The 72,089-nt window shown below is 36.4% G+C and overlaps 3 protein-coding genes across 3 annotated transcripts; all 3 read left to right on the plus strand.

The window, feature by feature from the left end:
• Positions 1–14,613: 14,613 nt before the first annotated feature.
• Positions 14,614–16,470, plus strand: LOC110695386. Its single transcript, XM_021872624.1, has 2 exons — positions 14,614–14,653; positions 15,179–16,470. The coding sequence occupies exons 1-2, from the start codon at positions 14,614–14,616 to the stop codon at positions 16,468–16,470; spliced, it is 1,332 nt and encodes a 443-aa protein (XP_021728316.1).
• Positions 16,471–16,661: 191 nt separating this feature from the next.
• LOC110695387 (ATP-dependent DNA helicase PIF1-like) lies at positions 16,662–18,197 on the plus strand. Its single transcript, XM_021872625.1, has one exon. The coding sequence runs from the start codon at positions 16,662–16,664 to the stop codon at positions 18,195–18,197; it is 1,536 nt and encodes a 511-aa protein (XP_021728317.1).
• A 24,778-nt stretch (positions 18,198–42,975) lies between these two features.
• Positions 42,976–44,960, plus strand: LOC110695388. The gene is made up of 9 exons (XM_021872626.1): positions 42,976–43,080; positions 43,217–43,478; positions 43,575–43,665; positions 43,764–43,891; positions 43,974–44,052; positions 44,147–44,258; positions 44,370–44,530; positions 44,628–44,748; positions 44,829–44,960. The coding sequence occupies exons 1-9, from the start codon at positions 42,976–42,978 to the stop codon at positions 44,958–44,960; spliced, it is 1,191 nt and encodes a 396-aa protein (XP_021728318.1).
• Positions 44,961–72,089: the final 27,129 nt, after the last annotated feature.

Below are 72,089 nucleotides of genomic sequence, written 5' to 3' on the forward strand. Positions count from 1 at the left end.
GGCAAGGGCCGATGTTCGAAGAGTCATCGGAGTCAGAGTCCGAGTCAGAGTCTTTCCCTTTAGAGTCTTCTAAGTCTTTAGCAATAACACCTCCCCTTCCTATTTCTTCTCCTAGGATAGTTAGTGATCCAGTCCCTGAGGACATATCACTCTTTGATGTAATGATCTCAGAGTATAATAATATTTCTCGTTCTCCTTACTGCTTGTGTTCTTCCCTAACCCAAGATGACGAGCATTGCTTAGCTAACGATAAAAAAGACAAAGAAATTATTAAAGTAATGGAAACACTCGAAAAGAAAACACCAGTAATTGAAGAGACTGAAACAGTTGACATCTCGAATGATTCAACTCATAAAAGAGAAGTTAAAATTGGACTAACGTTGAATAAACAAGAAAGAACCGATTTAATTAACTTACTTAAAGAATTCATTGATGTATTTGCTTGGTCATATGAAGATATGCCAGGAATTAACAGAGAAATAGCTCAACACACTATACCACTAGTCCCAGGAATGAAACCTGTAAAACAAAATTTGCGTCAAATGAAACCCGACGTAGCACTTAAAATAAAAGAAGAAGTTCAAAAACAAATAACTGCAGGTTTCATCAAGGTATCCAAATACCTCGAATGGGTCGCCAACGTCGTCCCAGTTCCAAAGAAAGACGGAAGGGTAAGGATGTGTGTCGACTGTCGAGATCTAAATAAGGCAAGTCCAAAGGACGACTTCCCTTTGCCACACATCGATATTCTGGTAGACAACACGGCAAATCACACGTTTCTCTCATTCATGGACGGATATGCAGGGTACAATCAGATTCTCATGGTAGAAGAAGACATGGAGAAAACGACCTTTATCACACCATGGGGCACTTACTGCTACACGGTAATGCCATTTGGGTTGAAAAACGTAGGTGCTACTTACCAACGTGCATCAACTGCCTTACTCCATGACATGATGCATAAAGAAGTCGAAGTATATGTCGACGACATGATTGTGAAATCAAAGGACCGTCCAGGCCATCAAGTAGCCTTAAGGAAATTTTTCGAAAGGTTAAGAAAAAATAATATGAGGTTGAATCCATCAAAATGTGCTTTTGGAGTCACCTCAGGCAAGCTCTTGGGATACGTCATAAACTCTAGAGGAATAGAGATAGATCCAACCAAGATTAAAGCAATCATGTCGATGCCACTGCCCAAGACCGAGAAACAGATTCGAGGATTTATTGGCCGGTTGCAATACATAAGTAGGTTCATATCAAAACTGACAACGATATGTGAACCAATCTTCAAAAATCTCAAGAAGAATGTACCAGTAATATGGGATGATGAGTGTCAAAAAGCCTTTGACAAGATCAAAGCCTATCTCGCAAATCCTCCCGTATTAGCGCCAGCACTTCCCGGAATACCTCTTAGGTTATACTTGACGGTTACCAAAGAGACAATGGGAGCCATGCTAGCACAAGAGGTAGAAAGCAAAGAGAATGCAATCTATTACCTAAGTAAGAAGATGCTCGAAGACAAAACACGCTATACACCGCTCGAGAAATTGTGCCTCGCTTTGGTGTGGGCCACTCAAGTATTTGTTCTTACCATTTTTGTAGTCTCCCGATTGGATCCACTCAAGTATTTGTTCGAGAAATCAACACTCAATGGACGTATTTCAAGATGGATAGTCAACTTAGCCCAGTTTGATGTACGGTTTATGCCACAAAAAGCTATTAAAGGATCTGTGGTGGCAGACTTTCCAATAGAAGACTTGACACCAATACAGGACAATGAATTTCCAGATGAAGATTTGATGGTCACTGAAGATGATACTTGGACCTTGTATTTCGACGGAGCCTCAAACCAAAAGGGATGTGGCGTCGGAGTGCTACTAGTATCACCTAAAGAAGAACACGTTCCAATCTCAATAAAGCTTGATTTCGACGTTACCAACAACGCTGATGAATATGAAGCATGCGTGGTAGGCCTTGAAACAGCCTTGGCATTGGGAGTAAAGAAGTTAAGGATATTCGGAGACTCTTCTTTGATTATCAATCAAATATCTAAAAGGTGGAAATTAAGGAGCAAAAGCCTAGCCCCTTACCAAACTTATCTGGAAACTCTTACCGATCAGTTAGAGAAGGTAGAATACACATATCTACCTAGAGAAGAAAACCAATTTGCTGATGCCTTGGAAAGATTAGCCTCAATGGTTAGGATTCCCACGGAAATTGAGCAAATGCCTCTAACTATCGAAAAAAGGCATAAACCAGCATATATACAGGCTATAGAAGACGACGTTTCAGTCCAAGACGAAGAAGAATAACAAGAAGAAGAACCATGGTACACAGACATACTCAACTATGTCACCAATGGAGAATACCCTCCTCATGCTGACAAAAGAGAAAAGCGAGCATTGAGACTTTTGGCTTCTCAATATGTACTCATAGACAACGAGCTACATAAAAGGGTACCTAAAGGTCGAGCTCTCCTATGTGTAGGAAAGGTGGATGTACAAAGAATAATGAGAATAGTTCACGAAGGAATCTGTGGAACTCATGTAAATGGTAAAATGTTAGTCCAGAAAATAATGCGAGAAGGGTATTATTGGACTACAATGAATAGGGATTGCCATCAATACGTGAAAAGATGCCCTAAGTGTCAAATTTATGCCAATTTACAACATGTCCCTCCATCTTTGCTCTACACCTACACATCGTCATGGCCATTCTCTACATGGGGAATTGACATAATTGGCAAAATCACACCCCCAGGGACAGGAGGCCACGAATTTATTCTAGTAGCAATTGATTACTTTACAAAGTGGGTCGAAGCGCAATCATACGCTAAACTCACTACAAAACATGTAGCACTCTTTATCGAGAGAAATATTATTTGTCGATATGGAGTCCCACATGAAATGATAAGTGACAATGGAACTCACTTTCAAGCCGAATGTGAAGAATTGCTACATAAATATGGTATCCAACATCATCATTCGTCTCCTTATAGACCTCAAGCAAACGGAGCAGTCGAAGCAGCTAATAAGAATCTAAAGACTATCATCGCGAAAATGACAGAAAATTATAAGGATTGGCCTGACAAACTCCACTTCGCACTGTGGGGTTATCGCACGTCAATCCGTACATCAACGGGAAATACATCATTTTCTTTGGTATATGGAATGGATGCCGTACAACCTGTCGAACTAGAAATACCATCTCTACGCATTGCGCTAGAGAGTAAACTTGATGAAGTTGAATGGACTAGGGCAAGATATGAAGAATTGATCCTACTCGACGAAAAACGACTAGAAGCTCTACATCACACTCAGTGTTATCAAACTCGTATGGCTAGAAATTTTAATAAGAAGGTCAAGACAAGAAATATCAAAGTAGGAGATTTGGTATTAAAAACACTAAGGAAAAATGTTTTAGACCCAAGGGGAAAATTTAGACCTAATTGGTCTAGCCCCTACATTGTCAAAACAATCTTGTCAGGTGGTGCAGCAAAACTAACTGTTATGGATGGCAATGAATTCTCAAACATGGCCAATCTTGACCAACTTAAAAAATACTACCCATAATTACTTGAGTAGGATACTCAAGAGAGCTACGTTCGGCCTGATTCCTTAGGAAAGGATACGTAGGCAACCCTTTACGGGTGCGGCCACTTTATTTTTCGACATCTCCGCGTTCCAGAATCAACTAAAAAGTCAACACAAAGTCGGCAAATTATTGGCGTCGAAGAACAGAGCCTAGCGCCAGCCAAAAGTCATCAGCGCCAGCCGATGGTATTGGCGCCTGGCGCCAGACCTCAATAGCTGGCGCCAAACCCCAATTAATGGCGCCAATTCGAAAATAAAATCTGGGCAAATTTCGGTGTTTTTTCGGAAAATTTTCGACTTCCGTACTCGAAGAACTTCTGGAAAATTATTTTGATTTTCATTGCTTTAATAAAATAAATTTAAAGTGAACAATTTAATTGAAAGCTGAAATTTCATATATAAAATAAAATTACATTATTGATGAAATTCAAATAAGGCTGAAATAAATTAACTTTAAATAAAATTAACAATCTAATAAATCTAAAGCTAAGCAATGTTTTAAATCTTTCTTTTCCTTTTTAGCTCTTTTCCAATTCTTTTCTGCTTCCTCCTCTTCATCCATTACTTTAGCTAGTAGGCATCCTTTAGAGAACCTGCATTCAATTTTGGAATAGATTGTCTCCCCTTCAGCTAGCACCCCATGCTTCTTTTTCACCCAAGCCTTTTTGTCCGTGGTGTTAGCTTTCCTTTTTCCTTTGTCTCTAGTAGTATTTTTCTTCCTAGGCATTGTAGGTGTTTTGAATTCAATTCTTGCACCTAAGCGTTCTTTGGCAGGTGTCACCCTGTCACCTAGACGATTCTTCACATCGGTTCTACCCTAATCAATCGAAGATTTCTTCAGCAACCACTTCTTTACATCATTAGGTAAAGAAGGGGGAACCTTTTGGGTAATCACTTCCCATAAAGGTCTAGCGCTCCAGTAAGCGTCGAATCTATCTACTTCTTGAGATACAGGGTACTCATAGGGAGGACGAAGATCCCCGGAAGGAATATTTTGAAGTAAGCCGTATTGTCTCTTTACCTTGCAATGATAATAATATGTTACGCGAGACAAGCTTAGAAGACGGCAAAAAGGTTGCTTGTTAACACCAACCATCCTTTCTATTTTCCACCATGGGATGACCCACTTGATAGCAAAATCACGTGATTCAAATACTTTTCTCCACCCATGACGCCCAATCTTAGGGATGCGCTTCTTTCTTCTCACGAAGCAATTGGGAGTATATTTTTCGATGTCATCCGGGGGGCTAATTAACCCTAGCCTCTCCATTAGCCACATCTGTAAAAAATTGCAATGCAAACAAAATTATTATTACAATACAAAAATATATTTTTTGATTTCTGTAATTAAAAATGTTATTTTTCTACCTGTAATAAAATTTGAGAACCGCGAAAAGGCGCTTTTGGGTCCCTTTTCAATTCATCGAGACTAATCATGGTCTCTCCAACTATTAATGGCATTGGATTCCTTCCTGATTCAATTTGTTCTAGTACAGTGGTGATAATTGATTGACCCTCATTATTTTTACCACTACTAAGACAAAATTGATTGAGCATGCACAATAAAAACGCCCTTCATCTATATATATGAAAGGATTCAGAAAGAGGTTTATCAAAATAATAGCGTGCGAATTCTTTTAAATTCACTATATTGCCATCTACTATTTTTGATAAATCCCTGTCCTTTAAATTAAAGAAGCGTTCGAAATCCTTATAGTAATATGCATCTACTCTAGGGATTACTACCAGGTCTATTGCAGGGAAGCCTAAGATAGCACCAAATTCCTCTAGCAAAGGGCTAATTTCATCATACCCTATTCTGAAACAATGCGTATCAATATTCCAAAATTCTAAAGCGATATGTATGAAGTCTAGGTCTAGATCTACCCCTTTGATGCCATAAATTCCCCCCAAGTGAAATAAATCTAATTTCTTTTTGTATCTAGCATTAAGGGATCGACACCATTCATGAGTGTATTGGGTGAATGTTTTAGTAGCTAAAGACATGATTATTATTTTTTCTTCTGAAGAAGAGAATAAATTTTTTCGCTAGAATTATGAAAAGAATCGGCTGAGCAGGGGGCTATTTATGCACAAGTTGCAAAGAATTTTAATCTAAATGAAATACGGAGTCAGCGTCAATTGGCGCCAAAACCCCGTCATTGGCGCCACCTTCCAGAGCTTGGCGCCACACGCTAATTGTAGCGCCTGGCGCCACGCGCCATAATGTGGCGCCAGCTGGCGCCAAGTCACCATGGCAGCCGCACGTGCTCAGTTTGCGTTTTTGATATTAAACTTGAGTCGGTCAATGACTTCATGGCCCCGTTTAATTTTCCTAAATATCTTTTCTATCTTTTTTCTTAATTAATTAAATATAGCAATTATTTTTAATTTATTTCTTTTTGGATTTTATTTTAATTTTTTTTAAAAAAACCGCATTTTTCCATTTTCTTTTTGGGGGAGAGAGTCGGATAATATCCTCCATCAATAATAAAAATGACGGAATTTTTGCGCCAAAATTGTTACCACACTTCTTTTGCACACACTAACATACACTAACATAATAATAAGCAATCAAATAAATTTACGATAACATAAAAATACAAATGCGTCTAAATAATGAGTCAAAGGCAAAGTTCTATAAAAAGTCAAAATAAAATATATATACAGAAACAGACTACGGCGCCGGAGGACGTAGGCCCATCATGCCATAAAACTGCGGCGTACGAGGAGTCACCTCTCCACCAGCTCCAACCTCAGCACCGACTCCAGTCTCCGTAGGAGGAGGAAGACTAAAGATAGGACCACTCCAGCAAGGATCAACCTGAGGCTGAGACAGTGGAGGTTGCTGCGATGACGAGCCAACCTCGTACATCCCACCACCTCTGAAAGCCGAGGTAGCCTCTCCTACCGGTGCAGCAGGAGCACCCTCAGAAGAAGATCCCGAGCCCTCAGCAACGTCGGCTTGAGCAGTCTCAGAGCGACTGCCTCTACCCCTTGACGAAGTACGATGACGTCTCGAGCTAGACCTCGCCAGATCTCTCCGCCCCTCAGGTCTCGTACGGGTGTGAGAAGTGATAGGCTGGCCCTGCAAAAAAAAAAAACAAAAAAAAAGGAGAGAATTAAATCAGAAACAAGGTAAAACTGAAGCCATAATGCAGAAATGATGAGTGAAAAAAGGTTACCTCTCGGACAACGTCGTCCCGACGACAGGTGGCCGCGTTCCTCATCCAGACGAGCTGGCTCCGAAAGGCATCTATGCATCGTGCCATAGCCGAAACCACCTCGTGTGAAAACTGTCAGAAAAATAAGTCAGTGAAAATGCATGATAAATGAACACAAAAAAATTCTGAATTAAAACTAGGCTTACACTAGTCTGGTGGCGAGGAATCGACCGCTCTACGAAGCGCTCGCCCTCGGGAGCCGGAGAAATCATCTCCTCGATCGGCCCGTATATCCCCTGGTAGTGAATGGACATACGGGGCGGCACGAACTCAGCAGGACCGTCCTGATAAAACAGGAAAAATCAGTAAAGTATTACTCAGGGGCTACTTAGCGAAAAATAAAATGCTAAGAATCTTACCCTCACATCCTCAGCCGGTACAGGGGCTGAAGCTAATAAAGGTAGTAGCTCCTCAGCGTAACAGCGCCCAAGGATCACATGGGACCGCTAGAGGGAACCAGCTCCCTCAGCCATGCTCGATAACCGTCCCTCGTCGAACATGTGACGTGGCGAAGGAGCAGGAACAACGAAGATATTAGAAGAGTGCTGTCTAGCAACTCTCTCTCCTAAATATAAGACCGCTCCGTAGGTCTCCAGAAAATAGCGACGCTCAGCAGAGTACTGTGCGGCTAATCCAGGGACTGTCCAACCGCCCCACGGTCGGTATACCACCTCAGGTCCCTATGAAAAGCACCAATCAGGCAAGAATATATCTAAAGCACCGCGGAAGAGCAAGATAAACATTAAAAGTCATACCGAGATGATCCAGCTCCGGAAACTTGCAGTAAACATGTCCACGTGGTGGCCACCCCAAGAGGCGCTCACCGGAAATCCCCTCGGCGATGGTCTCGCCGGCGCAACAGAAGGATAGTGCTCGTAGAACCAGATCTACAAAGAGTTAGAAGTGTGAATAAATGCTAACTAATATGTAGGGCTAAACTTTAAAGGGAATAATGTTTACCTCTACGACTTTCCAAACAGCAGATAAAGCAAGGTTCGTGCTAAAGGACCGATGACGACACGAGTCCCTCAGCGCACGAACGAAATCAGCATAGGCCAAACTGGCCCATTCATAAGTCCCGTTCCGCTGGAGATCACGGACATCAGGGAGGTAGTAAAGCAATGCCCTACTACCCTTGTCAGGAGAGAATGTCCCTGACAACAACATCAGCACAAAGATGCGCACGTGCTGCTCTCGGGTGGTCGCATCATCATCAAGAGCCGCTGCCAGCGTCGAGCGGCGAATCCCCCTAGCACTAAACTAAGTCGTCTCGACCTCAGCTCGGGCCCGAATAGCAATCGGCCCCAACAACTCCTCGACCTCTGAAGAAAAGACGTCGATCCCACCGTCGAACTGCAGTGGCACAGAAGTGAACTCCAGTCCTGTGATAAGACTGAAGTCTGTAGGGGTAACCATCATCTCGCCCCAGGGAAAATGGAAGGTGTTGGTGGTGTCCCAGAAGAACTCCACCAAAGCGCGCACTACGTGATGACCCCCGCTGGAGGCGACCATAGCCTCGGAGGTCTCAAACAGAGTAACTAGCCCGCAAGACTCCCATAGGAGTCTCGTCTCGAGGTCCCTGGCGATATGCATCCTATACAAATTGCCTAGACCGTCACAGCCAGAGCCGTGATGCCGTGTCCTCCCGGGATCGGTTCCCCGTCTCACCCTCTCCGAAATGTGGTGGACAGGGGCAAAGAACAGAGTCTGCTCGTCCCACTCCGAGAGCCGACCAAGCGAAGTGGACGATGTGGCGTCATCCTCCACGGGCTCATGCACCCGTCTAGTGTTTCGGGACCGTGAACCTGAGCCTCGTTGTCTAGCCATGCTACATTGTGCAGAATCATCATAAATTAAGGTTCTATAGTATCTAAGGCTCGCCTAGCTGCATGATACTATGTTCGCAAAAATAGAGTACGTAGTACTAAAACAGAGCACAAATTCAAATTGAGCATGACAACATTTTTCAAGCAATCAAACAATTTCTTGCAACACTATAGTGATTATTGTGACAAATTGAACAAGGATTGCTAGCAAAAACGTCAAGAACAAACCACATTGTTCTTCACGACCTTAAGAGGTCCAACAATGGCAGATTGCTCATTTCTTCACCAAATTGAGTCAAACAAGTCTCAGATTACTCCCAAGGAAATATATAAACATAAACAAGCAATTTCATGGCATAAAACTTAACAAACAAAGCAAATTGAGCATCATAGAATTCGAATTTTCATGAAATTCATGAATGTTCATGCAAAGAATTCGTAAAAACCGGTGTGAGTTTGAGGAAAACTTACATAGATAGGAAAAATAGATGAGAAGAGCTTTGATTCGCAATAAATTTGAGCGAATTCGGTTGAGAAACGAGCAAGCAATGAGAAATTGAAGTTTCAGACTTCTTTCGAGCAATTTCGCGACGAATAGAGCAGCAAACAAAGAAGAAACGAACATTTAAAGAAAACCTCGTGCTGGCGCCAGTCCCTAGGCATTGGCGTCAGAATCTAGGCTTGGCGCCTGGCGCTAACACCAGCGCCTGGCGCTAACACCAATAGTAGTGTAGTTGGATGGGGCTTGCAAAGACCTTTCCAACGATATATTATAAGCCCAATTCCGATGAATATTGAGGAAGTTATGGCCAATTTACTAAACTGGGCCCGGTTTGAGCTTTATGTACGGCCCAATGATCTAGGGGAGGGCCTAATATGATTTATCATTCCTAATGCAATTAGGAATGGTTTTAGTCTTCTAGAATCTTCTAGAAGGTTCTTTTCATTCCTAATTCAATTAGCATTGATAAGTTGACTTTGTTGACTTTTCAGAGTTTTAATCAAAATCAAATAGCATTTTCGAAGAAATTATATTATTTTATCTTCCAGTACGGTAAACTTATCGGATTTTTAAAAACGCGTTAAAATCAAGACTGGCGTCCAACCCCAGGCCTTGGCGCCTGGAACCAGGCTTGGCGCCAGGCGCTAGCCACTGGTGCCTAGCGCCAGCTAGCCAGGGTTGGCGCCAACCTTGTTTCCTGAGCGTCAGACTCTGTTTTGTTAAATTATCTTTTTTGGCTGATTTTCTCTATAAATATCGTATCAAAAACTCCGTTTTCATTCATCATCTACATCTATCATTCACCAATTCTCCTCAATAATTAATTCTTTAGCATTCTTTAATTCATTCAATTCTTTCTTTCTTTTTCATACAAAATTCCGCATTCACAAGATCTAGAAACACCTAGCCATATTCTAAGTTGCCTTCGTCCTAGACGTGAAAGGTTTAATTTCTAAGGGTTTGGTCCCAAATCTCTCTTTCAATCATTTAATTTAATTGCTTTGATTATTATTTTCCTTGAAGTTACTAACGTGTGTATTTTGTTATTAGAAAGAGGTACGAGGCATCAAAGTAAGTACTTTATTGATTTATTGATGTTATGATGTAGACATCATGTTTATATTGTTGTTATGATGTTCCTAGTATCATGTCTAGGTTATTTTTAATATTAAATATGATTGTTATGATGCTTCCTATGTTCTTCCTAATATTAATTCATGTTAGTATCATGTTAGGGTTAAAGATTTGATTTTTATTGCTTACTGACATGCTAGGGTTTGTTATTAATCTTGTTAGTATCATGCCTAGGATCTTGCTATTATTATTATGCTTTAATTTTAATATGAACATGAATATGATTATAATTGTTATAATTTATTATTATTTTGACGATGATTATTTTATAATTGTTATGATTATTTATTATGTTGCTTGATTATTTATTCTTTATTGCTTGATCACCTTTTTATGCTTGTTTAAAGGGAATTTGTACTTGTAATTATGTTTAATAAGATAATTAACAATCTTGTTAGGTTAACTTTGATTATATTTCAAGTGATCGCCAATAATAGATTTATTTGTGCATTAAATTCAACCAACATAGATAAACTGGTTTTGGGTTAACATATTGATTGCATGTTAATCAGAAAGCGCACATGAATACGAGCAAAATAAAGTAGAGGCCTATTATTAGGGCAATTTCAATCTCTTTTAGGTTGGATTTGTACCTTCATCCCCGAACCCTTATTTGGTTCATGACCTTATGGAGTTGACGATCTCTTGGATCGTTAAGGGGTGTAACCTTTACCTCGTGAACGGTTTATAAGTTCCTTAAAAACTTGTTGGCGACTCTTTTTCTCTATCTTCTTCCCTTTTGGACGCCACTGTACTTTAGTGTATGATCACAGTGGGGTTTAAGCTAGTGGGATTTTAAAGGCTTGAAATTATCCCCTACACCTAACAACTAATTCTTCTCTTCCATTGTACTTGTAGCTTTGTCATAGGGTATAATTGAGCGCAATCAGGTTGATCAAACGTGTTCTGAGTCTGCTGGTATGTTATTATATTAAGATTCATTGTTATTGTATTTTGTATTACGGGTAAAGTGTGATATTGGTTGTTGCTAGTTGCTAGCTTTGTTCTGCAATTGTATGCTATTACATAGAAATCTTTTTTAAGGCATGATAATTATAGTATACTGAATATCTTTGTCCCATGTGTTGATCAATATTTCTTATGTTTTCAGAGACATATTTATTAGCATACGAAAAAACTATACTAATTAGAGTTGATTAAGGCTGTGATATTGATGGAGAATATGGTATTAGTAATATGAGTTGGAATTTTAACATGATGCATGACCAGTATACCTTAGTTTATTGACCTTACTCAACTAAATACCTTAGAGGTAGGAAGAGTATTTTTGCTGTGCTTACTAGGTGCTGAAAAATCATCATAAACAAATCCCTATGGTTTATTATGTTACACAGGTTAAGGCGTCAATGACTGCAACAATTGCCATTCCTCTTCAGCCATTGCTGGAATAGAATACTGATTGCATAGGCCTTGAAAAATCGGTTTATGTGATTGATGATTTTACCTCAAACAAGGTTTCTGTTAGGATTAAGTTGAAAAATGGTCAGCAGACCTGTGTTTTCAATGGTGGGGGAGCAGGGAGCTTGAGGAAAGCATCTGAAAAGGCTGCAGAAAAGGCAATTCATGGCTTGATGGATTTTTATGATGTAACTGTTGATGATTTTACTGCTGATCGAATTCGAAATTACAGGAGATGTGCCACTTTATTCAGAATGAAGCACCGCTAGTTATGAGTTACAACTGGACATGGAACTGCGCCTGCCAATGAGTCTATTCCTGACTACGGATCTCACTTGCCTGTGTATACTGTTGCCATTGATTATAAAGCATACTTAAAAATCATGTTGGCACGCACCGGTGCTGCTATGACTCCAATTGTAACTGTTGAATTCAGTGGTGAGTAGTACTTTGCTTGGACTGTGGTAACTTTCTACCCAAGTGAAGATTTACCTGAATGCATATTTGGTGATGTACGTCCTGAACGAGGCTGCAGAGCAGAGTGTGGCTAAGAAAGTGACATATTTGCTGTTTTACAACTACAATTTCAATATAGTTGATGCAAATTTTGGTCGCCATTCTATAAAGTGTGCCCTTTCCATTCTTGAGAAAGAGAAGACATTGACTGATGAGGTGTGCAAACAACAAACTGGAGTTTAGGGTGAAGTGTTATCTGTTGTTACTGAGGATCTGTGTGTCACTCCTGATGGTAAAGAAGCAAGTATGTATCCCTGCTCAAATTGTTGTTCCACGCCCTCCTAAGAAGCGTGTGTCACGACCATCATTTGGAGCTCCTTCCACTTTTGCTACTGGGTCTGGAAAGGCTATGCAGAGTATTCTTGGGGAGCTTGAGACTGTTTTTAAGCGTAGGAAAATTGGGTAGATGGCTGGATGTTGAATAGCTAGGCACTTTTTGGGCATGCAGTGTGGTTTTAGCTTACTCAATAATCTCTGCTTGGTTATGGAGATTTATTTTGACCTTAGCTTTGGATGGCGTCTATCTCATGCGTTTTGGCTAGTTGTTGATGCTCACTGGTGATCAATGAAGAATATTAGCTGCACCAATGTATTTCTATTAGGACTTTTTAATTTCCTAGCAAAAATGGAACTACTTTGTGCTATAGTATGTAATTAAATATTATGAGTATGTGTGCTGCAAATCTATGCTTAGATTTTGCAGTATGAATATTCTAATGTAATACTAAACTCTGCCTTTTGTAATGCCATTGTGATTGGAATGACAACATCTTGCCATTAAATTAAAATCAATGAATATGTTTCTTTATTTTACCGAGTATAAAAGGTGTCATCTTACATTTTGCTTCTGTATTAGCGTGCTAAAACTATAACTACAATCCTTTGGGCTGTGAGCGTTTACAGGGTTTCATCAGATAATGCGTACTATACTGCAACAAAGGCGTGGGCTATACTACATGTCAAAGAGAATGAATTGATAGATGCTTTCATGCCAAGTCTAAAACATGGGTTCTAATTTGTACACTTGCCTTTTAGTAATCAATTTATGGATACATTCAATGCCTTTATATGCATGTGTTAGTTTACAATTAGCACGCATACTCATAATATAGATAGGATGATTATATAACTTTAGTTTGTAATGCCAAATTACTTGTTGCAGAATCGAAGACTAGGTCATGCAAATCAGTGAAGCGTAAAGCTAAGGATGCAGAATCTCCTATTATTGCAAAGGCATCTGTGATTGTGGTGCAATACCTGCCAAGTTTGCCTGCAGTAACCACACGTAAATCAAAACGTGCTGAAGCTTATACTGATGTTGGTACACGTTCTGTTAGACCAAGTTCTGCACAGTATAACACCAAGCGTTTAAAGGGTAGAAGCTCGAATTAATTTGAGTGACCTTGATTGTGCCACAACTAGCATTCCTAGGACTTCAAAAGATCCTTAAACACGTGGCAAAAGAACAAAATAGAAAAATGAAGGTATTCACACAATTTTTACTTCCCTTTAACTGCCATGATTAGTTTCAATGATTAGTTTCAATTACTGTTCATATATTTTACTTATGTATCAGTTGAAGTTGTTGCCTTGATATGTGATAGAGAAGTTCCCACTGAAGCTCTTAAGCTACCTGCTCCTACTTTTTGTTCCAAGTGTTATGCAAAAAGGTTTGCCTATGAGCCACTGTTCTTTTGTTGTCGGAATGGTGGTGTCCAGCTGGCTGAAAATCCATGGCCACCACAGTTGATTTGGCTTTTTACTTCTAAGGATAAATTAAGTGATCATTTTTGAGAATATTGTCGCATGTATAATAATCTGTTTGCATTTACTTCCTTGGGGGGATCCGTTAAAGCTGATACTAAGAAAGGAATATATGTATTCAAGCTGCACGGTCAGATATATCATAATCTTCCTGACTTATTACCTCATGATACACGCCCGAAGTATCTGCAGATGTATTTTTATGATGCAGAGCACGAGATCAATAATCGAACATCTACTTTTCCACAAGTGCAGCAAGAAATAGTTCAGCTCCTTATGCTCAATTTTTCCGTTCACTAAGGGATATTCCTGTTGTCGAAAGCATTGAAATTCATTTGAACCGGAATCCAGTTCTTGACCAAAGAGTCTACAATGCACCAACTGCAAATGAGGTGGCTGTGATATCGTTAGAAGAAACATCGTCTAGTGAATATAGCACTCCTCATATTGTTGCTTGAGGTCGAAAGGAGACAGATAAACCTCATCGAATTAAGCATTATTATGGGTGCTATGATCCTCTTCAATATCCCTTGTTGTATCCACATGGAGACAGTGGATGGCACGAGGGTCTAGAAAAAATAAATAGAACTACCATTAGCAAACAGTTGTAGGAAGAAGTTTGCTCTCTAGAGTCAATGAACAGTGTGGAGGATTTACTGGCTGAGGAAGAAGCAAGTGAGTCATTATTTTCTATTTTTTGTACTTCTTTTTGGCTTAATCAGTGTTTATTTACTTATGTTACTATATGAAGTATAAATACTCTTTGCAGCCAGCTAATGAGTTTTCCATTAGGAATATCTATGTCTTATGCTATACTATCTTTTTATATAACTCTCATTCATGGGATTATTAGTTAACAAGCATATTTTGTTGTGATTGTTAATTTTATATTTTATATATATAATACAGATGTATCTAATGGAAAGCGGGAAAAAGTGCAGAAGATTTCTTGTAAAGAGTATTATGCATATAAGTGGCAAATAAGACAAGGAAACTATTTGCTGCGTGCTGCATGATTGCTACAACAATATATAGTTGACATGTATGTAAAGCTAGAGAACACAAGACTGGATTTTTTTTGTTAAAATCAGGCTGCCATTCGTGCTGATCTTTATTAGGGAATTCTTGATTGTTTTGAAAGCGGAGAAAACAATTATGCAAATGTGGGTCATTATGTCATATTACCCCCTTCTTTTTTAGGTGGTCCTAGAGATTTACGGAGTAGATACTTGAACGCAATAACTTTGGTGCAGCGGTTTGGAAAACCAGATTTGTTTATAACTATTACATGCAATCCTAATTGGCCAGAGATCAAACAAGAACTTGCTCCTGCAGAGCTTGCCCAAAATAGGCCAGATTTAATTGCAAGGATTTTCCATGCAAATTTAATTGCTCTTAAGAAGCAAATCATGGAGGAGAAATTTTTTGGAGAGGTTGCTGCATTGATATATGTTGTTGAGTTTCAAAAACGTGGCCTTCCTCATGCTCATATTTTATTAATATTGGCTCCCGGTTATAAGATTAAAGATGCAGCAGCTTTTGATAAGTTTGTAACTGCAGAGATCCCCTCAACACAAAATCCTCACTTAAGGCAAGATGTGTTGTCTCACATGATGCATGGCCCTTGTGGGAAGGCAAATCCTGAATGCTCGTGTATGAAACACAAAGGCCGATTGGGTGTTTGTAAGTATGGATATCCAAAACCATATGTAGCTGAGACAATTAGCCATGAGGATGGGTATCCTATGTATAGAAGACGCGATACTGGGGAAACAGTAATGATTCAAAGGAAGCCTATGGATAACAGGTGGGTCATTCCATATAATCCGCATTTGTTAGCACTTTATGATTGTCACGTGAATGTTGAAGTGTCTTCTACAATTCGGGCTGTAAAATATCTTTACAAGTATGTCTACAAGGGGCATGATCGTATTTCTTTTAATGTTTCTTCTGTGGATAATCCAAAACCCAGAGATGAAATAGGGAAGTTCCAATCAGGGCGTTGGGTTTCTCCTTGTGAAGCTGCATGGCGTCTGTTCAGTGTTGGACTCTTTGAAATGATACCACCAGTATTGCCTCTTCAAATCCATCTTCCTAATTTGCACACTGTTCAATTTAGGCCAGGTGAAAGTCTAGAATCTGTTGTGAACGACAGCAAAAGGCAAAAAACTGCTCTGACAGAGTTCTATGCAATGAATGCTGCAAATCCAGATGGTCCGCAATATTTGTATTCAGAATTCTCAGAGCATTTTGTTTGGACAGCATCTGCAAAGACTTGGACTAAGCGTGAGACTAAAAAAAAGGTTATTGGTAGGATGGCCTTTGTATCCCCATCTGAAGGTGAACGCTATTATCTGCGCCTTTTGCTTGCAAATGTTCGTGGACCTAAGTCTTTTCAAGATCTAAGGACTGTTAATGGCTACATTCATGCAACTTACCAAGAAGTTGCTGTCAAGCTTGGTCTTGTAGTTGAAGATGATGCTGCGGACTAATGTATGTCAGAGGCTTCTGAAACTCATATGTCTAGGGCTTTAAGACGTCTATTTGCAACTATACTCATTTTTTGCAATCCTTGCAAAAATTCTACCCTCATCTTTTTGAAGATTTTGCAAGTAATCTTTCAAACCATGCTGATAAGGTTCTATAGTTAACAATTCGTTATGTGGAGCAGTTTTTAGAGGAAATGGGAAAAACTTTGGATGAATTTGGGCTGGATCGTCTAATCCATGAGACAAATGATGAAATCAGAAGGACTCGGGATATTGTTGATGCCTTAGATGCACCAATACCTGATGTGTACAAGCAAGCATGCTTAAGCCTCAATCCAAAACAACAAGATGCTTTTGACTCCATTATGGAACATGTTACGACAGGACAACCAGGTGCATTTTTTGTTGACGGGCCTGGGGGAACAGGAAAAACTTACCTATATTGTGCGCTTTATGCAGCCACAAGGGCAATGGGTAAAATTGTGCTCCCTACTGCTACATCAGGCATAACAGAATCCAATATAGTCATTGGAAGAACAACACATTCCCGATTTAAGATTCCAATCGATCTTGCTGTTTCAACCTCTTGTTCTGTTCCTAAACAAATTAGCCTAGCTGCTTTGCTAAAAGAAACATGTTTAATAATTTGGGATGAAGCTTCAATGGCAAAAAAGGAGAATATTGAAGCTGCGGATATTCTTTTGCGTGATTTGTGTTCACCATCTTTACCTTTTGGTGGGAAAGTCATTGTTTTCGGAGGAGATTTTAGGCAAGTATTGCCTGTCGTGCCCAGGAAGTCACAAAGTGAAGCCATGGAAGCAAGTTTAGTTTCTTCCTCTCTATGGAACCAGTTTAAGAGATTCAGGCTCACTGACAATATGAGGGAAAGGACAGATAGCCAATTTGCTGATTTTTTGCTTGCCATGGGCAATGGTCAGCTGCAGACTGCAGAAATTGAACAGATTCAGGTGCCTGGGCATATAATAGTGCCCTATGATGAATCTAATGTTGCTGTAGATAGTCTTACTGATTTTGTTTTCCTAGAGATAAAAATGACAGCCTCTAATGAAGGCATGTTTGTTGATAGAGCAATCTTGACTCCTCTCAATGCTGCTGTAGATGACATAAACTCTACCCTAATTGATGAGTTCCCTGGAGAATCTGTTTGTTATAAAAGCTATGATTTATTGCTTGATGATACAGGAAATGTTTATCCAACGGAGTTCTTAAATACTCTTTCTCCTGGCGGTATGAGTCCACATGAATTAGTGCTAAAGGAAAATTGTCCTGTTATCTTACTAAGAAACCTTGCTCCTGCATCAGGTCTTTGCAATGTCACTCGTATGCTATGTAAGAATTTTTACCCTAATATAATTGAGTGTGCCATAATAACTGGCCATCATGCAGGAGAGCATGTTTTCATCCCACGAATAAATCTGCGGCCATCTGAGACACTTCACTATCCATTCAAGTTTCAAAGAAAACAGTTTCCTATTAAGCTTAGCTTTACTATGACCATCAATAAGGCTCAAGGACAAACTCTATCACAGGTTGGCCTCTATCTAAACACCCCTTGTTTCTCACATGGGCAACTATACGTAGGTCTATCCAGGGCTCAAACATCGGCTCAAATTAAAGTTTTATCTAAGCCTACAACAGATCAGGTTTCAACAACAACGGTCAGAAATGTTGTATCCTTCAGCATTCTTGAAAAGGCAGACATCATCTAGGAACAAGCTGCATATAGGCATGTTATACACTCACTTCTTCCTTCACACTTGTGTAACCATGTTCGTTAATATTCAAATTACAGATCTAATGACCATATTTTTTTGTTTTAGTGGCAGGTTCCAGAAGATTTTGAAATTTGACTTGGATATTTACAAGCTAAAATTTGCCTACAATATAATGAATACTCTGCAATTAACCTATGGTTTGAGAAATACTCAAATCAAAGCTTAGCCTTTGGGTATTTTGAAGCTTCTGAATTTTGGTTTTCATAGTGTGGAAGATTCTGAATATTGGCTTGGATTTATTTCTGCAAATACAGCAAAATTCTTCCTAAATATAACTTATACATGTTGGTAAGCGTGTGGCTATGAATGCTATTACTATTTATAGACTAAACTATATTATTTCCTCAATGAATTTAACATATTTTCAAATTACACTGTTTGCAGCTAGAGATGCAATGAATATTGTGCTTATCACACATTCCTTAAGTGAAATTCAACACAAGATGGTTACCAAGCATGAGTTGGCAACAATGGACAAATTACAAAGCCTTAATGACTATCATCTTTAAGACATGGCAATAGCAAAATGACTCAGTGATTAAAAGTCTGTTTGAAGCCAAACCATAAGCAATATTTCAAGAATAGCGCCGTATAAAAATGATTAATGATCAACTATCTGTTTCATTTTATTAGCAACTCAGCTATTATACTAAATAAAATTATGTATAACCTCTAATATCTAGGCATTTGTATAAACTAATTAATTTTCAAATTCTAAGCACTAGACATTTTATTAGCAGCACAGGACAACCCTTAACGTTTGCAGAATCCTTAAATTAAGTACAAGACTCATTAGCAAATGATTCGATGGAACAGAACATGTTTTTCTTTTGATATTATCCCCTCATTTTTGCTCATTCCTAAAATGCCACTTCATTTTGACAACACCATAAATGAAATAACTCAAATCTAAATTGGTCACTCATAAGTATCACAATGTGATTACTCCAAATTTATACATAATGAATTGATCACTCCTAGGTGAAAATGAAATAGAACATTCCAAATTTGATCACACTATCATATATCATAAACAACTAACAATCTAATATATGGAATACTAGAGGCTAAGAGAATACCCAAAATGTTATCATTTCATATATGGAATACATGTATTCAACACATTACAAAAGGTGTATTGCAAATAAAAGAGAAGCCATTACATTTTCTATTAACCACCCATCATGTACAAAATTAAGATTAAGCATAATCAACCTTAGATATCAGCATCATAAATTCTACCCAAATGATCAATGGAGTTCCTATCATTATCAAAGTCATAATCTGATTCCTCGGAAAGCTGTACCGGAGAATCAGGCTCATACCATCTCTTAATTCTCCTAGCTTTCTCCTTCCTCCTCTCTAAAATTTGCTTTTCCTTTGCTCTTTCCTTTCTCTTTCTTAGTTCTTCCTCCCTTTCTCTTACTCTTTCAACCATCTTCTCTCTTGCTTCTTCTTCTCTGAGCACTTGATCAAGATCATCCTTGTGACTCAGGAGCTCCTTCAACATTTGTTCCATTCCAATTCGCACTTGGTGAAGGTACAACACATACCATTCACATTCTTCCAGCAATTCCTTCCTCCTTGCTTTATCATTCTTCGTATCCTTCAACCTCATTTTAATGTCTGAGCAATTTTCTACCATTTTGTTATACCCTTGCGCTGATTTTCGCAATGTGAAAAGCATCTTAATCACATAAAAATGAAAATTCACTACCGCTCTGAGCCTACGATCATCTGCACTTTCTTGTCTACAATTAGATGAGGAACCTTTTGCCATTGAATCTATATTTAGGAATCAAAATAAAAACTTTAGTCTAAGAATTCTAGGGTTTATAAATTGTAATGAAGAGTGTCAGGAATTACAGAGAAAGAAGAGTTGAAACACGTCTAATCTGAAGAAAGCTCTTCAAATTCTACTTCAACTGTAGCAAAGCAGAGAATATGAATAGTTGTCATGCACCTTTGTATTTAGACTATAAGCTATGTATTACATGCATATTTAAATTATTAAATTAAAATAAAAAACACGTAAATAAAGTGCAACTTATTATCATACGATTAATGATTAATTTTTTTAAAATAAAAAAATCCAATGTTAAAAACGGTTAATTTTACATTTTAAAGAAATATCATACGAAAATTTATTCGTCTACAGAAAAAATCACACATAGTTTTGAGAAACAAGAATATACTTATCGATAAGCCTTACACAAAATATACATGTCCAAATTAAGATTAAGTGATTCATTTATAACTACAGTTGACACGAGCAGGACCAAAAAGCAGACATGTTATATTTAGGTTGAAATTTCCCAGTGAAAATTCACACACGTAACTCAATCATATAAATGCGCATTTATTTTGTTTATGATATTTAATTCGTTTAAACGAATTCGGCTTAAGAATTTTCAACTTGTTGTTTTGATCTAGGATTTTCAATACATTGATTTGGCTTAAGTAATTTTGACATGCTTATTCGACCTCACGATCTACATTGCTAGGATTAATTTCCAACGCGCTTAACATTCACAAGAATATAATTTCAAATCGACACAACAAGACCAATTTTATAGCCCTAATTTATATATTTATTTACTATTTAAAAGTGAAATTGATATTTCATAAACATACATAATATAAGCATACAAGAATCCTTAAAGTAGGGTAATTTTAATATTGTAAATGTACCTTCCTCACTTTGTATTAAATGCTTGTGCCACACAATCTAAGTTCATGTTTTTTATTCTTTCATATAAAATATAAGGCATTAAAATGTGGAAAAAAAAGATTGATTAGGATTCATTGATTCGTAAGCAAAAAAGTATGACAATAGTCATACAAACATAAATCATAAGGAAAAACAAAAATCCTCAAAATAGGGGATTTAAACATTGTAAAAATAACCTACTCATTTTTCATTTAATACTTGTAGTACACAATCTTAACCTATTATTGAATTGCTATATCAAAAAATATTAAACATTGTAAAAATAACCTAGTCATTTTGCATTTAATGCTTGTAGTACACAAGCTTAACCTATTATTGAATTGCTATATCAAAAAATATGAAAAATTAAAATTTAACATATTTTATAACGCTAGACAATGATTTAACATTGAATCATTAAACTGGACAACGATTTAACATATTTTATAATGCTAGACAATGATTACAATTAATCTTAATCTCTTACTCATACCACCGAATGCTTGTAGTACACAATCTTAACCTATTATTGTATTCCTATATCAAAAAATATAGCATTATATGTACCATGAATATGAAACATTGAAATTTAACATGTTTTATAATGCTAGACAATGATTTAAAATTGAATCATTAAAATGATTAGAATTAATCTTAACCTCTTACTCATGTAAACTAGCACTAAAATAAATCCATCACAATAGCCATGCATAAAGATATAGAAAAACAAATATCCTTAAAATAGGGGATTCTAACATTGTAGATTTATGTACTCACTTTGCATTAAATGCTTATACTATACAATCTTACCACATTTTTGACCTAAAAGCACTTATAATATTGTATATATCATAGATGATCAACATATAGAATTTAACTTGTATTATATTATCTAATTTAATTTTAAATACCTCAATTCCAACTTCATATATTATCTAATATCTTTTATAACCTCGAATTTAATTTCAAATACCTCAATTACTACTTCATATATTATCTAATTCACTTTTGTAAATTTAAAAAGGGGTATAGATTACATAAAGGAACAACACATCATAAACCATGAAAATTGAACAACAATCTATGCATTATCTTAATATGTATAATTTTATCTCAATTTTAGACCTTAGGATAAAATGATAATTTCTTTTTTTTTTTTACAAAAAAAAGAATTCTCATAATGGGAATTTGGAGAAAGTATACTCTACAATAAAAATAGTACATTCTTATGAGTCTATACAAAATAAATTTCATCATTTGCATTTAATGCTTATCATAATAAATTAGAAAGTGAAATAGGAAACTAAAATTTACACACTGATGATGAATCTATAATTTAAAGTATAAATACATCTGTAGACACCCATTTGTGTCTCCCCAAAACCAAAGCCAGTGATGAGTACCTTTCACGTCGAATCATAATCGAATGAAACGAAAGTGTGGAAGGACTAGTGTTGCGGAAAGTTTTTATTTCTTTTCTTTTCTCTCTGTTTTTGAAAACTTTATTTTGAGAAAACAGCCAATCCAGTTTGTTTGGTCCATGATATGGGTCCAATAGTAGTGTGGTTGGATGGGGCTTGCAAAGACCTTTCCAACGATATATTATAAGCCCAATTTCGATGAATATTGAGGAAGTTATGGCCAATTTACTAAACTGGGCCCGGTTTGAGCTTTATGTACGGCCCAATGATCTAGGGGAGGGCCTAATATGATTTATCATTTCTAATGCAATTAGGAATGGTTTTGGTCTTCTAGAATCTTCTAGAATGTTCTTTTCATTCCCAATTCAATTAGCATTGATAAGTTGACTTTGTTGACTTTTCAGAATTTTAATCAAAATCAAATAGCATTTTCGAAGAAATTATATTATTTTATCTTTCAGTACGGTAAACTTATCGGATTTTCAAAAACGCGTTAGAATCAAGACTGGCGCCCAACCCCAGGCCTTGGCGCCTGGAACTAGGCTTGGCGCCAGCTAGCCAGGGTTGGCGCCAACCTTGTTTCCTGAGCGTCAGACTCTGTTTTGTTAAATTATCTTTTTTGGCTGATTTTCTCTATAAATATCGTATCAAAAACTCTGTTTTCATTCATCATCTACATCTATCATTCACCAATTCTTCTTAATAATTAATTCTTTAGCATTCTTTAATTCATTCAATTCTTTCTTTCTTTTTCATACAAAATTCCGCATTTACAAGATCTAGAAACACCTAGCCATATTCTAAGTTGCCTTTGTCCTAGACGTGAAAGGTTTAATTTCTGAGGGTTTGGTCCAAATCTCTCTTTTAATCATTTAATTTAATTGCTTTGATTATTATTTTCCTTGAAGTTACTAACGTGTGTATTTTGTTATTAGGAAGAGGTACGAGGCATCAAAGTAAGTACTTTAATTGATTTATTGATGTTATGATGTAGATATCATGTTTATATTGTTGTTATGATGTTCCTAGTATCATGTCTAGGTTATTTTTAATATTAAATATGATTGTTATGATGCTTCCTATGTTCTTCCTAATATTAATTCATGTTAGTATCATGTTAGGGCTAAAGATTTGATTTTTATTGCTTAGTGACATGCTAGGGTTTGTTATTAATCTTGTTAGTATCATGCCTAGGATCTTGCTATTTTTATTATGCTTTAACATTAACATGATTATGATTATAATCGTTACAATTGATGAATATTATTATTATTGTTATTATTATGATGATGATTATTCAATTTATGATGATTATGAATATTATTATTATTATTATTATTATTATTATTATTATTATTATTATTATTATTATTATTTTTAAAACGATTATAATTATTGTTATGATTATTATTATGTTGCTTGATACATTATTTATTCTTTATTTCTTGATCACCTTTTTATGCAAGTTTAAAGGGAATTTGTACTTGTAATCATGCTTAATAAGATAATTAATAATCTTGTTAGGTTAACTTTGATTATAATTCAAGTGATCGCCAATAATAGATTTATTTGTGCATTAAATTCAAGCAACATAGAATAAGCAGGTTTAGGGTTAATCCTATTGATTGCATGTTAATTGGAAAGCGCACATGAATACGAGCAGAATAAAGTAGAGGCCTATTATTAGGGCAGGTTCAATCTCTTTTAGGTTGGATTTGTACCTTCATCCCCGAACCCTTATTTGGTTCATGACCTTATGGAGTTGACGATCTCTTGGATCGTTAAGGGGTGTAACCTTCACCTCGTGAACGGTTTACAAGTTCCTTAAAAACTTGTTGACGACTCTTTTGCTCCATCTTCTTCCCTTTTGGACGCCACCGTACTTTAATGTATGATCACAATGGGGTTCAAGCTAGTGGGATTTTAAAGGCTTGAAATTATTCCCTACAGTTTTTGGCGACTTCACTGGGGAGGATTTCTATTTTAATTCCTGAATTTGTTTCGGCAATGATCTGGAATGAGTGGATGAGACTCGAAAAGTTCTAAGTATTTCATGTGCGTAATTTTGAGTAACATTATTGTCATATGCATAAATAGGTTCTCATTGGAAAGACCATCCGTAATGAGTAAAAAATATAGGATTTTACACGTAGGAAATTTGAGAAATATCTTTCACAACTAGGACTGAAATAACACCGCGCGAAACTGGAAGATTTTATCGAGCACAGAAAGCTGCTGAGGCATGTGGGAAGTAGCTTCAGGGGCCAGAGCTTGGCGCCACACTTTTAGCCGTAGCGCCAGACGCCAGTATTGGCGCCAGGCGCTACAGTTAAAAGTTGGCGCCAGTCTCTGTTTGCTGGCGCCAATTTCCCCCAATACCGAGCCAGAAATATGCGTTCTAATTTCGACCGGTTTTTCGTATTGTTTGCTCGATCTTACTTCCTGATTGAATTTTTTCTCACTTTTCTGAAACCTATATGTGTTCTACATATGGACATAACCCTCTGGGAATTCATGCTCCATCTACCCGATTGAACGCTCCGTGCAACAAAGGGTACATCCGAGATGTTGAATTCACCAAACCATGGAAGCGAGTTTTTTTCTAAAACTTGCAGTGTCCCATCCACTCGCGCCAACCCTTCACGGTTAGGCTTCCGCGCGGTGCATCCGGACAATTAACCATGGACCCTCTATTGACTAAACCATATCCCGAACTTTAGAGTACTAGAGCCATGGTTAGATTGCGAACTCATTGCATCATGTTGTGCCTACTTGACTAATTGTGCATTATTTGTTGTGCATATATATTCTGTATTTCTCTTAACCGTTTGTTGATTTGTGTTGAGAATAAATAAATTAATGACTTAATGAACTCTGCCTAATTAATTAATTAATTTATTAATTTGAGTCAATAAAGTCTATTTTTTCAATCAGAATTGACCTAGTACGACTTTAGGCATACCCCAGTTGACTAATAATACCGAAAACAGTCCCAGACCGAAGCTCCACTATTGGCGCCAAAGTCTGAGCTGTAGCGCCACACTATGGTGTGTAGCGCCAGACGTCAACTAAATTGTCAAGCGCCAACCACCACAGTGTGACGCCAGTCCTGTCGCTTGGCCGACAGTTCGGATTATTTGTCGAGTCACCACCTAAAGTCTAATTAATCAGTCTTCTGTTTAATTCGGTTAATTTTGCTGACAATAATGCTTAATTGAATCAATGATCGAGTTTAGGCACTAAGTCCCATGGTCTTACACAAGAGTCCAAGCATGTCACTTACACTCAATGCACACACCAATACACATGCTTCGATCATGATTAAGAGAGTCTTGTGTGCGCGTTTTTTCTGTCATTTTTTAGGGGGGTAAGTCGGATATTAATCCTCCAATATAAATAATAATACTTAGTTCCCTAAAAATATGTACATTATTGTTGCCAAAAATATGCATCCTTTTTGAAAAAAAATAAACCATAAAGTAAGTTTATTCGAGTCAAGTAATTAAAACGCAAAATGGTTTAATTTACAGCGCGTGGTCAAGAAAGGAAGGACGATTAATCAAAGATAAACTCTTCGTACAAGTCCAACTTTTCGACAAACCTGTAGCCCGCAAGAGGAAAGCAAGAGTTATAATGGCAACTCAAGAAGAAGTCAATGATCTTAAGAACCAACTAGCTACTGTGACTGAGACACTGAAACTTCTCGCACTTAGGATCGATGATCCCGTGAAACAACAACAAATGGACCTCATGCTAGAGAGCCTAAGCAAGCTGTCCAGCGACTACAAGTTTCAAGAACTCACATCCCAAGGGGTCTCGGTGGATAAAGATCTTCTTCCGCAGAAGTTCAACGCCAATGACATCCCAAAATTCAGAGCAATTGACAACCCTTACTTCCATTTAAGAGAATTTGAAACAATAATGAGTATCAAGGGTATTGATAAGAAGGTCTTCCCTTCTCTTTTCTCACTATCTCTCGAAACCGTTTGCCAACAACGGTTCTTTTCTCTCGAAAAAGAAAAGACCTCTACCTGGGAATCTATAGCCAACGCTTTCGTTGATAGGTACAAATGCAACATTCAAGTCGAAACTGACCATAGAGAACTTGAAATCCTCAAACAGAAAGAGAATGAAGGCTTCACTTCTTTCTTTAACAAGCGGAGAGAAACCTCAGCTAAAATGATCGAGGTACCAAGTGAAAAAGAGTCCGTGAGACTGTTCATAAAAAATCTCCAAGAAAAATATTCCAAACATCTTAAATATCACAATAACCTCCATACCTTTAAGGCTGTTTATGATATTGGGATCAATATTGAAGATGACTTGGTTAAGTCTAAAGCTTCCAACAATAACTCCAACAGTGGTTAGAAAGGAAAGAAGAACGACAATCCTTCTTCTTCCAAAACCGCCCACTCAAATAACGTTAGCACCTTTAACCTAGGAGAAGTCCTCGCCATGAACAACCAAGGACAAAGGAAACCATTTAGGAGGAACTTCACTCCTATTGGCATGAGTTAAGACACCGCATTTGATCGATTAAATGCAAAAGGTCTTATAACTCCCATTGGACCATTTGGGGATCCACCAGTTGAGAAGAGGTTGGTTAACTGGAACCCTAACGCACATTGCAAATATCACTAAGGTAGGGGCCATTCTACTAAAAGCTGTTGGAAGCTTAAGGAAGCTATCAAAGACCTAATTGACAATAACAAATTGCCGTTGCCCCCTGCCAGTAAGAAGCCAAGCATTGACAATGCACCTCTAGCTCATACTTTGGCTATCTCCGATGAAGAAAACGAGGTTGACCCCTCATCTCTCATTAAGCCTGTCAAAGAAATCAATGTCGAAGAAAAAGGAGAAGAGATCTTTTTCGATGTCAGAGATAACCTTCCAGAACCAGCAAATAAGGAAGACATACAATTTCTCACACTGTCTATGAAGGAGGCACCGCAACTACTACGTGAAGCTCTCAAAGTTATGAACGAACTTTATAAGAAATATGATGAGCATCCATGTCTAAAGGAAGAACCTTAAAGAGAATTCACACCAGTGAAAACGACTTATGAGGAAAAGTATTTTCCCTTACAAGTCACCGAAAAACCCAAGAAGAGCAATAGAGTTTACACTCCAATTGGGATCCCATATACACAAATGTTCGAAATGCTCTCTGAGAGTGGCAAGGTCAAACCTCTCACACCGAGACCATTTGAGTCATTAAAAAGGACAGATAGATATTATTGTCAGTACCATCAATCAGAGGGGCACACCATAGAAAACTGTTTCAAATTCAAGGATTTGGTACAGAAAATGATTGATGAAAAGAAATTGATCCAAGTTCAACAAGAAGAGGACATAACCGTTAATGGAGTGTGGGATAGTGATGAAGAAGATGTCTACCTAAAGGACATAGTAGGACCTTCACCTTCTGTATCATACACCACAAACGACATTTGGGCTGAATAAGATTCATCAATAGACGTCCTCACAAGATCCGGGAGGATGCAACCTCCCGTTTCAACACAACCTATGCCTACCGTACAACAAGTTCCCATACCTATCATCGAAGACAACGACATTGTTAAAAAGTTTAAGAAGACAAAAGTTGAGATGAATGTGTGGAAGCTCCTGGCAACATCTCGAGAACATAGGTTGGCTGTAATGAATGCCGTGGATAAAATCGGGATAGATTCTGACACCACTCCTGAGGGACTAGCTAACTTCCTCACAAGTGACCTTCCTAATCCGATTAATCTAATCACCTTCTCCGACAAAGATTTACCCCCAGAATGTGACAAACACTACAAGGCGTTAAACCTCACGGTAGTCTGCAAAAGGATGAATGTTCCCATGACTCTTGTAGACAATGGATCAGCTATCAATGTCTGTCCACTTAGAACTGCGAGGATGCTCGGCATAAGGGATGAGGATTTAACTCCGTCCACACAAGGAATAAGAGCTTACGATAATACTCGCCGTCAAGCTTTTGGCAAAATAATCCTAAATGTGACGGCAGCAGCAATAGAACATGCTACTACTTTTCAAGTAGTAGACATCAAAGCCTCATTCAATTTTTTGTTAGGATGCCCTTGGCTCCATGATCTAAAGGCCGTCCCTTCATCTCTCCACCAGCAAGTGAAATCCATAGTTGGCGGAATTCGAATCACTATTGACGCTTCGCCGATGAGAATCAAATCCATAGAAAATCCAATCATCAATGTGGAGCACGACGAAGATGATGAAGACCTATGGGGCTTTAACGAAGAAGTCTCCTTAATCCAAGAGGATGAAAGGACATCTCTTTGCCACGACCCCCATTCCAACATGATTGTCAACACCATGCTGAAGAAACAAGGACACTTCCCTGGGATGACCCTAGGAAAGAAGAAGGGGATAGCAAAATCGGTGGAGTCACCTGGCCTCCCTAAGCTAGATACTTTCGGACTTGGTTTCGAACCGACTCGGAAAGATCTCAAGCGAGCCTAGGACAAGTTGAAAGCACGTAGAGAAGCTCGCATTCAAAAGAAAGCAATTCCAATGGATTAGTTTGCTCTTACGCTTAATGGTCAGTTTATAAAAGAAGGAGAGGACTATCCATGCCATGAATTTCCTGAGAAATTTGTTGTAAATGGCATACGACAACCAGGATTCGAGATTTTCTTGGATTGCTACTTCACTGAAGAAATCCCAACTCCCGTCCATAAGGAGAAAGCACCCCCATGCTTTGACTTTAACGTCATGGGATTACTGTTTGGGCGAGAAAAGAATGAGCCAGCTTATGAAGAAAATAAATCCTCACTCATTCAAACGGTCCTACAAAGCAAAAACTTCGACCCCTCGAAGTTAATTACTCCAGCCGAAGGATCACTACAAGGGTGGTGCAAGACTATCAAAGTGACTACTCCAAGTGGAAGGAAGATATCAATCACGACAGGGCAAGGGCCGATGTTCGAAGAGTCGTCGGAGTCAGAGTCCGAGTCAGAGTCTTTCCCTTTAGAGTCTTCTAAGTCTTTAGAAATAATACCTCCCCTTTCTATTTCTTCTCCTAGGATAGTTAGTGATCCAGTCCCTGAGGACATATCACTCTTTGATGTAATGATCTCAGAGTATAATAATATTTCTCGTTCTCTTTACTGCTTGTGTTCTTCCCTAACCCAAGATGACGAGCATTGCTTAGCTAACGATGAAAAAGACAAAGAAATTATTAAAGCAATGGAAACACTCGAAAAGAAAACACCAGTAATTGAAGAGACTGAAACAGTTGACATCTCGAATGATTCAACTCATAAAAGAGAAGTTAAAATTGGACTAACGTTGAATAAACAAGAAAGAACCGATTTAATTAACTTACTTAAAGAATTGATTGATGTATTTGCTTGGTCATATGAAGATATGCCAGGCATTAACAGAGAAATAGCTCAACACACTATACCACTAGTCCCAGGAACGAAACCTGTAAAACAAAAGTTGCGTCGAATGAAACCCGACGTAGCACTTAAAATAAAAGAAGAAGTTCAAAAACAAATAATTGCAGGTTTCATCAAGGTATCCAAATACCCCAAATGGGTCGCCAACGTCGTCCCAGTTCCAAAGAAAGACGGAAGGGTAAGGATGTGTGTCGACTATCGAGATCTAAATAAGGCAAGTCCAAAGGATGACTTCCCTTTGCCACACATCGATATTCTGGTAGACAACACGGCAAATCACGCGCTTCTTTTATTCATGGACGGATATGCAGGGTACAATCAGATGCTCATGGAAGAAAAAGACATGGAGAAAACGACCTTTATCACACCATGGGGCACTTACTGCTACATGGTAATGCCATTTGGGTTGAAAAACGCAGGTGCTACTTACCAACGTGCAGCAACTGCCTTACTCCATGACATGATGCATAAAGAAGTCGAAGTATATGTCGACGACATGATTGTGAAATCAAAGGACCGTCCAGGCCATCAAGTAGCCTTAAGGAAATTTTTCGAAAGGTTAAGAAAATATAATATGAGGTTGAATCCATCAAAATGTGCTTTTGGAGTCACCTCGGGCAAGCTCTTGGGATACGTCAATAAACTCTAGAGATATAGAGATAGATCCAACCAAGATTAAAGCAATCATGTCAATGCCACCGCCCAAGACCGAGAAACAGATTCGAGGATTTATTGGCCGGTTGCAATACATAAGTAGGTTCATATCAAAACTGACAACGATATGTGAACCAATCTTCAAAAAGCTCAAGAAGAATGTACCATTAATATGGGATGATGAGTGTCAAAAAGCCTTTGACAAGATCAAAGCCTATCTTGCAAATCCTCCCGTATTAGCGCCAGCACTTCCCGAAATACCTCTTAGGTTATACTTGACGGTTACCAAAGAGACAATGGGAGCCATGCTAGCACAAGAGGTAGAAAGCAAAGAGAATGCAATATATTACCTAAGTAAGAAGATGCTCGAATACGAAACACGCTATACACCGCTCGAGAAATTGTGCCTCTCTTTGGTGTGGGCCACAACTAAGTTGAGACATTACATGTTGGTACATACCGTTTTCGTAGTCCCCCGATTGGATCCACTCAAGTATTTATTCGAGAAATCAACACTCAATGGACGTATTTCAAGATGGATAGTCAACTTAGCCCAGTTTGATGTACGGTTTATGCCACATAAAGCTATTAAAGGATCTGTGGTGTCAGACTTTCTGGCAGACTTTCCAATAGAAGACTCGACACCAATACAGGACAATGAATTTCCAGATGAAGATTTGATGGTCACCGAAGATGATACTTGGACCTTGTATTTCGACGGAGCCTCAAACCAAAAGGGATGTGGCGTCGGAGTGCTACTAGTATCACCTAAAGAAGAACACGTTCCAATCTCAATAAAGCTTGATTTCGACGTTACCAACAACGCTGATGAATATGAAGCATGCGTGGTAGGCCTTGAAACAGCCTTGGCATTGGGAGTAAAGAAGTTAAGGATATTCGGAGACTCTTCTTTGATTATCAATCAGATATCTAAAAGGTGGAAAGTAAGGAGCTAAAGCCTAGCCCCTTACCAAACTTATCTGGAAACTCTTACCGATCAGTTAGAGAAGGTAGAATACACATATCTACCTAGAGAAGAAAACCAATTTGCTGATGCCTTGGCAAGATTAGCCTCAATGGTTAGGATTCCCACGAAAATCGAGCAAATGCCTCTAACTATAGAAAAAAAGGCATAAACCAGCATATATACAGGCTATAGAAGACGACGACTCAGTCCAAGACGAAGAAGAAGAACAAGAAGAAGAACCATGGTACACAGACATACTCAACTATGTCACCAATGGAGAATACCCCCCTCATGCTGACAAAAGAGCAAAGCGAGCATTGAGACTTTTGTCTTCTCAATATGTACTCATAGACAACGAGCTACTTAAAAGGGTACCTAAAGGTCGAGCTCTCCTATGTGTAGGAAAGGTGGATGCACAAAGAATAATGAGAATAGTTCACGAAGGAATCTGTTGAACTCATGTAAATGGTAAAATGTTAGTCCAGAAAATAATGCGAGAAGGGTATTATTGGACTACAATGAATAAGGATTGCCATCAATACGTGAAAAGATGCCCTAAGCGTCAAATTTATGCCAATTTACAACATGTCCTTCCATCTTTGATCTACACCTACACATCGCCATGGCCATTCTCTACATGGGGAATTGACATAGTTGGCAAAATCACACCCCCAAGGACAGGAGGCCACGAATTTATTCTAGTAGCAATTGATTACTTTACAAAGTGGGTCGAAGCGCAATCATACGCTAAACTCACTGCAAAACATGTAGCACTCTTTATCGAGAGAAATATTATTTGTCGATATGGAGTCCCACATGAAATGATAAGTGACAATGGAACTCACTTTCAAGCCGAATGTGAAGAATTGCTACATAAATATGGTATCCAACATCATCATTCGTCTCCTTATAGACCTCAAGCAAACGAAGCAGTCGAGGCAGCTAATAAGAATCTAAAGACTATCATCGAGAAAATGACAGAAAATTATAAGGATTGGCCTGACAAGCTCCACTTCGCACTGTGGGGTTATCGCACGTCAATCCGTACATCAACGGGAAATACACCATTTTCTTTGGTATATGGAATGGATGTCGTACAACCTATCGAACTAGAAATACCATCTCTACGCATTGCGCTAGAGAGTAAACTTGATGAAGTTGAATGGACTAGGGCAAGATATGAAGAATTGATCCTACTCGACGAAAAAACGACTAGAAGCTCTACATCACACTCAGTGTTATCAAACTCGTATGGCTAGACATTTTAATAAGAAGGTTAAGACAAGAAATATCAAAGTAGGAGATTTGGTATTAAAAGCACTAAGGAAAAATGTTTTAGACCCATGGGGAAAATTTAGACCTAACTTGTCTGGCCCCTACGTTGTCAAAACAATCCTGTCAGGTGGTGCAGCAAAACTAACTGACATGGATGGCAATGAATTCTCAAACATGACCAATCTTGACCAACTTAAAAAATACTACCCATAATTACTTGAGTAGGATACTCAAGAGAGCTACGTTCGGCCTGATTCCTTAAGAAAGTATACGTAGGCAACCCTTTACGGGTGCGGCCACTTTATTTTTCGACATCTCCGCGTTCCAGAATCAACTAAAAAGTCAACACAAAGTCGGCAAATTATTGGCGTCGAAGAAAAGAGCCTGGTGCCAGCCAAAAGTCATCAGCGCCAGCCGATGGTATTGGCGCTTGGCGCCAGACCTCAATAGATGGCGCCAAATCCCAAATACTGGCGCCAATTCGAAAATAAAATCTGGGCAAATTTCGGTTTTTTTCGGAAAAATTTCGACTTCCGTACTCGAAGAACTTCTGGAAAATTATTTTGATTTTCATTGCTTTAATAAAATAAATTTAAAGTAAACAATTTAATTGAAAGCTGAAATTTCATTAATAAAATAAAATTACATTATTGATGGAATTCAAATAAGGCTGAAATAAATTAACTTTAAATAAAATTAACAACTTAATAAATCTAAAGCTAAGCAATGTTTTTAATCTTTCTTTTCCTTTTTAGCTCTTTTCCAATTCTTTTCTGCTTCCTCCTCTTCATCCATTACTTTATCTAGTAGGCATCCTTTAGAGGACCTACATTCAGTTTTAGAATAGATTGCCTCCCCTTCAGCTAGCACCCCATGCTTCTTTTTCACCCAAGCCTTTTTGTCCGTGGTGTTAGCTTTCCTTTTTCCTTTGTCTCTAGTAGTATTTTTCTTCCTAGGCATTGTAGGTGTTTTGAATTCAATTCTTGCACCTAAGCGTTCTTTGGCAGGTGTCACCCTGTCACCTAGACGATTCTTCACATCGGTTCTACCCTGATCAATCGAAGATTTCTTCAGCAACCACTTCTTTACATCATTAGGTAAAGAAGGGGGAACCTTTTGGGTAATCACTTCCCATAAAGGTCTAGCGCTCCAGTAAGCGTCGAATCTATCTACTTCCTGAGATACAGGGTACTCATAGGGAGGACGAAGATCCCCGGAAGGAATATTTTGAAGTAAGCCGTATTGTCTCTTTACCTTGCAATGATAATAATATGTTACGCGAGACAAGCTTGGAAGACGGCAAAAAGGTTGCTTGTTAACACCAACCATCCTTTCTATTTTCCACCATGGGATGACCCACTTGATAGCAAAATCACGTGATTCAAATACTTTTCTCCACCCATGACGCCCAATCTTAGGGATGCGCTTCTTTCTTCTCACGAAGCAATTGGGAGTGATGTCATCCGGGGGGCTAATTAACCCTAGCCTCTCCATTAGCCACATCTGTAAAAAAAATTGCAATGCAAACAAAATTATTATTACAATACAAAAATATATTTTTTGATTTCTGTAATTAAAAATGTTATTTTCCACCTGTAATAAAATTGGAGAACCGCGAAAAGGGGCTTTTGGGTCCCTTTTCAATTCTTCGAGACTAATCATGGTCTCTTCAACTATTAATGGCATTGGATTCCTCCCTGATTCAATTTGTTCTAGTACAGTGGTGATAATTGATTGACCCTCATTATTTTTACCACTACTAAGACAAAATTGATTGAGCATGCAAAATAAAAACGCCCTTCTTCTATATATATGAAAGGATTCAGAAAGAGGTTTATCAAAATAATAGCGTGCGAATTCTTTTAAATTCACTATATTGCCATCTACTATTTTTGATAAATCCCTTTCCTTTAAATTAAAGAAGCGTTCGAAATCCTTATAGTAATATGCATCTACTCTAGGGATTACTACCAGGTCTATTGCAGGGAAGCCTAAGATAGCACCAAATTCCTCTGGCAAAGGGCTAATTTTATCATACCCTATTCTGAAACAATACGTATAAATATTCCAAAATTCTAAAGCGGTATGTATGAAATCTAGGTCTAGATCTACCCCTTTGATGCCATAAATTCCCCCCAAGTGAAATAAATCTAATTCTTTTTTGTCTCTAGCATTAAGGGATCGACACCATTCATGAGTGTATTGGGTGAAGGTTTTAGTGGCTAAAGTCATGATTATTACTTTTTCTTCTGAAGAAGAGAATAAATTTTTTCGCTAGAATTATGAGAAGAATCGGCTGAGCAGGGGGCTATTTATGCACAAGTTGCAAAGAATTTTAATCTGAATGAAATACGGAGTCAGCGTCAATTGGCGTCAAAAACCCGACATTGGCGCCACCTTCCAGAGCTTGGCGCCACACGCTAATTGTAGCGCCTGGCGCCACGCGCCATAATGTGGCGCCAGCTGGCGCCAAGTCACCATGGCAGCCGCGCGTGCTCAGCTTGCGTTTTTGATATTAAACTTGAGTCGGTCAATGACTTTATGGCCCCGTTTAATTTTCCTAAATATCTTTTCTATCTTTTTTCTTACTTAATTAAATATAGAAATTATTTTTAATTTATTTCTTTTTGGATTTTATTTTAATTTTAAAAAAAAAACCGGCATTTTTCCGTTTTCTTTTTTATTTTTTCTTTTTCGGGGAGAGAGTCAGATAATATCCTCCATCAATAATAAAAATGACGGAATTTTTGCGCCAAAATTGTTATCACACTTCTTTTGCACACACTAACATACCCTAACATAATAATAAGCAATCAAATAAATTTACGATAACATAAAAATACAAATGCGTCTAAATAATGAGTCAAAGGCAAAATTCTATAAAAATTCAAAATAAAATGTATATACAGAAACAGACTACGGCGCCGGAGGACGTAGGCCCATCATGCCATAAAACTGCGCCGTACGAGGAGTCCACCATCTCCAGCCTCAGCACCGGCTCCAGTCTCCGTAAGAGGAGGAAGACTCAAGATAGGACCACTCCAGCCAGGATCAACCTCGTACATCCCACCACCTCTAAAAGCCAAGGTAGCCTCTCCTACCGGTGCAGCAGGAGCACCCTCAGAAGAAGATCCCGAGCCCTCAGCAACGTCGGCTTGAGCAGCCTCAGAGCGACCGCCTCTACCCCCTGACGAAGTACGGCGACGTCTCGAGCAAGACCTCGCCGGATCTCTCCGCCCCTCAGGTCTCGTACGGGTGTGAGAAACGATAGGCAACCCTTGCAAAAAAAAAAAAAGGAGAGAATTAAATCAGAAACAAGGTAAAACTGAAGCCATAATGCAGAAATGATGAGTGAAAAAAGGTTACCTCTCGGACAACGTCGTCCCGACGACAGGTGGCCGCGTTCCTCATCCGGACGAGCTGGCTCCGGAAGGCATCTATGCATCGTGCCATAGCCGAAACCACCTCGCGTGAAAACTGTCAGAAAAATAAGTCAGTGAAAATGCATGATAAATGAACACAAAAAACTTATGAATTAAAACTAGGCTTACACTAGTTTGGTGGCGAGGAATCGACCGCTCTACAAAGCGCTCGCCCTCGGGAGTCGGAGAAATCATCTCCTCGATCGGCCCGTGTATCCCCTGGTAGTGAATGGACATACGGGGCGGCACGAACTTATCAGGACCGTCCTGATAAAACAGGAAAAATCAGTAAAGTATTACTTGGGGGCTACTTAGCGAAAAATAAAAAGCTAAGAATCTTACCCTCACATCCTCAGCCGGTACAGGGGTTGGAGCTAATAAAGGTAGTAGCTCCTCAGCGTAACACCGCCCAAGGATCACATGGGATCGCTAGAGGGAACCAGCTCCCTCAGCCATGCTCGATAACCGTCCTTCATCGAACATGTGACGTGGCGGAGGAGCAGGAACAACGAAGACATTAGAAGAGTGCTGTCTAGCAACTCTCTCTCCTAAATACACGACCGCTCCGTAGGTCCCCAGAAAATAGCAACGCTCAGCAGAGTACTGTGCGGCTAATCCAAGGACTGTCCAACTGCCCCACGGTCGGTATACCACCTCAGGTCCCTATAAAAAGCACCAATCAGGAAAGAATATATCTAAGACACCGCGGAAAAGCAAGATAAATGATAAAAGTTATATCGAGATGATCCAGCTCCGGACACGTGCAGTAGACATGTCCACATGGTGGCCGCCCCAAGAGGCGCTCACCGGATATCCCTCGGCAATGGTCTCGCCGGCGCAACGGAAGGAAAGTACTCGCAGAACCAGATCTACAAAGAGTTAAAAGTGTGAGTAAATGCTAACTAATATGTAGGGCTAAACTTTATAGGGAATAATGTTTACCTCTACGACCTTCCAAAAAGCAGATAAAGCAACGTTCGTCCTAAAGGACCGATGACGACACGAGTCCCTCAGCGCACGAACGAAATCAGCATAGGCCAAACTGGCCCAGTCATAAGTCCCGTCCGCTGGAGATCATGGACAGCAGGGAGGTAGTAAAGCAATGCCCTACTACCCTTGTCAGGAGAGAATGTCCCTGACAACAACATCATCACAAAGATGTGCACCCTCTTCTCTCGGGTGGTCGCATCATCATCAAGAGCCGCTGCCAGCGTCGAGCGGCGAATCCCTCTAGCACTAAACTGAGTCGTCTCGACCTCATCTCGGGCCCGAATAGCAATCGGCCCCAACAACTCCTCGACCTCTGAAGAAAAGACGTCGATCCCACCGTCGAACGACAGTGGCACAGAAGTGAACTCCAGTCCTGTGATAAGACTGAAGTCTGTAGGGGTAACCATCATCTCACCCCAGGGAAAATGGAAGGTGTTGGTGGTGTCCCAGAAGAACTCCAACAAAGCGCGCACTACGTGATGACCCCGTTGGAGGCGACCATAGCCTCGGAGGTCTCAAACAGAGTAACTAGCCCGTAGGACTCCCATAGGAGTCTCGTCTCGAGGTTTCTGGCGATATGCATCCTGTACAAATCGCCTAGACCGTCACAGCCAGAGCCGTGATGCCGTGTCCTCCCGGGCTCGGTTCCCCGTCTCACCCTCTCAGAAATGTTGTGGAAAGGGGCAAAGAATAGAGTCTGCTCGTCCCAAAGCGAAGTGGACGGCGTGGCGTCGTCCTCCACGGGCTCATGCTCCCGTCTAGTGTTTCGGGACCGTGAACCTGAGCCTCGTTGTCTAGCCATGCTGTATTGTGCAGAATCATCATAAATTAAGGTTCTATAGTATCTAAGGTTCGCCTAGCTGCATAATACTATGTTCGCAAAAACAAAGTACGTAGTACTAAAACAGAGCACAAATTCGAATTGAGCATGACAGCATTTTTCAAGCAATCAAACAATTTCTTGCAACACTATAGTGATTATTGTGACAAATTGAACAAGGATTGCTAGCAAAAACGTCAAGAACAAACCACATTGTTCTTCACGACCTTAAGAGGTCCAACAATGGCAGATTGCTCATTTCTTCACCAAATTGAGTAAACAAGTCTCAAATTACTCCCAAGGCAATATATAAACATAAACAAGAAATTTCATGGCATAAAACTTGACAAACAAAGCAAATTGAGCATCATAGAATTTGAATTTTCATGAAATTCGTGAATGTTCATGCCAAGAATTCGTAAAAACCGGTGTGAGTTTGAGGAAAACTTACATAGATCGGGAAAATAGATGAGAAGAGCTTTGATTTACAACAAATTTGAGCAAATTTAGTTGAGAAACGAGCAAGCAATGAGCAATTAAAGTTTCGGACTTCTTTCGAGCAATTTCGCGACGAACAGAGCAGCAAACAAAGAAGAAACGGGAATTTAAAGAAAAACCCGTGCTGGTGCCAGTCCCTAGGCATTGGCGTCATAATCTGGGCTTGGCACCTGGCGCCAACACCAGCGCCTGGCGCTAACACTAAATGGCTGACGCTGATGGTTTTTCAGCGACGCCAAAGCACCCAGCCACCTGTTGAGGTTGTGCTAGCCTTCTGCAATATATTTTTGGGTTCCTTGGTACGCCAGTTAGCCCCTCTAAGAAATTTGACATGATTAAGCAATCGGCTTGATTACATAAAGTGATCAACCTGATAAGAGATCGTCTCACTTAGCTTTAAGTGCCTAAGCATTGGCTCATTGGCAAAAGGCACCGACATATAGGTTCAAGAGCAAAGGGCACCGACATACAGGTTCAAAGCAATAGAGCGCCGACGTACAGGCATAGCGGAGGCAAAGTTCAGGCAAACTTTTAAAGATCGACAGGCGTGGATCTTCGGTAATTTCCTTTGGAAAATTATCGTATCAAATGAGGATGACTTCAAGAGAAGATATCTTCGACATCATTCCCTAGCTTGCGGAGATTTGTCACAAACAACGGAGGATTATTTCAAGAGAAATAATTTTCAATAGTGTTCCCTAGGATGTGGAATATTATCAATGCGGATGAGGATTGTTTCAAGCGAAATAATCTTCGATGGTATTCCCTAGGATATGGAATATTATCAATGCGGAGGAGGATAGTTTCAGGCAAAGCAATCTTATAATTTGGAAGCAGTTACAGGCGTAGCGGTTTTCAAGCGGGATGACATTCTCTAGCTTGCAGGAGGTCATCAAAACAATCGATTACTTTCCGAGACGTGTGCTCGACGGTGCAAGATACGCGTTTCTTAACTCTTTTATCTTTTTAACTAATGCTAGTTTTGCAGGTATCGGCGTTATAAGATTGGTTTAGGATCGCAGAACGTTCTGAATCATTCTCCGTCCCTATCGATACTTTGACTTTCGTTTTCGAAACTTGTGTTTCTCCAAACTCAGTCAAAGTGGGGGCTTCTGTAGACGCCAATTTGTGTCTCCCGAAAACCAAACCTAGTGATAAGTACCTTTCACGTCGAATCATAATCGAATGAAACGAAAGTGTGGAAGGACTAGTGTTGCGGAAAGTTTTTATTTCTTTTCTCTTCTCTCTGTTTTTGAAAACTTTATTTTAAGAAAACAGCCAATACAGTTTGGTTGGTCCATGATATAGGTCCAATAGTAGTGTAGTTGGATGGGGCTTGCAAAGACCTTTCCAACGATATATTATAAGCCCAATTCCGATGAATATTGAGGAAGTTATGGCCAATTTACTAAACTGGGACCGGTTTGAGCTTTATGTACGGCCCAATGATCTAGAGGAGGGCCTAATATGATTTATCATTCCTAATGCAATTAGGAATGGTTTTGGTCCTCTAGAATCTTCTAGAAGGTTCTTTTCATTCCCAATTCAATTAGCATTGATAAGTTGACTTCGTTGACTTTTTAGAATTTTAATCAAAATCAAATAGCATTTTCGAAGAAATTATATTATTTTATCTTCCAGTACGGTAAACTTATCGAATTTTCGAAAACGCGTTATAATCAAGACTGGCGCCCAACCCCAGGCCTTGGCACCTGGAACAAGGCTTGGCGCCAGACGCTAGCCACTGGTGCCTGGCGCCAGCTAGCCAGGGTTGGCGCCAACCTTGTTTCCTGAGCGTCAGACTCTGTTTTGTTAAATTATCTTTTTTGGCTGATTTTCTCTATAAATATCGTATCAAAAACTCCGTTTTCATTTATCATCTACATCTATCATTCACCAATTCTCCTCAATAATTAATTCTTTAGCATTCTTTAATTCATTCAATTCTTTCTTTCTTTTTCATACAAAATTCCGCATTCACAAGATCTAGAAACACCTAGCCATATTCGAAGTTGCCTTCGTCCTAGACGTGAAAGGTTTAATTTCTGAAGGTTTGGTCCCAAATCTCTCTTTCAATCATTTAATTTAATTGTTTTGATTATTATTATCCTTGAAGTTACTAACGTGTGTATTTTGTTATTAGAAAGAGGTACGAGGCATCAAAGTATGTACTTTAATTGATTTATTGATGTTATGATGTAGACATCATGTTTATATTGTTGTTATGATGTTCCTAGTATCATGTCTAGGTTATTTTTAATATTAAATATGATTGTTATGATGATTCCTATGTTCTTCCTAATATTAATTCATGTTAGTATCATGTTAGGGCTAAAGATTTGATTTTTATTTCTTAGTGACATGCTAGGGTTTGTTATTAATCTTGTTAGTATCATGCCTAGGATCTTGCTATTTTTATTATGCTTTAACATTAACATGATTATGATTATAATCGTTACAATTTATGAATATTATTATTATTGTTATTATTATGATGATGATTATTCAATTTATGATGATTATGAATATTATTATTATTATTATTATTATTATTATTATTATTATTTTTATAACGATTATAATTATTGTTATGATTATTATTATGTTGCTTGATATACATTATTTATTCTTTATTGCTTGATCACCTTTTTATGCATGTTTAAAGGGAATTTGTACTTGTAATCATGCTTAATAAGATAATTAATAATCTTGTTAGGTTAACTTTGATTATAATTCAAGTGATCGCCAATAATAGATTTATTTGTGCATTAAATTCAACCAACATAGATTAAGCAGGTTTAGGGTTAATCCTATTGATTGAATGTTAATTGGAAAGTGCACATGAATACGAGCAGAATAAAGTAGAGGCCTATTATTAGGGCAGGTTCAATCTCTTTTAGGTTGGATTTGTACCTTCATCCCCGAACCCTTATTTGGTTCATAACCTTATGGAGTTGACGATCTCTTGGATCGTTAAGGGGTGTAACCTTCACCTCGTGAACGGTTTACAAGTTCCTTAAAAACTTGTTGGCGACTCTTTTGCTCTATCTTCTTCCCTTTTGGACGCCACCGTACTTTAGTGTATGATCACAGTGGGGTTCAAGCTAGTGGGATTTTAAAGGCTTGAAATTATTCCCTACAACATCAGAATAATATTAATGTGAAACTATTACATAGCAATAACCAATTATATAAAAATTTACACAAATATTATAAATCTATAATTAGTAATATTCTACATCCTTTCATCTACTTTTCTATAATTTTAAAATTATACATTTATCATTAATACTGATATAAAAAAATACTCATATTGCTAACTATAGGCATTTATCATTACAAAACAAAAAGTACTCCCTATTATATTACTGATATTAAAAAACTGAAGGAAAAAAAAATCATGAACATAAAAACTATAAATGTTAGAAAACTTATCTTATAAAGCAAGCTTAAATAACATCCTCCCTTAAAAAAAGGAAGCCTAAATATACATACCAACTTTTAAAGTTTGCATTTAATGAAAATACTGTTGACTCTTAGCCAATCATATCTAATTGACAAAGACAAAATCTTTTCTTGTGCAATGAAACAATTGTTTAACCAATATTCTACAAACACAAATCTATTTAGAGAAGAGCAGTTGGACAGCTTGCTTCAACTTATAAAAGGATTTGTCATCATCAATTCCCATTTCTACAATTCACACTACCAACTCTCATAGGAAACAACATACTCTGATATAGTCTGCTGTCATAAGGTAAGTTGTTCTTCCCTGCAAAATAGTTTTAAATTAATTATTCTCCATTCATTGTTATTGATTTATACTCATTATAGTTACCATTAATGCACAACAAATTATTCCTCATAAATGCACAACAGATTATTTCAGTTAGTTCCATTAATGAAAACAAAATTATGTTGCTAAGAATAGAACACCCTACATATGCCCTTTTGTTATATGTAATTAATGAAAATAAAATGTTATACAATATCTAGCATAATATATACTTATACTTGCATAATATATACTTATACAGATAATATATACTTATACTTGCATAATAATCAATAAAAAATAGTATAGTCACTTTCTTACAAAATCTCATATAACCCTGTATTAAAGTGATTCTGGATAACAGTGTACTATCTTAAAATGTTGCTAATTGAACCCCTGTAACTATATACTTATAATTACCTCATTAGGAGCACCTGTAACTACTTGTACTTCTTACAAAATATCATATGATCATGTATTAAAGTGATTCTGGATAACAGTGTACGATCTTAAAATGTTGCTAATTGAACCTCTGTAACTATATACTTATAATTACCTCATTAAAATCACCTGTAACTACTGGTATTTGGACCTCGATACGAATTACGTAGAATAACTTCACTGGTCAAGGTTTACTCCTATCTTAATGATCACAAAATTTGGGTTTCAGTTTTACACATACTTATACTAATCACACTTACCTAGATTTACACATGACACTAAACCTTTTTCTATTACATGCTGTAGGAAAACACTATGAAACAGGAAAAAGGCCAATCATCTAATCAATCTTTCTTAAAAGATCTCAAGCCTAATTCAAGAAACTACAAAGTTAAAGTGCAAGTTATTGAGAAATCTCAGGTTCTTATTTCTCCACACAAAAAACAAAATTTGTTGTTGTCACATTCAAAGATGATGAGGTATTCTCTGATCTTAGTTTTTAAAAATTTACGATACATGTACATGATTTTCTCTAAGTTAACGTTGTCTTCCCTAGGGAACCAAAATGAAAGGAACTCTATTTGAGAATCAGATCCAAGAGTATGGAGACATTTTTCAGAAAGACAATGTTTATCAGATTTCTAATGCCCCATTGGAGCCTGTACATCCAAAATATAAAGACCGAGATGGTGATTGCTCAATTAGATTTGGTGGACAAACAATGGTCCAACCTATTGCTACTGAAGTTACTCCAAACAAAGTGCAATATGTCCCTCTTGCCTCAGTTTCATATGAAAGTGGCCCAGATGATCGTTATGGTATTGTAGACACTACTCACTCTTTCACTTCTGTAATAAATTTGTAAGATGCATTCATAATCAAATAAATAACCATGATAAACACAAATATCCTAGGTTTGGTGCTCTTCATCAGTGATATAAGAACAAGAATAACTGAAACAGGTATTGAACATTCAATTCGGGACATCAGTGTGATAGACCACAGGTCAGTGCAAATTCTCCTATAAGCACACTACAATTTCTAATGTTATATAAGCACTTGGCTAATATTTTCAGCTAACAATTGTTTATTTACTTTTGCAGTACCACAGTGCAAATGACTATCTCTATATGGAATGATCTCACAGACATTAAAGATCCTAAACTACTTTCATGGAACACTGAACCAGTTATAGCTGCCTTCCTAGGATTAAGAGTGACAACAACAAGAGGTATATCTAATTATATTACTATACTCCTACACTAATCAACAATATATATACTGAGCAGCAATATAACTTTTAAATTATACAGGATTCATTCTCTCAAGCAGTCTCTCCACGACTATTGACACTAACCCTACTGGAGAAGAATTTGTAGCTTTTCATGACTGGTAAATTATTTCTAGAGACCAACAATATACTTCTCAACACATTTTATTGGCCATACACTATTACTAATATTCTATACATGACAATGATTTGAAGGGTGATGGCAAATTTTGAAGAGCTTGAAAACAAGATGACACAATTGGTAGATACCAAAAATCCAGCTGCAGAGAAAAGCATTCTAACAATTCAGCAAATTCTGGATAAAAAGGTTAAAATATATAGCTGGCTTCTCTATTTTACATTAGTCATCTCAATCTGCTTTTAAATTAGTATAATTTTTTGGATTTCTGTCTATTATTAGTCCTCCTAAACAATTCAGCAAGAAATCCATTGGGTTAAGGTCAAAATTCCTGAGCCAGACCAAGCTAGGCTGATTTCATATGAAGGATGTAACAAGTGTGGAAAAAGGGTTGATCTACCATTGAATAAATCAATGACTTGTCCAAAGTGCTTTAAACTAGATTGCACAAGTGTTCCTAGGTAAATCTACTCTTTCACATACTGTCACATAATCAATTGCTAGATTTATTTGATGTAAAGGCATATACTAAATATACATATGTTGGTTAATTTCCAGGACTACATTCAAGTTTGATGCAGTAGATGAGACTGGAGAACTAAGTCTAACAACTTTTGCAGAAGACTGTGAAAAATTATTTAAGCTACCAATAATACAAATATTTGAGCAAACAAACATTGTAAGCATTTCACCACCAAATCTATAATTTCTAATAATTTACACAAATGATTACTTACCATTTGATGTTATCAACTACAGGGAACGCTTGACTTTGGCTCTATTTCTCGAGACCTTAGCTCAAATGAGTTTTATGTTGCAGTTGGCCCATCATATATGTTGACAAAGAAGCAGGCTTTGTCATGGGTTTTGAAGGATGTCAGCTGGACTTAAGTTCCCAGCAATATCTAGGCTTCTGCTTTTGTGAAATGAGCAACCTCCATGCAATACAGCAGCCCTTTTGAATGATCAAATGCAAGCTGCCAACATTCAACAGAAGCAAACAACTTGAGTGTAATGCATGATAGAGAACATTGCACCTTACAACTTTTGCTGAACCAAACGTATCTATCCTAAGTATTTGTAAGAAATTTTAAGATCTTTTGATGTAACATAGTTAATCTATGCTGAAAACAAGTTTAACTATATTATTGTTGAATATTTTAACCTACTGTTTTCTTTTCCCTTTTGAAATTGTCTTTGATTGCTTACAACTCAACTTAAGAGAAAATTGTTAAAAATAGTTTTATCAATTCAATATAGAACATTATTCTCAAAAAAACAATAAGTAGTGACTTGTGTCTACGAATCATCTCCACAGTATTACAAAGTCAATGGTTAAAAATGATGGGAATAATTATTCTCAGACAATCATATATATCCAAATACCAACATAATAACTTAACTAAAGAACACCGTAAACTAATGAAAGAAATTACAACCTTCCTACATAAATCTGTCTTTAATACAACTACCAAGTGCAAGATCAACAAAACATTTCAATATATACATACAATACTAATCACAGAATTCATATATTGTCAAATTCAGGAAACAGTGAACTTATTCATAACAAAATTGAAACTCCTTGAAATAATAACTCCCCACGCAAACTAGATAAAGACACACTAATAACCATATTAGCAAAACTAAACTCATTACAAAATGAACAACCTCAAACGCTTCTAAACACAAGTGACTTACAATTCGAAATATGGAATTAGCATCTCGTAAGTATTTGAGCTATATTAACATTATGCCTATATTGAAGCTTACCTGCTATAATTTTAATTAGCAAATTGAAGGTTACCTACTATTGAAGCCTAAATTAACATTATGCCTACATTGAAGCTTACTTACTATAACCTTGAATCTGGTTTAGAACCTTGTTTTGTTAAATTTCATTTTAATTTACCTGTACTCAAGCTAAACTACAGTGTCACAAACCAACTGTGACCATACATCACAGCCTTAGTCCATCAAAGATGCACTATTACTGACAGCATTCAACAAAGGGGAAAGCAACAACATTATTTTTACTTTTTACTGATTTATAATTGTACCAACATTTTTGCTATAAATACACAACCTCTTGTCTCACCTATACACTAGCCAAAAGCAATACACACATCTCCTTCTCATCATCTAATTTCCAACATGTCTCTAGAAAAAACTCTACCCAAAAATACTTCTGACCTCCCTCTTATCAACCAGCGAACAATACGTGCTTATTTCCATATTCCATTACCAAAATTAAACCTTTACATTCGGTAGCAAAGTTATTGCTAATACATGGAATCGGTGGCAAAGTTTTTGCTAACGTTTTCCTAAAACTAGGTGCAATGTCAAGTACAATTAAAATATAATTGTTGACATTTATACTCCTAAATAACACCCAAGTTCAATAATACGCAACACGAGGTTGGGGTTTATGTGAAAGAAATGGCCATCCTTCACAAATAACACCACACTCCACCAAAGGACTTGGGAATGTTAGAAAAGGTCCTCCCTGTTAGGGGACTTAAGCCCATGGTGGATGAAATTGCTAGCGCCTGTTAGTCACCAAATTTATCTGCCAAAGGACTTAAGCCCATGGCGGATGAAATCGCTGGTGGTGAAAAATATCCACAGAATGCGGAAGAGGAAAGGATTTTTTTTTTATTTTTTTATAAAAGAGATTTTTTTTCATATGAATATATCAAAGAGGTTGAAATCAAGAAAAAAATGACAAATAGAAATGGGAAATCCTACAATTAAAACTATGGTTCTTGATCTCTAGAGACATGTGAAGGGAAAAAAGGAAAAACAAATTGACAGAAAGATCAGGGAAGAATGAAAGGAAAAAAAAGTATTATTTTGAAGAAGTAAGAAAGCAAGAAGGATAAGTATCATCCTTGCAATTCTATAGTGTAATCATATTCTGTACATTTCTATTTATTAGTTGTTACACCTCAATTATTGTAAACAATTAAAGTCCTACTATGTCAATAGTTTTTTTATTTCTGTAATTTCATCAATTTTTGCTCAATCATCTTTATTAGAGTCAAGAAAGACAGATCATGCAAGTAATAATTGTTTTAATACAAAAACAGAATATTCATAAAGCTCAATAAAAACCAGAATTTTCTCGATGTTACAAGAATATAGCTATTGTTAGCATGGCCATAATATTAAAAATTCATATTAAAAATGAAGCCATAACATTAAGCCTAAAAGTATAGTTACTTATATTAAAAATTTAAATGATACCAACCAATGAAGCAATCATATAGCTAGCTAGAATCTTTAAGTTGAAACCAATTTATTTATAAACCTTATTTATTTACCAAAGACTAATTAATTGATGAAGCTAAGGATCCCGTAAAACTTTACTCTGCACCTTCCCTACTTCATTCACATAAATATAACTCTACTTCATTTACTTAAGTAATCACATATTAACCTAACTTAGTTTCAATAAGTATCAATTGCAAATAAATCATATTAACCTAATCTATGTATACTAAGTGACTGGACCTTAAGAAAACTACACCTAATCACTAAAATACCATTTAGAATACATGGTACACACAGACAACTTCACCTTCAACCACATATAACAACTAATAGATTCCAGACATAAAATCTATAAGAAGATCTATGCATACTTTGCTCAAAAAATGCTACACCACATCTTTAAAAAATCTCTACTAGCAAACAATAACCTTACACTATTCAAGATTCCCATCACATTTGTACACTCTAAACTATTTTAACAAATCAACCATACTATTTTGATAAAAATTAAACTTATGCAATAAATAAATGAATAATAGTGAGTACAAATGAATAATACTGAGCATTATAAACTGACATTAACAAAATTTCATCAATTTAGATTAATAATCCATTTTAACAAATCAACCATACCTTGCTCATCCATTTTAATGATTCAATTTTAAATCATTGTCTAGCATTATAAAACATGATTATGAATCTTAATTGATAAAACATGATTAATTCTAATCGTTTTGAGCATTAAACTTGATTATGAATCCTTAATCATAATATCCTAAAGATATTACACTTATGCAATAAATAAATGAATAATTGTGAGTACAAATGAAAAATACTGAGCATTATAAACTAACATTAACAAAATTAAATAAGTAATTTGATTCCATTACAATAATACTGAGCATTATAAATTGACTTTCTTCATACTCTAGATTCCTCAATAGATTTTGCACAATAAAAACATAATCTAAGATGTTGAATCACCCACTATATTCAATTATCATACTAAAACACATGCAACTGAAACTCATGGAAATTATCTGCTAATACTCATAGGTTAACCATACATTCTGATCCAGTTAAATTATCTTCTGCCATAAATTTCACATTACAAACTTAAATAGTCAGAAATTAGCACAGTAAAGCAACTAAGATCAAAGCACTAGCTAACCTACTAACCTCCAAACCTTGGCTTCTTCACATTGGAAGTTCCAGCACACATGGAAGAAACTCAGGACATGCCTTCCTTTTCAAAGTTTTAATGGCCGCCGCTTCTTCTTCTTCCAGTTCTTTAAAGGCTTCCTTGCCATTCGCCTCCAAATCTCTAGCAAACACCTTCAACTGACGCCGCACCCATGACCAGTAGCTCTTCAGCCTCTCATACGTAGTGTCCTCAGGAGCCGGAGACCAAACACTGCCATCCTCAATCGTCAAATCAATAATTTCATCACCCATTTCCTAAACAAAGAAAATTAATCGAAGAAAAAAATAAACCTAGCCTATTAGAAAAGCTCCAAACAGAGAAAACACAAATGGGAAGAAATAAAATAACCAACTAATTATTTCATTAAATTATATCACTCATTCCAATATATTTAGCTACTTTAACATCTTACCCAAATTAAGAAGGTATATAAAGCAAAAGCAAATTTAAATTAAAAATAAAAATAACAAAGTGATATATACCCCTACCATTAGTTCATATGTGAATTTTAGTTGAAAGGGTATCTTTGAATTTTATATTTTTCTAAATATTTACTTCGTATTTCTCTTTAGTAATTTGGAGAAATCATACCCCTTTTTGTTTAAATTTTAGGTACTGGGATTTTGGGAAAAATAGATAAAAATTTGATTTGGGTTGTATAATTTGGATCATTGGTTCAAAATAACAATAAATTAGAATGATGGTTTGGGTTTGAAAACATAGATAATTAATGGGGAAAAAATTCTACATTTAAAATGGCTAATTAGATTGAATTGTATATTTTAATAAACCCAACATTAAAATATGTAATTTTAAATCTTATAGCTCAAGATTAAAATATTTTAATAAACCCAAAATTAAATTTTTTATAATAAACCCAAGATTTAAATTTTTTATAATAAACCCAAGATTAAATTATTTTAATAAGACCAAGATTAATGATCATTTTTTGCTACATCTAATTTCTGTTTTCGAATTTTCTAGAATGTAGGAAAAAATGTACATCTTATAACTGGTTACAGGAACAATCTTATTACACCTGAATTTGATTATGAGAATGATCTTTGTAGTGTTGGTAATGATATAAGTAAACTATAATATCATAGCTTGACACATTTGATCTAATAGTTTTATGATAGCTTGACTAAAATAGCTATATTATGATATAGGGGTAATTGATCGACTTTTGGAGCAATGTCGTACTGCAGCCTGCAGGATATTGATTATCCCCAGAGTTGCTTCTTTGTTATAGGTAGATGATTAATAATTCACATATTACAAATGGTTGATTTTCCATGCTGCAATTGTCATTAACTCAGTAAGAATATGTGGTTTCCCTAACAGTATATAAATCAAACAAACAATACTGCGTTGGAATTGTAGAAGTATTTTGTCCAAATTCATTCAAAATAGCTACAAGCAAGTTACATATTGATGATGCATTTGAAATGAAGATATCAAAGAGCAGCAAAAATAAAGGCAAAAAGAGAAACTAACACTGAAAAAAATACAGGCAAAGAAAGAGCACGCAATCCTAATAACATAGCATCCTGAGAAGATAGATAAGCCACACTATTACACAAGCACCAAATCAACATCAAAGACTATGGGATTTCCTTGTCTAAATTTTATCAACGACCCTTCATCTACTTGGACATTGTAATGATCAATAAATTTCTTTACGCCTTTCTTTATTGAGCACTGAACAATCATATTCCCAGTCTTTGTAACCTTCAACTCAGCATTAAACTGTCAATCAAAGTTCTGCAGAGTAATATCAGTGATATCCGGGAAATCTTGAAAATGTTGCCTAGCAAAATCCAACAGAACATTCTGCCAAAGAATCACACCACATAAAATAATATTAGCGAAAATAAGAACAAAGAGTATATATTCTACAGCTACTATCAATTAAAAGAAAAACATACTATAACTCCTTGCTGAATATATGCAGTTGAAAATATGAAAAAGAAATAATCTTCATGGCAGGTAGCAGCAAGTTCAGTAAGCCAAGCATATGTCTCAATCATTTTAGCTGAAGACCCTTGAACAGCTGGTTTCCGTCCACGCTTTTTATAAGAACTGCTTGAGCCCTCAGAATGTTTTTTATTTACTATCTTCTTTTCTTTCTTAGCAGTCCGACTTCGAATTGTGAATGAACTATCCCCTAAATAAGTGTAAATTAGGATATCACCTACTTCTATCCCATTATCTTCCACAAAATCACTCCACCCTGCATCAAGATATGTACCCCAACCACTGCCACATTCTTCATGAACTAAACTAACATACCAACATTCATTGTAACCATCAATGAATAACTGAATATTTAAGAAGCCATCATCTAACACATCTCTGAAACCATCAGGAATACGCTGCACATATAATACACATAAAAGCTAAGCAAAATATACACAACATGCACACTACAAAACAACAGAAATGTAGCCAAAACCTAAAAACTAAGCAACTCCTGCAATAGATGCACATCAGACACCAAAAAAGACAGTTTACACAGTTTCGTACCAGCTTATCATGTTGCTCATTATCATTCTCATACCGAATTGTAAACACAACTGGAAAATCTGCCATTGATGTCTTTGGCGAGACACTTATTCTCTATAGCAGCTACACAATAATTTCTTCCAAAATTCACAGAATTCCTATGTACTTGCTAGCTAATAGGAAATGCTTCTATATATAGACAGAAAACATGAACTTAAAACTGCAACACAGTTACATATATTAATGAGAAAATAAAAGGTCATTAATATCATAATTTACCTTCAGAAAGTAACTGAGATATAAGATCACTCTTAAGTTCAGTTTTTAGCCAAGTGCAAAAAATTACAAGAGTTAACAAAGACAATGATGATGCAATACAACTAAATTTTTTAACCCAGACAACAAATTCTGTATATGCAATAGGAAATAGTCATAGTGAGAACCTTGAATAACATTGTTGTCTTGATCAACTTGCTCTGCCAAGAATATCATTCCTAGTAAGCACAATTGGAATACTTTCTTCCTGAATAGGGGATGACCTTTCAAAACCATTCTCATATATATTAAATCCTAATAAAGTCATTAGATTTCTTTTATTGATTAACTAAAATCAGTGATTAAGGATCGAGGATTCATAAGATTTCTTTTATTGATTAACTAAAATGAGTGATGGGGATTGAGGATTCACTAGATTTCTTTTATTGATATAAAATCAGTAATTAACTAAAATCAGTCATTAGATTTCTTTTATTCAATAAATAAAATCAGTCATTAGAAATGTTATATATCAATGATTAAGGATTCATAATCAAGTTTAATACTCACTGTTAAAATGTAGTTTTAATCTAAATTGATTAACTAAAATCGCCCACAACTAAAATCTAAATTGATGAAATAAAATTACACACTACTTGAATTGAAAACTTGCTTAGGTTTAATTGTTAATAACTGAATATTTCTACAATTCACACAACCATGCAAAACATAGATTCATTATACCAAAAGCAAGAGCTTAATTTCAGATAATTACAACCTACTATCATTCTTTACTAATTAAACAACTTCTTCTTCACATCCTCTTTACTATCATTGTCTGAATCAACAATAATGACAGGCCATTCTCCACAGCCATTCCTTTCAACACCTCGACCCTGTTTCTTCTCGACCTTCGAATGTCCTTGTTCAAGCAGTTCTAGATGACGGTCCATCTTCATCTTCATTTCAATGGTATTCAAACGAAAGCTTGCAACACCTTCCCGGAAGTCGCAGTACTATCAATGCTGACCATGATCACGAAATTGGAATTAATATTTTAGAGAAAGAAAAAAAAAGGGGAAAAAGGACAGAGCACAGAAACTAGAATGCTACAAACCACAGGATATAAAGACATGAATTGTTGATGAAAGTAATCATGACAGATTCTTCTAATAGTAAATAACTATGACTGTATGACTTCATCACTAAAACCGATCAAAATCCTTACATATTCTTTTGTTGTACTTGCATTTAATAACAATACAAAAATAGAAATTTCCTTTTTGTAGATGTGATTATATGCACAATGTTCGTACACACGTGCATCAACGGTTTCTACTACCTTTAAATCAACATTCCGATTTATCACGACACATAACGCCCTGTAATGTATTTATCTTAAACTCATTATAAGAATAATAAATATTTAAATCAATACTTATGATAAAAATTCACACGCTGAACATGGGAATTATGCGGCTAGATCCTCTTAGTAAGAAAAGCTGACATGAAAAATTCCATGTAAAAAATTATACAATATGAAGTATAGTTCAATCACTTACCTATTAAGCAAGTATTCGTTTCAAAATACAACCAAAGACAAAAGAAATGCAGAACTATCGCGCGCGTAGCGCGCGAGAGGGAGACTAGTATATGCAAAAAGTCATTGAATAAGTGTCCTCCAATACATGAAAAATGAAAACTATCAATCTTGTTATCTGCCATATTGATAATAGCGAAATTTTTTATTAGTTTAAATCTTGTACTAGTTGACTACTTGACTATTATGATAATAAGCTAAATTATTTGTGTGTGTATATATGTATATATATATATATATTTATATATATATATATATATATATATATATATATAGGGTAATGCTATATACTACTTCGTATGTATGAATATATGTAGCCCTTATAGCTACAAATAAAATAACATTAAATATACTCCATTTGTCTTTTTATTAGAACTCTATTTTTAATATTTATTACTCATATAAGAAAAAGAAATAGGCTTTTAATTTAGGGATAGAGGGAGTATTTCATTATTTGGTACTCCGTCCATCTCTTATCTACATGTCTACTTCTAACATTTATTATATGTAATAAAGAGAAATAAGCATGTAGAAATAGGCATGTAAATAAGGGACAAATAGAGATATTAGTTTAGAAAGCATAAATATGATGTGCAAATCAACGTAATTACTGAATATTTTTCATTAACACTTACTTCTTTTAGCTTATACATTGCCCTAAACCGTGCTCAGTATTCCCAAAAAATTACATTAAACCATGCACACTTGTGTGCTACTTCGAGCCAGTCACATTTACTAAATTGAGCTGAACTGAACTGAACTGATTAGAGCTGAACTGAATTGATCAGAGCTTAGCTAAACTGAACTGAACTAAATTGAAATGAATATTTTATGAGAGAAGGAAATTAGGAGCTAAACTGAATGAATTGACTGGTTGAAGCTGAAGTGAACTGAACTGAACAGGCCCTTCGTATATGATATCCAATTAACTTTAACCATGTATGGTAAATTTGTCACATATTTTATATGAAATATCAATTGAAAGTCAACTTTTGAATAATATAATTCAAACTTGTGCAGAACAAGAAATAAAGGCATCATGCTGCCAACATATGAGTATAACAATTAAAAGTAATGATATGATATTCCTCAGATCAAAAGAAATATATAAAAATTAAACGAAGAAAATGAAGTTTTTCTGACAAATTAAGTGCTCTAACACATGTACATACAAAGGCTTACTGATATTATAATTAAGTTGACTATATTGATTGTGTATTAAGCTAGATTTGTAGGTATGTTGCTTAAGCCGTTGTTAAATTGTTAACATCAAGGTGAAAACCAATTAGGCCAGATTCAACACTGACCTTTCCTCTTCAATTAATATTTGCGTCATTCAAAACTTAACCACAAGAATTCAGAAATTAGTCAAGATGGTTAGGAAGTATTCCATCACATATCTGTGTATGGTAAGAAAGTTGGCCTGTTTAAACAATGATATTGTTCTTCTAAACAAAAGTCAATCTGTTACGGAGTAATAATGTACTACGTCCAAACAAAAGTCAATCTGAAGAATATACATTGGCCTAGTATTGAGAGTGTCTACACTCTATAGTTCTTTACCGTATCATCAATTGTACGTTTAAATCTCCTTCCATTGTAGCTCATTCGTACCAAAAACCAAGGACTTCGTATTTTAAAAACATTGCAATATCCACCTTTAACTTTTAGTAACTAGACTCATTGTATTTTGAAAGTTAATTTTGCATTAAACGTCAACTAAAGTTAACTAGTAGAGTCATCAAATTAGATATTCAAGTCAGATTATATTAGATTTCGGTTACGTGGTTTAGTGTATCGACACAAATCGAATGTCAAAACGGGTCTCTTTAAATGAATTTGAATCTATGTGGTTGTACTCGAGTCAATCTTGTTGGATTTCTTTTTAGAAAAAGATAGGCGTTGTCTCCCAATAATATACAACTCACTCGGTTGGAGATGGATTGGCATTGGCAGACGAGTTAATTTGATGTCGACCTACAGATGAGTTAAAACTTAAAAAGTTCCTCGTATTCTATTGCAGAATGCCCAATTGCCCATATTTTTTGGTTGTTAAAGTATTTTTTTATTAAAATTAAAACAATAAATAAATAATGGAAAAGGCTGTAAAAGCATTACTCGTATGAGTTAGTGTGTTACAATGTACTCTTCTAATCTTCTTTTAACAAAAATATTTGCTCACACGCTCTCTTTGATAAAGGCACCTTTAACCATCACCCTAAAAAAATAAAAAAATAAAATAAAAATAAAAAACCTAATTACCTTTTCTAAATACTCCCTCTATTTTTAAATACTTGATCCATTTCTATTTTTTGCACTATTCATTTATCCTACTTTGACTAATGTTTGTGATTTATACATAAAAAGAAATATAGTCGTGTGGGTATTTGTTGGAATCATCTCAATGAATAGATTATTAATTTTCAATTTTTAAAAGTTATACCTATTGATAATTAAAGATATTAGTGAACAAATATTAGCATTGGCATGCGTGTCCAAGAGAATGGAGCAAATATTTAAAAATGGAAGGAGTACGTAGTAATAAACTTTTGAAACCTAAATGAAGCGGTGTTTTAATAAGTGTTACACTTTTATTTTTGGCAAAAAAAACTACATTTAAATATAATATCTCTCTCCTCTCATCGTTGCCATTCAAATCCAATATTTTTTTTACTATTATTTATTTCCTCTTATATTTATTACTTTTCAATATACTACTTCCCCCATTCCTTATTGATAATCCCTTATGGCCAATTTTAAATCCCAAAATGATAATCCCATTTGCTTTTTTTAAGTACCAACAATATTAACTTTTTACCAAAATTCTATCCAATTTGTAAAAATATTTGTGCAAATTTAACTTTCCCATGTAATTTAATTACTTTCTCTCTCTAATTTTTTTTTTGCATACCAAATGTAAATTTACGTTTAAAATGTATTTTTACTACTTTTTATTCAGATTTATAATTCCCGTGAAAATTGCCTATAAGGGACTATCAATAAAGGACGAAGGGAGTATTAACCACACTATCTTTCTTTTACAATTTTTTAATATTACAACTACCCCACTTACCTCTTATTTTATTTAAGTCAATTATATTGCCTAAAACTATATGCTGGTCAAACTACAACGGGTAAAGCACACAACAACTCCCTAAACTTAGGTAAAAGTTGCAGATCATTAACTAAACTTTCAAAAGTTGCAAATCACTCACTATAACCAGTTTTAACCTACAATAGTAGGTAAATTACACGAACTCCCTAAACTTTATGACATAAAAATCAATTGTCTTTAAATTTTCTGACATAAAATAAAATCAGGAACTCCCTAAAATATTAAGAAAGCTAATAATTAATGTCATCATTAGGCACCAACACCACCACCAAAACCCACCCACCCACCCTAATATGCAACAACCACCAGCCCTACAACCACCTAAAAACTGACCAATCACAACCTTGTAATCAGCCTCCACCTACCAAACCCTAAACTGACCAACAACCTCTACCAAACCCAAAACCTGGAACCTCGTAACCAACTTCCACCAAACCCAAAACTCGTAAACCCCCAAACTACCTCTACATAAAAAAAAAACCCAACAATCTACACCGAAAACCACTAGTAGAAAAAGAGCATTTGACAGCGGTTCAAACCCGGTCTAAGGCACCGGTTTGAACCGCTTTCTATGTGGGGGGTGCCAATTACCCCCCTTTTTAGCACCGGTTCAAAACCGGTGCCCTAAACCTGTTTTGGCACCGATTAACCGGTGCAAAAAAATAGTCTCCCGCGTTTTTTTTGTGGCAGCTAGTTTTGACACCGGTTAACCGGTGCCTTTTTACTCAATATTTTTTTTCCCATTTTTCGTGCAATAATATTTTAAAAAAAACCTATTTCCAGCAATAATAATAACCTATAATTCCAGCAATAATATTAAATAAAATAATTAATAATATTATTATAATTACTAATAGTAATAATATTATTATAATTACTAATAGTAATAATATTATTAAATATTATAATAAGATACAAATAATATTAAAAACAAGAATTCATATATATATAGATATAAATATTCCCAAACTCAATACAATAAAAAAAAGTGTTATATATATACAAATGATAGTAAGTAAATAATGAATAATAATATAGTTCAAAAGTTAACATAAATTTACAATTAAAATGCCATTTACATGTTGAAGGTGATAAAAGACGCCAACATGTCATGAACTTCATTAAGCTCCTTGATTGTCAACGGACCATCCTTTTGGACCTTGCAAAACTTAAAATACAAAAAAATTATGTTAGAAATAATGAATTAGGCAAAACAATATGTATTTTATCAAATATGACCTATATGACTTCTATTTAGCCCATTTCCTAAATTTCTTATCAAATGAACTATTTCTTTCTCATAACATGTCAATGACACCTAGTTTTATGTGTCTAAGCCCTAAAATTAAATCAAGAGAGCATTTTATTAAGGTTTAAGACGCTTTTTACTCAAAATGGCCGAAATATGGCCTATATGACTTTACTTTGCCAATTTCCTACATTTCTTATTAAATGAACTTTATTTATCTCATAAAATGTCAATATTATCTAGTTATAGGTGTATAAGAAAAGAAATCACATCAAAAGAGCATATTAACACAAAATGGCCCAAATATGGCCCATATGACTTCTATTCAGCCCATTTTCTACCTTTCTTGTCAAATCACCTTTTTAATTCTCATAGCATGTCAATGTTGGATAATATTAGGTTTCTAAGGCTAAAAATCACATCAATATAGCATTTCATTAAGTTTAACAACACATTTTACTCAAAATGGCCCAAATATAACCTATATGACTTCTATGTAGCCCATTTCCTACATTACTTATAAAATGAACTATTTCTTTCTCCTAACATGTCAATGACACCTAGTTTTATGTGTCTAAGCCCTAAAATTGAATCAAAAGAGCATTTTATTAAGGTTTTAGACGCTTTTTACTCAAAATGGCCCGAATATGGCCTATATGACTTTACTTTGCCCATTTCCTACATTTCTTATTAAATGAACTTTATTTATCTCATAAAATGTTAATATTATCTAGTTATAGGTGTATAAGAAAAGAAGTCACATCAAAAGAGCATATTAACATAAAATGGCCCAAATATGGCCCATATGACTTCTGTTCAGCCCATTTTCTACCTTTCTTGTAAAATCACCTTTTTAATTCTTATAACATGTCAATGTTGGGTAATATCAGGTGAAGGATAGAAATCACATCAATATAGCATTTCATTAAGTTTTAGGACTTACATCATCAAGTTGTTGAGTGTCCGTACTTTGCTTCTTTTATGTAATTTCAACTCACAATCACTTATAAATATGTAATTATGAGATGGTTTGAGAATTGATAAGTTTATAAGTTGAGAAATGAAGAAAATAGGTAAGTGAGTAGCCATTTCGGCTCAAAATGACTTTATTTTGATGAAATGGGCCCAAAAACTTAGAACTTTGCTTCTTTTATGTAATTTCAACTCACAATCACTTATAATTATGTAATTATGATATGGTTTGAGAAAGAATAAGTTCATAAGTTGAGAAATGAACAAAATAGGCAAGTGAGAAGCCATTTTGGAAAGAAATTGCTTTATTTTGATGAAATGGATCCAAAATGGTGCAACACATAAAGGTGTTCTTGTAAGAACTGATCTCGGTCTGGTGACATTCGTTTCGACCCAATTATGCCATGACCATCAATTCTACCTTCATGTCGAGAAGTAGGAAGACCAAGAGGTTAAGCAAGGGCTATGTAGTCCGCCAAAAAGTTTCCTATCTCCTCACCCACGGTCCCTTGCATCATATTTCCTTTAGGGTGAGCCCGGTTCCGTACTTTATCTTCCTTCAGGGTGAGCCCGGTTTCGTACCCTAATTCTCATAACATGTCAATGTTGGGTAATATTAGGTGTCTAAGGCTAAAAAATATTTCGGTATTGTAGACACCCATTTGTGTCTCCCCAAAACCAAACTCAGTGATGAGTACCTTTCACGTCGAATCATAATCGAATGAAGTAAAAGTGTGGAAAGTTTAGTGTTGCGGATAGCGTCTGGCGCCAAGGTCAGTGTTTGGCGCTAACTTGGTTTTTTGCGTCAGAACTTTGTTTAGATGTTTTATCTTTTTGGCTGATTTTCTCTATAAATAACGTCGTAAAACTCCGTTTTGATTCACCAACTCTCATCAAGTTTTCTTGTTTACTCTTTCTCTCTCTTTTTTCTAAACTAGCCTTCTCTCAAATATAAAAAATTCCGCACTCATTAGATTTAGAAACACCTAGCCAAGTTCGAAGTTGCCTTCGCTCTAGACGTGAAAGGTTTTAATTTCTGAGGATTTGGTCCCAAATCTCTCTTTCCATTATTTAATTTAAAGTGTTTGTTTATTATTTTCCTTGAAATTACTAACGTGTGTATTTTGTTATTAGAAAGAGGTACGAGGCATCAAAGTAAGTGCTTTAATGATTTTTATTGATGTTATGATATAGATTTCATGTTTAGGTTGTTATTATGATATTCCTAGTATCATGTCTAGGGTAACTTTAATACTACGTATGATTGTTATGATGCCTTTTATGTTCTTCCTAATATTTATGATTGTTAGTATCGTGTTAGGGCAAAATATATGATTTTTATTGTTTAGTGACATGATAGGGTTTGTTATTAATCTTGTTAGTATCATGCCTAGGATCTTGCTATGCTTTAATATTAATATGAATATGATTATGATTATAATTGTTATAATTTTATGATGATTATTATTATTATTGTTACGATTATTATTATTATTATGATTATATTGATTATTATTATGTTCCTTGATATTACAAATTGTTATTGCTTGATCACACCTTTTATGCATGTTTAAAGGGAATCTGTACTTGTAATCACGCTTAATAGGATAATTGATAATCTTGTTAGGGTTAATTTGATTATAATTCAAGTTATCGCCAATAATAGATTTATTTGTGCATTAATATTTAACCAACATAGATAAACAGGTTTAGGGTTAATCCTATTGATTGCATGTTAGTCAGGAAGCGCACAAGAATACGATCAAAATAAAGTAGAGGCCTATTATTAGGGCAGGTTCAATCTCTTTTAGGTTGGATTTGTACCTTCATCTTCGAACCCTATTTGGTTCAAGAACTGATGGAGTTGACGATCTCCTTGATCGTTAAGGGGTGTAACCTTCACCTCGTGAACGGTTTACAAGTTCCTAAAAAAACTTGTTGGCGACTCTTTTGCTCTATCTTCTTTCCCTTTGGACGCCACCGTACTTTAGTGTATGATCACAGTGGGGTTCAAGCTAGGGGTTAATGCTTGAAATATTCCCTACAGTTTTTGGCGAATCCACTGGGGAGGATTTCTATTTTAATTCCTGAATTTGTTTCGGCAATGATTTAGAACGAGTGGATGAGACTCGAAACGTTCTAAGTATTTCATGTGCGTAATTTTGATTAACATTATTGTCATATGCATAAAAAAGATCTCATTGGAAAGACCATCCGTAATTTGTTAAAACATAGGATTTTTACACGTAGGAAATTTTAGAAATATCTTTCACAACTAGGACCGAAATAACACTGCGCGAAATTGGAAAATTTTATCGAGCACAGAAAGCTGCTAAGGCATGTAGGAATAAGCGTCAGCGACCAGAGTATTAGCGCCAGAATTTTAACTGTAGCGCCAGACGACGTTTCTGTCACCAGGCGCTACAGCTAAAACCTGGCGCCAATCTCTGTTTGCTGGCGCCAAATTCTTCCAATACCGAGCCAAAAATATGCGTTATAATTTCGACCAGTTTTTTGCATTGTTTGCTCGACCCTACTTCCTGATTGAGTTTTTCTTACTTTTCTAAAACCCATATGTGTTGTACTTATGGACATAACCCTCTGGGAGTTCATGATCCATCTACCTGATTGAACGCTCTGAGCAACAAAGGGTACATCCGAGAAAGTTGAATTCACCAAACCATGGAAGCGAGTTTTTTCTAAAACTCGCGGTGTCCCATCCACTCGCGCCAACCCTTCACAGTTAGGTTTCCGCGCGGTGCATCCAGATAATTAACCATGGACCCTCTATTGACTAAACCATATCCCAAACTTTAGAGAACTAGAGCCATGTTTAGGTTGTAAACTCATTGCATCATATCGTGCCTACTTGACTAATTGTGCATTATTTGTTGTGCATATATTTTATGTTTCTTTTAACCGTTTGTTTGACTTATGTTGAGATTAAACAAATTAATGACTTAAATAACTTTGCCTAATTAATTAATTAATTTGAGTAAATAGAGTCTAATATTTTTAATCAGAATTGATCTAGTACGACTTTAGGCATACCCCTATTGATTAATAACACCGTAAACAGTCTCAGATTGAAGCTCCAGTAATGGCGCCAAAAGCTAAACTATAGCGCCATTCTGTGGAGTGTGGCGCCTGGCGACAACTCTGTCGTCTGGCGCTACACTACAATGAGGCGCGCCAGTCCTGTCGTTTTGACGACAGTTCGGATTATTGATCGAGTCATCACCTAGTGTCTAATTAACCAGTTTTCTAATTAATTCGGTTAAATTTCGCTGTCAATAATACTTTGTCAAGTTATTAATTGAGTTTAGGCACTAAGTCCCATGGTCTTACACAAGAGTCCAAACATGTCACTTACACTCAACGCACACACCAATACACACACTTTGACCATGTTTAAGAGAGTCTTGTATGCGCGTTTTTTCCGTCATTTTTTTAAGGGGGTAAGTCGGATATTAATCCTCCAATTTAAAAGCTATGCTTAGTTCCCTAAAAATATATACATTATTTTTGCCTAAAAATATGCACCCATTTTTAATTTTTAATTTTTAATTTTTCCTCTTAAAAACTGTAAAGTCAAGTCGATTTGGGTCAAGTAATTAAAACGCAAAATGGTTTAAATTACAGCGCGTGGTCAAGAAAGGAAGGACGATTAATCAAAGACAACCTTTTCGTATAAGTACAACTTTTCGACAAACCGATAGCTCGTAAGAGGAAAGCTAGGACAATAATGGCAACACAAGAAGAAGTCAATGAGCTTAGGAACCAACTGGTTACCGTGACTGAGGCACTGAAGCTCCTAACGCTCAAGATCGATGATCCCGTGAAGCAACAACAGATGGACCTCATGCAAGAGAGTCTAAGCAAGCTATCTAGCGACTACAAGTTTCAAGGGATTAGTTCACAAGGGGTCTCGGTGGACAAAGATCTTCTTCCGCAGAAGTTCAATGCCAACGACATCCTAAAATTCAAAGCAACCGACAACCCTTATTTTCATTTAAGAGCATTCGAGACAATAATGAGTATTGAGGGTATTGATAAGAAGGTTTTCCCCTCTCTGTTCTCACTATCTCTCGAGACCGTTTGCCAACAATGGTTCTTTTCTCTCGAGAAAGAAAAGACCTCCACCTGGGAGTCCATAGCAAACGCTTTCGTTGATAGATACAAGTGCAACATTCAAGTTGAGACTGACCATAGGGAGCTTGAAATCCTTAAGCAGAAAGAGAAAGAAGGCTTCACCTCCTTCTTTAATAAATGGAGAGAAACCTCAGCTAAGATGATTGAGGTGACGAGTGAAAAAGAGTCTGTAAGGTTGTTCATCAAAAACCTTCAAGAAAAATATTCCAAGCATCTCAAGTATCAAAACAATCTCCATACCTTCAAAGTCGTCTACGACATTGGGATCAATATTGAAGATGATTTGGCTAAGTTGAAAGTTGCCAACAATAACTCAAACAGTGGCTGGAAAGGAAAGAATAACGACAATCCTTCTTCTTCCAAAACCACCCACTCAAACAACGTTAGCACTTTTAACTTTGGTGAAGTCCTTGCTATGAATAATCAAGGACAAAAGAAACCATTTAGGAGGAACTTTACTCCTATTGGCATGAGTTATGACACCTCATTTGATTGATTAAATGCAAAAGATCTTATAACTCCTATTGTACCATTTAGGGACCGACCAGTTGAAAAGAGGTCGGCTAATTGGAACCCCAATGCACACTGCAAGTATCACCAAGGTAGGGGCCATCTCACCGAAAACTGTTAGAAGCTTAAGGAAGCTATCCGAGATTTAATCGACAACAACAATCTGCCATTGCCCCCTACCAGTAAGAAGCCAAGCATTGATAATGCACCTCTCGCTCATGCCTTGGCTATCTTTGATGAGGAAAAGGAGGTTGAACCCTCGTCTCTCATTAAACATGTCAAAGAAATCCATGCCATCGAAGAAGACGAGGAGATCTTTTTCGACGCCATGGATAGCCTTCCAGAACCAACAAGTAAAGAAGACATACAATCGCTCACATTGTCTATGATGGAAGGATCACATTTTCTACGTGAAACTCTCAAAACTATAAAGGAACTTGTTGTAGCATAAAGGTTTTGATCATGAGGAACTTAAACTAAAGCAAACTCAACTAATAAAGGTTTTCAAGTGTTTTATTAGTTCAAGTGTTTGATCGTGGTGATGGATGAAGTAGCTGGAACTAAGAAGACATAAAAAGATCTTTATCAAAGAAGTTAAACAAATCAGAAGAAGAGTTCTCCAACAAGAACTAGTTCTATAACAAGAATTGAGTTCCCTAACAGGAACGTTCCTTAACAGGAACTTGAAGACAGCAAGCTGAGGTTCTTTGGTGGAACTTAACAAGCTGGGAGCCCAAGTAATCTATTAATTTAATTAAGGTTTTTATCTTTCTAGATTATTGTTAATATGATAAGTAGGTTATTGCACGAAATTTATTAGAAGCGTGGCAAGTGAGCTTGGTAAATAAAATAAAACGGAAAATAATAAAAGATAGATTTTAGGAAAAGATTTTCTAAAAGTTTTATTTCCTTTAAATCGGTTAAGTTAACTTATTTATCTTTTAGAAGACCTACTTTCTATACGAGTGTGACTTGTATAAATAGTAGAGAGCAAAATGGTTTTAGGTTTTTGTGAGTTTATGCGTGAAGAAATCTCTGTGTGTAATTGAGTAAGTTTACCAAGCTTCTAACTTGTCATATTAGTTTCGGATTTCGTGCATTACTTGCCTAACATACTAGGTGTCGTATTCTTGTATTAGGTTGGGTTATTTGGGTGTGTTTATCGTTTATATCATACACAGTTTTGTAAGCTTCGTGGTGAGGCTGAGTGTTTGTACTTTGGCAGTATGTGTAGTACTTTGGCAGTTCGAGTGAATCTAAGTGTGGTGCTTAGGTTGGGTAGGATAGGATCCTATCAAGTAGCAATTCCAGTGAGGAACTTGTAAAACTAAAGGTCCGTGTCTAATAGGTTGTAACTTGGTGTTTGCCCTATTATAGTGGAGTTTGTGTGTTTGAAATCCCTAAGGCAGGGTCGAGGTTTTACTTCCAGTTGGGCCCTGGAAGGTTTCTTCGTAAAATATGTGTGTGCCTTTAAGTTCCTATATGCATTGTTTATTAATCTGCAAAAAGTAGACATTAGGAACTCGATACAATTTACCCCCCTCTTGTATTAATTGTCTCAACTAACAATTGGTATCAGAGCAAGGTTCTCACGTGTAAGCATATAACTTTGCTGAGTAAGTTCCTGGAGAGATGAATTATAAGGAGAAGCTAGAAGAAGGGTATTCCACCCAACTTCCACCCATGTTCAATGGTAAGTTTTAAACCTACTTGAAGAATAGGATGGAGATCTTTATTATGGTAGAAAATTACCAGGTTTGGCGTGTTATTGAAACTGGTGATTTTGAAATAACTGCAACCAATGACAAAAACGAGGTAGTTCCTAAACTTATTTCTGATTATGATAAAGAATACTATCAGAAACTTGAATTAAATGCTTTAGCGATAAAGCATTTGCACTGTGGACTTGGACCTCATGAACATAATCGTATCATGAGATGTAAGTCTGCAAAACAGATTTGGGATCTACTAGAGGTAACTCATGAAGGTACCAATGAGGTAAAACGTTCTAAAATTGATTTGTTGATGTCTAGATATGAAAGGTTTGAAATGCAATCAAAGGAATCTATAGAGGAAATGTTTACTAGGTTCAATGATATTATTAATGAACTGAATTCTCTTGACAGACACATTCCTTTTGATGAATAGGCTAGAAAGATCTTAAGGAGCCTACCACAAGATGAACGATGGAGATCCAAGGTTACTTCCATGCAAGAAGCCAAGGACTTCACAAAGTTTAACATGGAACAACTGGCTGGATCATTGATGGCTCATGAACTTCACTTGAGTTCCAATTCTAAAAGTTCTAAGAATAAGAGTCTTGCTATTAAGGCCCAAGACTCAGAGGAATCGGAAGCTAATGAGGAAGAGATGGCAATGCTAATTAGAAAGTTCAAAATGATGATGAACTACAAGAAGTTTGATAGGAACAAGAAGTTTGCAAGTTCCAGAAACACAACTTGTTTCAAATGTGGGTCTAAAGATCACTTCATCAAAGATTGTCCTCAACTAGATGGTGAGAAAGGAAAGACTAAGGGAAAGGAGCAATCCAAGGAGTCAAGAGTCTATAATCCTTGCTTCACCAAGGACAATGTGAAGAAAGCCATGTTAGCTGCCTAGGGAGATTCTGATTCAGAGGAAGAGGAAGATCAACCGTCATAAGAAACTGCTCATCTATGCTTGATGGAAAAGACTGATGAAAAGGCAAAATTGGAGGCGTTAGAATATGAGGTATGGTTTTCTCAAAAAGAACTTGGACATTTCTCTAAAGAAAACTTAATGTTTGCTGTTTTAGAAATTCAAGAAGAATTGAAAGAATTGCATAGAGCTAAACAGCAAAGTGATGAAGCTTTGGTAACTTTTAAAGAAAACAGTGAGTGGGTCGATAATATGAAATTTGATATTTAATATAGATTCTTTAGTCTGTTTGATGGTAATAATCATTTGAAAGAAAGTATAGACAGGTTGAAACATGATAACATAATGTTAAATGTGGAACTATCCTTGATGAAACTCTGTATAGAAACTCCTGATTCTGAAGTTCCTCAAATTGCTCACTATCCGAATTTTGAAAAACTAAAATCTAATTTGGAGGATATGAAAGCGGATAGGGCAAGACTTGAGGGGGAACTTGAGAAAGCCAGGAAAGGTAAAAAACCTATAGACCAAAGTGTTCCAGATTGGATTACTAAAGCCCAAACTAAGAGAACAGAAGGGTTTGAGTTTCAAAAAGAAGTTCCAAAAGGAAAACAAGTATGTTGACCTGCCTATTAGTATTGTTTGTTATTTCTGTGGAAATACTGGACACAAACAGGTTAAGTGTCCTAAGAAAGAAAAGAGTACACAGAAAAATGAAAAACATGTAGAACAGATTTTGATCAAGAAGAATGATGAACCCGCTGCTATTATACAGGAACCTAAGGAAACCTAGGTTCCTGAAACTAACGTTTGATTTCTCATGCAGGTTCCAGTGAGGGGGAACAACACTTGGTACCTCGATAGTGGTTGTTCTAAGCACATGACTCGAGACAAATCTAGATTTCTCTCACTGGATGCCTACTATGGAGGAACTGTGACCTTTGGAGATAACATGACAGGAGATATAATTGCAATTGGCAAAGTAGGAAGGTCAAGTTCCCATGCTTTGATAATGTATTTTAGTTGAGGATCTCAAGCACAACTTATTAAGTATCTCACAATTTTGTGACAAAGGTAACTCTGTAAGCTTTACTTCTAATAAGTGAAGAATCATTCACAATGACACTGGGAACGTTGTTCTGGAAGGAACTCGTAAAGGGAACACATATGTTGTGGATCTTAATGAAGTTCCTAACAACAGTCTAACATGTCTGAGTGTCATTGAGGACGATCCTCTATTATGGCACAAGAGATTTGGCCATGCAAGCTTTACTTTACTTGATAAATTGAGATCTAAAGAACTAGTGGAAGGACTTCCTTGCATTAAGTTTCTGTATGACAAACTGTGTGATGCTTGTGTTAGAGGAAAACAAACTCGAATTCCTTTTAAGTCCAAGAAGATGGCAAGTACCAAAAGACCTTTGGAACTCATTCATACGGATCTATGTGGTCCTATGAGAATCCAAAGTAGAAGTGGTAAGAAATATGTTATGGTTATTATTGATGGTTTTTCAAGGTTTACTTGGGTTTTCTTTCTTGTTAGTAAAGATGAAACATTTGATGAATTTGTAGCTTTTGTAAAGAAAGAACAGAGAAGAATAGATAATCCACTGATTCATCTTAGATCAGATCATGGAACTGAATATGAAAATTCTAAATTTGATGAATTTTGCACTGAGCATGGAATGGATCACAACTTCTCTGCCCCAGGAACTCCACAAAAAAATGGAGTGGTGGAACGCAATAACAGAAGCCTTGAAGACATGGCTAGAACAATGCTGATCTCAAGTGGTCTGCCTAGGAACTTCTAGGTAGAAGCAGTGAACACAACATGTTATATTCTGAATAGAGTATCAGTTAGAGCCATCACTAACAAAACTCCTTATGAGTTGATCAAAGGGAGGAAACCTAATATTTTTTACTTTAGATCTTTTGGTTGTAAATGTTTTGTTCATAACAATGGTAAAAGGAATTTAGGAAAGTTTGATGAACGAAGTGATGAGGTTGTATTCTTAGGATATGCCTCTAATAGTAAAGCATACAGAGTATATAATAAAAGGACAATGTGTGTTGAGGAATCTGTACATATTATATTTGATGAAACTGAACATTGAATGATGTATAGGATTGTGATGATGATTTTGAGATTGGACTTGTACGCAAGGCAGATCTAGATGAAGAATCAACATCATTGCAGAAGCAGCAAGTTTGAATTGCTGAGCAAACGAATCCTGAAGCAAATGAAGGTCAAGAAATGGAGAATGCACCCAGAACTCCCCCTCATGAACAAAATCTAGATCAGAATGAAGGAGATCCCGCTGAAGTTCCAGCTGAGACTCAAGAACGAGTTCCTGCAGAAGAATCAGTCAACACTTATCAGGAAAGATGGTATCCAGTCAAGGACTTTACACCTAAGCGTTGGAAATATCAGAAGTCTCATCCTGTGGATGCAATAAAGAGTGACATCTCAAAAGGAACTCAAACCAGATCTCAACTTAGAAACTTCTGTGCATTCTATGCATTCTTCTCTTCTATGGAACCTAAGACTATGTTGAAGCTTTGACTGACGCATACTGGATTAATGCTATGCAAGCTGAACTAAATGAGTTCGAAAGAAATAAAGTTTGGCATCTGGAACCTAGACCCAAGAATAAGAAGACTATAGGTTTGAAGTGGGTGTTTAGGAACAAGCTAGATGAGCATGGTATTATTGTCAGAAATAAAGCAAGACTTGTTGTACAAGGTTTCAACCAACAAGAAGGAATAGACTATGAAGAAACATTTGCTCCAGTAGCCAGGTTAGAGGCTATTTGTTTACTTATTGTTTTTGCTGCTTATATGGGATTCACGTTGTTCCAGATGGATGTTAAATGTGCATTTTTAAATGGATTTCTAAATGAAGAAGTCTATGTGAAACAACCTCCTGGATTTGAAAGTCAGGAATTCCCAGACCATGTCTATAAGCTTGACAAGGCTTTTTATGGGTTGAAGCAAGCTCCTAGAGCATGGTATGAAAGGTTATCAAAGTTCCTTTTGAAAAATGATTTGAAACAAGGCAAAATTGATAAAACTTTGTTTTTGAAGCCAAATGGAACTGATATCCTAGTTGTACAAATTTATGTAGATGATATTTTATTTAGTGCAACTAACGAATCTTTATACAAGTATTTTGCTGACCTTATGAGTGGAGAGTTTTAAATGAGTATGATGGGAGAATTAAATTTCTTCCTCGGATTGCAAATTAAGCAAACTGAAGAAGGAATCATGGTCCATCAACAAATGTATATCTAGGAACAGATCAAGAAATATAAGCTTGAAAATGCTAAGACTAATGATACTCCAATGGTTTAAGCAACTAGAATGGATGAAGATCCATCTGGAACTTGTGTTGATCAACCTATATAACGAGGTATGATAGGTTCTCTACTTTACTTAACTGCTAGTAGACCTGACATATCTTTCAGTGTAGGTTTGTGTGCCAAGTTCCAAGCAAATCCAAAGGAGTCTCACCGGAAAGCAGTAAAGAGAATCTTTAGATACTTGAAAGGAACTGATGACTTGTGTCTCTTCTATCCTAGAAGTGACTCATTTGATTTAATTGTCTTTACTGATGTTGCCTATGTAGGTGATTTGGTTAATTGAAAAGGCACTTCAGGTATGGTATAATTCTAAGGACCTTGTTTAGTTTCTTGGGGTTCCAAGAAGCAAAACACAGTTGCATTATCTACAACTGAAGCTGAGTATGTGGCAGCAGCAGCATGTTGTTCACAAGTACTTTGGATAAAGCAACAGGTTAGAGATTTTGGTCTAATATTTGAATGTGTACCTATTTACTGTGATAACACAAGTGCTATATGTATTTCTAAGGATCCTGTTCAGCACTCTAAGGTAAAACACATCCACATTAGGCATCACTTTCTAGAAGATAATGTGGAGCAAGGGAATATTAAATTGGAATTTTGTAATACGGAATATCAACTTGCAGATATTTTGACCAAACCCTTGAACAGAGAAAGATTTGAGAAATTGAGACTGGAACTTGGGATGATCAAGCTGAATTGATTGCTTCTGAAGTTTCAAGATATGGCAAAGTCGAAAATAATGTAAATAGAGAAAAAAGAGCATTTAGCACAATCTTGGTGTGCTAAACATAGCTGAAGTGTCACCACTGTTGATCACTTGAGGTAAGTTCATTAAATTGCTTAATTAAATTTGCTTGTAGTAGTGTACATTGCATGTGTGTAGAAAGCGTGTTCCAATTACGTGTTTTATTTTCGGAAAATTCTTTTTGTAAAATTACATATATTTGGAAAGAAAAGAATTTTGGAAAATTTATCCTGCCAAATTAATTTTAGAAAGTTAATTGAATGTGTTTAATTAATGATTGCTCAGTAAACCTCTTAACTTTTTTTCACCGCCTCATTTAATATAAAAGGGCATCTTCACCCACCTTACATCATCACTGTCAAATCAAAATTACTCCTCTGTGAAAAATTTCTACAACCTTCCTAAAACCATCAAAAAGATAACTATGGCCATACTTACCTCACTTAGCTACTCACAAAACTCACAAAACAATCATCCCACTGAACAAGAAGAAGTTTCATCACTTCCAATTGTCTCCTTCACCGAAACACAATCAGTACCCCCTCCTTCAGACACCATGCAAGATCCAAAACCCGCTGAAATCGAAAACCTAACATATGAGCAATTGATCAAAAAATTGAAAGAATGGAAAGAGAACCAAAAGCAGAAGAAAACGGTTGAAGAACACATTCAAGATGTAGAGGATTTCGCTGAGAAGATAGGGGAATCTGATGAGGAAGAATTGGAGAAGGAGGAAGAAGAGGAGATTGCTGATCAAGATGAACTTGAGTCACAAGTAGGAAGGTATGTAGTGGTTCACAGAATTGATTTAAATTGGGTTAGACAAGCAAAGTTCCTAGAATTACTTGATTTAATTAAGTTCCAGGGTTGGGAGTATTTGTTAACAAAAGCATATGATAATCTCTTGTATCCCGTAGCAATGACTTAATTATGTCAAAATTTTGAAGCAAAATTGGGGTTAATAACTAGTAAAATTGATGGAACAAAAATTGAGATGGATGTTGAAACCCTAGGCAAAATCTTGAAAACTCCAACTGAAGGTTATGAGTCTTACATTAAAGGAAAAGCAACTGTGAAAGTAGGAAAATATCTAAGTGGTGATATTGTTGAAGCTTTAGGAGGAAAAAGGGGGAAGAACATAATGAGTCACAATGATTTGAGCCCCATGAATAAACTGTTGTTTAATTTGGTTAAGAAAAAAATTCTGCCTAGAACTGCTAAGAAAGGAGAAGCATGCTTAATGGATATCGCTGTAATTTTCTGTATCTCTAGGAGGATTAAGGTCAACTTTCCTTCTTTAATGTATCAACACTTAGTTCATTGAGTTCCTAGTACTAAGGTTGGATATGGAGTTATCTTGTCTACAGTATTTGAAAGCTTGGGAGTAGTGTTAAAAGGGAAGTTTGGTGGACTGCATGAGAATTCAGAGAATGTAATTAATGAAGAAACTTTGGCTGGATTTAGTCTGGAGGTGCTGAAGGGAAAAATTAAGAGAGTGGAGAAATAAGAGGAAAAGAAAGAGAAAACTACTAGGAAGAGGAAGGAAAAGGAGGCACCAGAACAACCTGTGAGGAAGAGCAGAAGACTGTCTGCATGCTTAGTCCCTCAGACAAGTATGGAGCAGCCTTTGGAACTGGATGTTGAGGAGGGAATTTTAGATGGGCAAGTTGCAGATCTGGTAGAGAGAATGGAAGGTGCTGAGAAATAGTTGAAAGAGGCTGTTGGAAAGCTTCAAGTGCAAAAACTTGAAAAGCCTGTGCAAGAGCAGGGCAAGCAGCTGAAAGACCAAAAGAAGTTAATCCAGGAACAGGACAAGATGCTGAAGAAACAACAAGATGAGTTCCATGAGAAACTTCAGGGTCTTAAAGACAAGATTGAAGCTCTAATTGCACAGCAAAGAGAAGACATCAAACAGATCATGGACCTTCTCCAAACCTATCCTATAATCAGCCTTAACTTTTCCTAGCTTATCCTAGTTTTCTGTTGCAATCATGAACAATTTCAATTTATGTTTTAATGCTTGAACTATTTATTTTGGTTTGTAAAATTTTTTTAAGCAGGATAATGATCTTTTGGTATTTTTAATAGAATACTTTTGGAACTGCTTATACATGTATGTTAGTGTACATTATGAATGCTTATGCAAGAGAGTGGAACTAACTTAAGGGAAGTTAGCAGCGCTGCCTTCAGTTTCCCGCACTCGATGAATTGCTCGTGGGGATGTGGCTAGATGCTTAATAACTTGAAAATACAAGACTTTTGATAATGCCAAAAGGGGGGAAAAGAAGAAGTAAACTTGGATGTTGAAGTTGTTTGGGTTCCAGTTGAGAAAGTATCAGAAATTTCTCTGATATGATGCCATAGTAGCTTAGTTTATTTTTGTTTAGTTTACTTTGTTTATTTTGTTTATTTTGTTTCTGTTTTTTATTTACTTTCAGTCA

Source organism: Chenopodium quinoa, unplaced genomic scaffold (genome assembly GCF_001683475.1).
Source record: "Chenopodium quinoa cultivar QQ74 unplaced genomic scaffold, ASM168347v1, whole genome shotgun sequence".
In the NCBI taxonomy this organism is placed as follows: domain Eukaryota; kingdom Viridiplantae; phylum Streptophyta; class Magnoliopsida; order Caryophyllales; family Amaranthaceae; genus Chenopodium; species Chenopodium quinoa.

Coding starts and splice junctions, on each gene's coding strand:
- LOC110695388 (XM_021872626.1), top strand. CDS start 42,976: ATGAAACAGGAAAAAGGCCAATCATCTAATCAATCTTTCTTAAAAGAT. Junction 43,892..43,973: donor AAGAGTGACAACAACAAGAG/GTATATCTAATT, acceptor TAAATTATACAG/GATTCATTCTCTCAAGCAGT. Junction 44,259..44,369: donor AGCAAATTCTGGATAAAAAG/GTTAAAATATAT, acceptor TAAACAATTCAG/CAAGAAATCCATTGGGTTAA.
- LOC110695387 (XM_021872625.1), top strand. CDS start 16,662: ATGGGAAAAACTTTGGATGAATTTGGGCTGGATCGTCTAATCCATGAG.
- LOC110695386 (XM_021872624.1), top strand. CDS start 14,614: ATGAACAGTGTGGAGGATTTACTGGCTGAGGAAGAAGCAA. Junction 14,654..15,178: donor ACTGGCTGAGGAAGAAGCAA/GTGAGTCATTAT, acceptor CTTCTTTTTTAG/GTGGTCCTAGAGATTTACGG.